The sequence below is a fragment of the Arachis hypogaea genome, chromosome 20 (assembly GCF_003086295.3).
Source record: "Arachis hypogaea cultivar Tifrunner chromosome 20, arahy.Tifrunner.gnm2.J5K5, whole genome shotgun sequence".
Lineage (NCBI taxonomy): Eukaryota > Viridiplantae > Streptophyta > Magnoliopsida > Fabales > Fabaceae > Arachis > Arachis hypogaea.
In genome coordinates, this window is record NC_092055.1 from 128,666,407 (window position 1) to 128,738,495 (window position 72,089).

The 72,089-nt window shown below is 38.3% G+C and overlaps 4 protein-coding genes and 1 non-coding gene across 6 annotated transcripts; 2 read left to right on the forward strand and 3 right to left on the reverse strand.

Annotated features, from left to right (window-relative positions):
* Positions 1 to 425: 425 nt before the first annotated feature.
* Positions 426 to 2,050, forward strand: LOC112784370 (dof zinc finger protein DOF5.4). Its single transcript, XM_025827547.3, has one exon. It carries the CDS (start codon positions 762 to 764, stop codon positions 1,749 to 1,751), a length of 990 nt encoding a protein of 329 aa, XP_025683332.1. The 5' UTR covers positions 426 to 761; the 3' UTR covers positions 1,752 to 2,050.
* Positions 2,051 to 16,689: 14,639 nt separating this feature from the next.
* LOC112784133 (uncharacterized) lies at positions 16,690 to 21,846 on the reverse strand. 2 transcript variants are annotated; one of them, XM_025827252.3, is made up of 5 exons: positions 21,758 to 21,846; positions 21,549 to 21,609; positions 19,329 to 19,819; positions 17,168 to 17,541; positions 16,690 to 17,010 (listed from the first exon to the last, which is right to left on the reverse strand). In XM_025827252.3, exons 1-5 carry the CDS (start codon positions 21,773 to 21,775, stop codon positions 16,896 to 16,898), a joined length of 1,059 nt encoding a protein of 352 aa, XP_025683037.2. In that variant the 5' UTR covers positions 21,776 to 21,846; the 3' UTR covers positions 16,690 to 16,895. The 2 variants fall into 2 exon arrangements, with proteins under 2 accessions (XP_025683037.2, XP_072085818.1); XM_072229717.1 differs by having other exon boundaries at positions 16,879 to 17,010; positions 17,193 to 17,541.
* Positions 21,847 to 24,997: 3,151 nt separating this feature from the next.
* On the forward strand, positions 24,998 to 26,116 carry LOC140183227 (uncharacterized). The gene is made up of 2 exons (XM_072231252.1): positions 24,998 to 25,135; positions 25,295 to 26,116. The coding sequence occupies exons 1-2, from the start codon at positions 24,998 to 25,000 to the stop codon at positions 26,114 to 26,116; spliced, it is 960 nt and encodes a 319-aa protein (XP_072087353.1).
* Positions 26,117 to 47,800: 21,684 nt separating this feature from the next.
* On the reverse strand, positions 47,801 to 49,525 carry LOC140183228 (uncharacterized). Its single transcript, XM_072231253.1, has 2 exons — positions 48,710 to 49,525; positions 47,801 to 48,463 (listed from the first exon to the last, which is right to left on the reverse strand). The coding sequence occupies exons 1-2, from the start codon at positions 49,523 to 49,525 to the stop codon at positions 47,801 to 47,803; spliced, it is 1,479 nt and encodes a 492-aa protein (XP_072087354.1).
* A 7,862-nt stretch (positions 49,526 to 57,387) lies between these two features.
* Positions 57,388 to 57,495, reverse strand: LOC112788149 (small nucleolar RNA R71). Its single transcript, XR_003195527.1, has one exon. It is a non-coding gene; the product is annotated as a small nucleolar RNA R71 (small nucleolar RNA).
* Positions 57,496 to 72,089: the final 14,594 nt, after the last annotated feature.

The following is a 72,089-nucleotide window of genomic DNA, read 5'->3' on the forward strand; positions in this document are numbered from 1 at the left end:
GATGGTGTAGCGGTGTCTGAGAATGAGTAGTGAGTTTCTAATCGTTTGTGAGAGACTTAGAATAAAAGATTAGAGTGTAATAGGAGTGCTTCAGAATTAGTGAAAGATTGAGTTAAATATCAATAAAATATAATGTTATTTTTTCAATATAAAAATAAATGAAAGAATCAACTTAATTAATACCTTAAAAATTTAAAATATAAATTAAATTGATTTAAAAGTAAAAAAAATAAATTAAATTAAAAATCGAATTTTAAAAACTATTTTGAGTATGAACTCAATAGCTAAGTTTTGTCATTTTCAACTCTACAAGTACCACAAGTACGACAAATGCCGTAGCCACGCACTGATGCACACATGGAACTCTTCACCGACGTTGAACTACTACAGAATAATTATCCTATCAACCAAACATCTTTTATCACATTCTTTTAGCCAATATCCAAACGTGCCCTAAGTTGTTGCTACTTACTTGGCTATACATCTCCTCATATACATTGTCGTACGTTAGTATGGCGGTGCCGGTAGGGTTATTACTGTCATTCCAGGTTGAAAATATAATATATGATCACCATAAAAAAAATTAAAGAAATGAAGATAGATTGATTGAGACATCTTAGGTGGAGCGCAGGGATATTTGTCAGTGAGACACAATTCCTTCTCTTCTAGACTTTTACTCCTTCCTTCACATTCCAAAATACAATAAAATACAATACAAATTCATCACCACACTCCCGAAATATAACCTTCTCTTTTTCAAAATGCAAGACTCACCTTCCACCGCCCCCGCTGGTGGCAGGTTTTTCGGCGGAGGAGTCGGAGACAGGAGGCTCAGGCCTCACAACCAGCACCAGGAACCGTTGAAGTGCCCTCGGTGTGATTCGCTCAACACTAAGTTCTGCTATTACAACAACTACAACCTCTCTCAGCCGCGCCACTTCTGCAAGAACTGTCGCCGCTACTGGACCAACGGCGGCGTCCTCCGTAACGTCCCCGTCGGCGGAGGTTGTCGGAAATCCAAATCCAAGCGCTCCAACGCGAAGTCCAAGAAAAGCAACAACAACAACTGCTCCTCCTCTTTGGAAGCCGCTCCGGAAACAACAACACCGCAACCGCAATTGCCGGAGGGAAATTTGAACTCGAACTCGAACTCGAACTCTGGCAGCGAAAGCTCCAGCCTCACCGCCATCGCCACTAGCTCCGCCGCCACGGAGGCGGTGTCTGCAGCGACGTCAAACGCTGCGTTGAGCAAGAATCCGGTCCCCGACGAGAACGTGAATAGCTCTAACTTCACTGGTGGCGGTGGTTATTACGGTGGCTTCTCTGACATAGGAACATTCACGAGCCTTATGAGTTCAGCAAACGAAACGATGTCGTTTGGTTTTGAAAACAATGTTAACGTTCTCGATGCGACGTTGTTTCGTTTCGGTAATGATGATGGCGAGTGGCTGCAGCAGAAAGTTATCGGAAATGGAAGCGACGATCAGCGTAATAATAATAATAATAATCAGGAGTTTGCATCGGAGCCGTTGATGCTGGATCAGACGGGTCCTGTTGAGTTGTCGTCGCTGCAGAATGGGAAAGTTGGCAACGGAGGATGTGGACCGTTGGATTGGCATGCAGCTGGTGGTGATGGTTCGGATCATGATCATGATTTGTTTGATCTTACTAGCGCCGTTGATCAGAGTTACTGGACCCACACTCACTGGTCTGATCAAGATAACAATCCAAATCTCTTTCATCTTCCTTGAAATCCCTGAAGGAATAAGGAATTCCTCTTTTACCTTTTTTTTGTGGGAGTTTTAACTTTTTAACGTAGGGAAAGAGCAAAGAATATTGGAAACTGAATTCAAAGTGTGGAAAACAAGTTAGGATGGTATAACTAGGTGATGTAATTTTTTGGTTTCTTTTTTTACTTTTAATAGGAGGTCAATTACTCAATTTGGTTTGGGCTTGACCTTAATTACTAAGGAGCTTGAGTAACTAACTTTATTATTTTGCTTGTTTTATGTTTTGATTGATATACATTGGTAAATTGTGTGTTCGGTTACCTTGATATTGTTGGAATGGGGTATAGTATATTATTGGAGTCTTCTTCTTTTGGTGAGTTTTGAAAATGAGATACTACTACTAGATTATTCATGCTGTTAGTTAGTATATGCCACGTCATGACATTTGTTGATATAATGAATGAAGATAATTATTTGTGGACATGGTTGCGCTTGTTAAGAATTAAGGCTAACAGTTGATCAATTAATGGGTGATGAAGTAGCTAGATTGGTAGTTTGGTACTGTTTGTTCAAATGAAAATGTGGTTTAAAGAGCTTGGAAATGTTACTTTCAACTACTTGTAGAAGCTGTGTATATAAGATAATTAATGTAAATAATTTTTTGTGTTTTGAAAATGTATGGAGTGATCTCAAAAATTTAGACTTGGCCACTTCATGAGTCCCGCTTATGGTTACGGGTTCAAATTCCATTCCCCAAAAGTGGTTAAGTTCAAATCATGACACGCGGAGCTGAGTCAGGACTCGGGAGGAGTTGAAGAGAGTCACCATGTGTAATGTAATGGTCCTGGTGGGTAAGGTGGATGATGATGATGATGACATAATGTCCCTTGAATGTGACATAGTGCCATGGATGATGATGGATCAGGACCATCATCGACAATGTTTGGGCCTCAGCCTCAGAGGCCAGAACCATACAATACTATACTGTCTGTGTAGACTTGTATGATCAAACTTGAAAGATTTGATTTAGCTATAATAGTAGTAAATCGAATAAAATATATTCGGTTTATTATATATATATGCTATAGAAGTATTGAAATAGTAAATCGAATTTAATTTAATTTACTACTTCTACAGTGTATATATAATTGATTCTATTTACTATTTATACAGGTTATTGACATTTGGATATTAACTTTAAAATTTATGTTTTGATACGTTACTTCTAATTTAAACTTGAATTTTTCAGAGTATGTTGTCAAAAGCATAAGTTTTACACTTAATTTCATAAATTAAATGATAATTTAATTGATATAATATTTTAATTATTTGTCAAATTAAATTATACATTATATAAATATAGTTGGTTATTTTATATTGTATAACTATTCGTTATTTCTGATTTTAAAAAAAATTCAAATTTTAACTCCTATGCTATTTTGGAAGGTTATATTCTATATTAATTTTTTTAACATCAAATAAAGTCTCGGTAATAATTTTTTAGATGCTAATGAATCAAAGAATGATTTTTAATAAATCTTTAGAAATCGTTTATTATTCCGTTTTAAATTCACAAGTTTGTAAAAATGTAGATTTTCTGAAATTTGAACTAAAACACAAAAATTGAATTTCTATGTTTATTAGTTTTGATTTTTTTGATATTTTATTTGAATTCAAATTGGAGATATTTTTTATTGACATTTATTTAAAATTAAATAAACAATTAAGTTAAAAGTAAGAAATGTTTCAATTTATTATATAGAATAAATGACCATTTGGACCCATGGAAGATGAAAATGCTGACATATGTACCCACACTAGATCGAAACTAAACTTATACCCACGCAAGATGCCACAAAAGTAGCCTGTCTTGGATCTGCACTTGAATCGTGGTTATCCGATCCTATGTAACTCTCCAACCCTCCAAAAGCCCTATTTACGTGGAAGTGAACGTTTGTTTTCACTAAGGGTTTGGAAAAAGAAGCACATTTCGCAGGAGATTCTTCTGTGCCCTAGCAGAGATTCATCGTGGCTCCATGCCCAAATCGGAGAAGACGACCGGAGCACCCCCAATCGATCACCACCAACACATAATACTCTCATCGTGCATAGATTAGCGAGGAGAGCCTCATACCAGGCATTTCCTCGGGGAGAGCAAAGACGTCACTCCCTTTCATTCGTGAAGAACAGAGGTACGTCTTTGTAATTGTTGAAAAATTTCATATGTCATTGTCACTAGTTAGACAGATTTTGAAATCTTATCAAATCTTGTGATTAATTTTATGTGTTTGAGAGTTGTTAGAATAGTTGGTTGAGGGTTTGTGTTAGTTACAGTTACAGAAAATATTTTCTTTGATTGTATTATTTAATTTTATTTCCAGGAATGATCATCATCCATATAACTATGTCCATTAATCATAGAGGACATTTTGAGAGAGGGCCACGTGGGAAGGTTAGTTACATTGGTGGAGAAGTAATAGAGATTGAGAGGGTTAACGTTGATACTCTGAATGGTTTTTTCATATCTGATTTGCTGAAGGACATTGGATATACGTCCATTGCTGACTTTTACTGGCTAGAACTTGGGAAGGAGCTTGATGATGGGTTGAGGTTACTAAGGGCTGATATGGACATAGTTAAAATGTCTGAGGCAATCGTGAGGAATGGTAACAAAATTAATGTCTATACTGAGCTTCCGGTGGATCAGCCTATGCTAGTTGAGGAGAAGAATGTGACTCCATGAAAGATGAGAATAAAGAGCTGTACTAAAAGGGTTCCAACTCCAAAGAAGAGTCTAAGAAGAAGATGGATAGTAGTGGAAGATGATTATGATACTGAAATAGTAGGGCATGTCCAAGTTGTGAAGGAGTCCCAAGAAAGGGGTGAGGCCCAGCCCAGAGAAGAGGCCCATGAAGACAATAATCAAGCTGAGGTTGAGGTCCAGAATGAGGATAGTGTCAGACTGCCCCAACACTTAGGAGATCCACCACATTCATCATCCCTTTATGCAAGACAGATTTCTCAGCCTCCCCTAATACCTGTCCTATCGGATGAGCCACCATCAACTCAGTCCCAATCTTCTCAGCCACCTATTGAGCATGACCAGCAACTAATACATACTGATGGTTTAAACCCAGTTCCCCCCTCTGAAGACAATGTCTCTAAGCCTATTGCACCTGAACAACAAACCCAATACATCCCACATCCGTATAAAAATCCACTTTTACAATCAATCCCTGACTCAGTCCCACCCTCTGACTCCAATAGGACTCCATAAAATAATCAAACCAATCCTTCAGATGAGGTTGAGGGATGGCCAAAGATTAACAAGAGAAGGTCAATAAAAAGGCCTCCCCCTACAAGACAATCCTTCATCCTGAACCCTGACCCGGACAAGCCTCCAACTTTCTATGTACCGGTTGACAAGGAGGATTTTTCTGACGGCAATGCTGGATATCATTGCTATGAGTAAGAGGACTTGCATAGCATAGCAAGTGATGAAGATACTGACGACACTTCAATTTTTCCTCAGAGTAATGCCGATGCCCCTGTTAGCCAGGTGCGGTTGGAGTTGGGTATGGAGTTCGAAACTCTCAACCAGTTTAGGAAAGAAGTCCAGAAGTTCAATATAAACATTGAAAGAAGCATATTCTTTGATCATTGTGATTCCACCAGATCCAAGACTATATGCTACGATGAGGACTGTCCTTGGCAAATATATTGTGCCAAGAGAACATTTCGAGCAAGTTATCAGGTAAAGACCTTTGTAAACGAACACACCTGCAGTAGAGACAATCATTGTAAGTCAGCAAACGGAAAATGGGTTATAGATGAGTGAAGAGAGAACTTTTCGTGGTCTAGAAATTCGCAGATAAATCCTCGTTGCAGGTATAGCTTCTAACCCGACAAAAGTCCTTTCTTGCAAACGTTTTGCTTGTCACAAGTAACAAACCCCTAAATAAATTGATAACCGAAGTATTTAAACCTCGGGTCGTCTTCTCAAGGAACTGCAGGGAGGTGTTCTTATTATTGGTTATGAGTTTTGTAAATTGGGGGTTTTGAAAGGGGAGGAACAAGTAATTTAAATGACAAATAAAATAAATAAATAAATGTAAATAAACTCTTGGCAAGGTATGAAAATCAGAAGTCCTGTCCTAGTTATCCTTATCAATGGTGATGAGAATTATATTTTGCTCTCCACTAAGTCAACCTCTAACTATGAAGGTAAGTCGAGTGGGTAAATCAATTTAACACCTAAAGTCCTAGTCAATTCCTAAAGAGAGATTAAAGTTATAGGGATTTAAATCAATTAGCAAAGATAACAATTATCAATCACGATGAGTTTGACAACTCAAGAGTTACCAATTAATCAAACAAAGCCAAAAAGGGGAAAATCTAAATTATTAATATAAATAAAGGAAAGCAATCATAATTCTGAAATACCTCAAATTATATTAAATAGAAAATCAAATCTAAACATGAATGGTTCATAAGCCAATTTGGCAACAAAAGTAATTAAAGGAAAGCATTAAAGTATCTGAAAGTAAAAGAGAAATATAAAGTAAAAGGAATATTGAACCTGATAAAGAGTCGGAATACTAAATTGAAATAATAAGAAATCCTAATCTTAAAACCTAAGAGAGAGAGGAGAGAACCTCTCTCTCTAAAAACTACATCTAAACTATGAAAAGTAATTAATTCAAGACCTTCTTATGAATGGATGCATTTCTCCACTTTATAACCTCTAATCTGTGCCTTCTGGACTTGGATCTGGGCCAAAAAGGAATTCAGAAATCGCTGGGAGCGTTTTTTGTAATTTCTGGTGCGTGGCGTCTGTCACGCGTCCGCGTGGGTTACGCGATCGCGTTATCTGGAGTTTTTCTTGTCACGCGTTCGCTTCGGTCACGCGTTCGCGTCGCTGCCTTTTCGCGCTGGCCATGCGACCGCGTCATCCATGCGTTCGCGTCGCTGCCAGTTTCTTCAAAAACTCCATTTTGTGCTTTCCTTTCATTTTTGTATGTTTCCTTTCCATCCTTTAAGTCATTCCTGCCTTAGAAGATCTGAAACTACTCAACACACAAATCACGGCATCGAATGGTAATAAAGGGTAATTGAAATAATTATTTTTAAGCATAGGAAACATGTTTTTCACATATGTTACATAATAAGGAAGGGAAAGTAAAACCATGCAATTTACATGAATAAGTGAGTGAGGGATTGAATAAATCACCTAAATTGAGCACAAAATATATCATAAAATATGGGTTTATCAACCTCCCCACACTTAAACAATAGCTTGTCCTCATGCTAAGTCCAAGATAAAGAGTAAGGTAAGGTTAAAGTGGTGGAATCTCATGCAATGCAATCTATCCTAAATGCAACTACCTAAATGAATCATGCAATTCTAATTGTTATTCACTTGTATATAAAACTTATATGTAGTTAAATTAATTCACATTCTCAAGGAATCATATATGCATAGCCAAACCCTAGATAATGTTAAAACACTTTTACAATTGAGATGGGTAAAAATATTTTTCAAACTTGCAAGACAATTAATAATTTAAGCAGAGATATACGGTGATGAGCTATTGAACCCTCACTGGATTTTATGTTTACTCTCTAGTCACTCAGTGTTTATTGGGTTAATCACTCTATTCTTCTTTTTATCCTTACTTTCTATAACTTTGTTCTTCATCTAACCAATCAACAATTATAGAATATAGGCATACAAAAATCATGAGGTCTTTTTCAAGGTTGTAATGAGGCCAAGGTAAAGGTAAGGGTATATGTATAAGGCTAAGTGAGCTAATAAGTGAATCCTTGATTAGTCTAAGATCTCACCTAACATACATATTTTGTAATTCAAAGTTTCTTAACCTATTTGCCCAACTTTTCTCACTTTGTATTGCAAGCTCGTGCATTGACTTTAATTTTATCCCATGTGCATTGATTCTCTTTATTTTGCAATTGGGGAATTTTTTTTGTATCCCCTTAATTAAATACCGAAAATAAATTTTTTTTAATGCACATGGTCATTCAATTGTTTTGATTTTACATAAGAATGCTTCCCAAATTTTTTATTTTGAAACATCTTTATTCTTTTTAACTTTCTACCTTTGTTTCTATCATCCATGTTCCCACAAAGTTCCCCACACTTAAACAATACACAATTTCTATCTTAAGCTAACCAAGGATTCAACTTGGGATTTTTATTTTATTTTTTTGCTTAAGGATAGTAATGTGGTTTATAAAACAAGAGGGGATTAAAAAGCTCAAGGGGGGCTAACAAGGGTGATGTAAAAGGTAGGCTAATTTTGGGATAAGTGAGGAAAATTCAAATGATGGCCTCAATCATCTCTTAGTATGTATTTATACTCTATAATTGGACATATAGATTAAAACAAAGTAAAGAACACTAGAATAAAAAAGAAGGGCAAAACACACAGGAATAAAAATTATGGTTTGAATGTAACCATACAATTAAGCTCAAAACTCACAGGCTGTGTGTTCTCTAGCTCAAAAATCGTATATCAGTTATATATGTCATGCAAGTAGAAATTAAGAGTTCCCATTATTCTCAATGTAAAAAAATTTTTTTGGGTGGCTTTAAATTTTTAGTGTTCCTCCTTGATGAAATGTTGTTAACTAACTAACATGTTATGCTCTATATACAAGGTGTGTGGATTGTTTTTGATTATGTTAAAGTCTCTAGTTTACTTTCTTTTTATTTTCAATTTAAACCAAACTATGTTAAAAGGGTAAACTATACTAATTAATCCACATATTCTATAACTAATAAGTTTAGAATTGCAAACTAAACTAAATGGCTAAAATATGAAATAAAGTGCAAAATACAGAAATAAAGTAAAAATACAGCAAAAGAACAGTGTGTAAGTACTGAAAAGTAAAAATAAAGATAAAAATATAGAAAAATAAACAAAATAAGATAGAAAGAGTCTGTAGTGGTTCACCAAAAAGAAATACGCCAGGGATGGCGACCTCCCCACACTTAAAATAAAGCATCGTCCTCGATGCTCACTCAAGCTGGGTGTGAAGGAGTGTCATCACTGGAAGGATGGGCTACTGGAGTCTCGGTGGTGGCCTGAGGATCTGCAGACTGGATAAGGGTAGGAGGATCTATCTGCTGCAGTGGAGGCTCTGACTGGATAGGAATCTATAGATCTGCGGCCTGTATCTGGTGTGGCACCTCCTGTTGTGGCGCAGCCTGCTCTGGTCCTGCCTGTGCAGCCTGGGTAGGTGTCTTCTCCTCGTGGTCGTCCTCCTCCACCTCAGATGTATCAGAAGGGGTGTCAGGCTCGGAGGGGATGTCGCCGCCGGATCAGATCATCAATTTCGGACTTCTCAGCGGAATCCTTTACGGTTCTTGATTCCCATGGAGGTTCAACATCTCCTAAATCTTCAACCACTTCCTCTTCTACAACTATCATGGCTTCCTCTACTCGTTCCAGTACAAATCCATGCTCCTCATTGTCCACCGAGGTCTCTAGTGTCTCCTTCATGCTACGCTCTTCTTTTGATTCTCCACATGCAGCCATGGGAGTACCTTGAGTTCTCAGATGTTGGGAAGCTATTAAATTTACTACCTTAGTTACGACAGTAGTGAGTTTCAGTACGCCCTTTTCTATCTTTGCTTGCCCTTGAAGAAGAACACGAAGTTTTTCATTCACTAGAGGTTGGGGTGGGTGTAAGGTTTCATTGGTTGGGGGAGAGGGTTCAAAATAAGAATGTGGTGGTTCTTGGGAGTAATTGGATTGGGATTGTGGTAAATAAGGATCATACGGTGGTGAATGGTGAAAAGAAACTTGTGAGTGTGGTGGTTCAAATTTGCGTTGAAAGGATGGTCTATAAGCACAGGGTGGGGTTTGTTGGTAGTTACAAGGTTGTCCACCATATCTATTAGCTTGGTATGCATTGTATAGTGGTCCTCGTCCATGATATCTTGGAGGGTGTTGTTGCCTAAAGGGTTGATCAGATCCTCTTGGCTCCATCCATCTTTGATTGCTCTGACCTTGATGCATGTTCCTGCTATAACTTCCGTTTCCTTCAACAATATTAGAACCAAACTCAAAGCGAGAGGGGTGAGAATTCATAGTGGCTAATAAAAATAAAAAGGGAAAAACAAAAACAAATAAACAAATAAAAGAAAAATATTTACAATAACCAATAATAAGGCACACATTTGCAAATCCCCGACAACGGTGCTATTTTGAAGAGAGAACTTTTGCGTGGTCTAGAAATTCGTAGATAAATCCTCGTTGCAGGTATAGCTTCTAACCCAACAAAAGTCCTTTCTTGCAAACGTTTTGGTTGTCACAAGTAACAAACCCCTAAATAAATTGATAACCGAAGTATTTAAACCTCGGGTCATCTTCTCAAGTAACTGTAGGGAGGTGTTCTTATTATTGGTTATGAGTTTTGTAAATTGGGGTTTTGAAAGGTGAGGAACAAGTAATTTAAATGACAAATAAAATAAATAAATAAATGTAAATAAACTCTTAGCAAGATATGAAAATCAGAAGTCCTGTCCTAGTTATCCTTATCAATGGTGATGAGAATTATATTTGCTCTCCACTAAGTCAACCTCTAACTATGAAGGTAAGTCGAGTGGGTAAATCAATTTAACACCTAAAGTCCTAGTCAATTCCTAAGGAGAGATTAGAGTTATAGGCATTTAAATCAATCAGCAAAGATAACAATTATCAATCACGATGAGTTTGACAACTCAAGAGTTACCAATTAATCAACCAAAGCCAAAAAGGGGGAAAATCTAAATTATTAATATAAATAAAACAAAGCAATCATAATTCTGAAATACCTCAAATTGTATTAAATAGAAAATCAAATCTAAACATGAATGGTTCATAAGCCAATTTGGCAACAAAAGTAATTAAAGGAAAGCATTAAAGTATCTGAAAGTAAAAGAGAAATATAAAGTAAAAGGAATATTGAACCTGATAAAGAGTCGGAATACTAAATTGAAATAATAAGAAATCCTAATCTTAAAACCTAAGAGAGAGGATAGAACCTCTCTCTCTAAAAAATACATCTAAACTATGAAAAGTAATTAATTCAAGACCTTCTTATGAATATATGCATTTTCCCACTTTATAACCTCTAATATGTGCCTTCTGGACTTGGATCTGGGCCAAAAAGGAATTCAGAAATCACTGGGAGCATTTTCTGTAATTTCTGGTGCGTGGCGTCTGTCACGCGTCCGCGTGGGTCACGCGATCGCGTCATCTATGTTCTGCGCATGGCGCGCATCCGCTTTAGTCACGCGTTCGCGTTGCTGCCAGTTTCTTCAAAAACTCCATTTTGTGCTTTCCTTCCATTTTTGTATGTTTCCTTTCCATCCTTTAAGTCATTCCTGCCTTAGAAGATCTGAAACTACTCAACACACAAATCACGGCATCGAATGGTAATAAAGGGTAATTGAAATAATTATTTTTAAGCATAGGGAACATGTTTTTCACATATATTACATAATAAGGAAGGAAAAGTAAAACCATGCAATTTACATGAATAAGTGAGTGAAGGATTGAATAAATCACCTAAATTGAGCACAAAATATATCATAAAATATGGGTTTATCAATGAGTTAGAGGAGAGGATAAGACCTTTGATAGGGTTGGATGGGACCTTCCTTAGAGGGTATTACAGGGGTCAGCTATTGACAGCTATAGGACAGGATGCAAATAATCATATCTATCCTATTGCCTATGTAATTATAGAATCAGAAAACAAGGATAGTTGGAAGTTGTTTTTAGAGATACTTCAAGAGGATGTGGGAGATTTTTAGGTAAACGGGTTTAACTTCATGTCAGATATGCAGAAGGTACTTGTTTTGATTACTTGTTAAGTCTGTTATGGCAAGTTAATACCTTCTCTGTCTAATTGAAATTGTTATGATGATGTATGTCTAATTGGAATATATGATTATAGGACTTAATCTGATATAGACAATTGATTCATGTGTAGGTGGAATCTGTTATTGGGACTTAATTTGGTTATGAATTATGTTTTAGACAATTTGATTCTCTGTCTAATTTGAATTCTGTTTTAGAATCTCATTGAAAGTGGATTATTGAAATATGGTTTAGGCACAAAATTACTAGATAATTATTGAATTCTGTTTTAGAATCTCACTGAAAGTGGATTATTGAAATTTGGTTTAGGTACAAAATTGCTTTGAATGTCATAAATTGAGCAATATTTTCCATTTGAATATCAAATGTTGATAGTTGTTTACTTTACTGTATACCTACACGGGTTAATACCTGCCGTGAAAGAAATGTACCCAAATGCCAACCACAGATTCTGTGCCATGCATATATGGCAAAACTTTCATAAGAAATGGAGTGACTTGCAGTTGAAAATGTGTATGTGGTCTTGTGCTAAGGCAACCACAACACAAGACTTCAATGCTGCCATGGATAGACTAAAATAGATCAATGCTAGGAATTGGGAATACTTAGAAAAGATTAGTCCAAAACAATGGAGTAGAGCTCACTTTAGTGAATACCCTAAGATGGACAACTACACAAACAACAACTGCGAGGTGTTTAATGCCAAGGTGAAGAAGATGAGGGGGAAACCGATAATTACCATGTTAGAGGAAGTGAGGTGCTACGTAATGTGGATTATGGCAAGGAATAAAAAAATTTTGGTTGGGTACAGCGGAGGGTTAGCACCAACCTAACAGAGTAGATTAGAAAAGGAGAAGCGAGAGAGCAACAAATGGAGGCCTCTGCCTACCGGAGATGACGCGGAGAATGTGTATTAGGTGCAATGTCTGCCGATGAAGGTGAGTGTGGATCTTGGCAAAGGTACATGTAGTTGTCAACTTTGGCAACTCACTGGGCTACCATGTAGACATGCCTGTGCTGCTTCGGCTTACCATAACAGAAGACCCGAAGAGTATGCACACAACTGGCTTATCATGGATGCATACAATGTAGCATGTCAGACTTCAATCGTCCAGTTCCAAGCTAGGAGTTCTGGGAGCACCTTGACACCCTCTCCATTCTGCCACCATGGTACAGAAAATCAATTGGAAGACCTACAACCAAGAGAGACAAGAGAAATGATGGCCTTAAAGAGAAGAGTGACCCTCATAGAATAAAGAGGAGGATTGGAACTGTTATCTGCAAATACTGCCTCTAGGTATGTAAGTCTAATTCTAGGTGAAATTATTTGAATTCTATAATTATTGATTCCTGTGATTCATGTTGAATTTACGATGACTACTTTTTTTCTTAGGCTGGTCACAATAAGAGAAGTTGTAAGAAGAGAAATGAAGCAATTGGTGAAGGTAATTCTGCATCACAAGTGCCTGTAAATGATGAGGATGAGGATATGCTGGCTGAAATGTATTGGGAGGAGACATTAGAAGCTGCAGAAGCTGAACAAGAGGCAACTGAAGAGGGAAATAGAACTGCAACACCCCACGCTGCACAAGTGCATTGCATTATTCAACTCGTTAATCTGCCTTGTATAGCTTGTCACTCATATGAATTGTTTGATCTTTAGAATGCAGCAGCCTCAACCCATGCCACCGCCACCAAATACACAACCACAACCTCCAACAAACAATGCAACAACTAAAAAACAAGTTAAAAGGAGAAGTATTAGGCGACCTCCTCCAACTAGACAAATACTGCAGCCAAGCACACCATCTGTCAATCTTCCAACTACAACTCCTTCCACACACAACTCTCAAACTACACCTCATCCACTACAAGGTGCTAGTGCAGAGACAAGCACACGGTTCATTCAGTTCATGACCATACCTAGTGTTGTAACTCCAATTGCTAGAGGTCGAGGCACAACTGTTAGAGGGAGAGGTCAAAGTAGAGGTCGAGGCAGGATAGGTGCATCAAGCGGAGGAAAAAATGGTATCTCAAGCGGGAGCAGTAACTCGACCCCAATTTTGTAAACTAGTTATGGTTGCTTTTTGTTGTTTTTGGTATACTTTAGAGAAATACATAACTCTTGTAATTTGTTATGCATTTTCATGGTCTGTCTAAGTGTAGACTTAGTTATGCTGGTTTTGAGGGTGTGATTTGAGTTGCCAATACTTGCCTTCTTTGGCTTACGTGACAATCATTAGAACCTGCAGCATCTATGTATATAAGTGTTTTTCAACTTATTGTTAATTTTATCACTCTTGTAACAGCACCTTGTTCTGAATTTGGAACAAACTCATATATTAAAAACCAAAACCATTAGGTTACTATGTTACGGATTCAGCTTATTATTGGATCCTTAAGAAGAAAAAAGAGATTCATGTCCATTTTCAATGGTATTGTCTACAGATAAACATTATCAAAATCATTTCAAATGGCAGCAACAAGTTCAAAGCATGCGTATCTACGTCAATGTATTAGAAATTGAAAAAACCAGAACAATGTAAGGAACACAACATATCATGCCAATATCAGGAACTTTCTTCACTATCATGAACAAAGATCCCCAATTTTACATATCTTATAATTTCATCACCAAATACAACTCACAGAATAAACAAAACGCTACCCCCAACACAACGGTTGAAAGAAACACTCTAATAACCCTAATTTTACCCCTAATTTCAACCCTAAATTTGTCTATCTTCCTAGCCATCATTGAGGATGCTTGCTGATTTTTTCCCATTGCAGTGACAGTCAATCCATCATCATGCCTTGCATAAGAATGCTTCGACTTTCTCTTGCTAAACATCTTGTTAGGCCCTCCCATCCTTCTTCGAGTTCATCCACCAAAACAAAGTATTTGCAGTCTCTTGTCTGAAAAAACAAAAAAAAACGCACCCAAATGTCAACTAAAATTCAAAAATAAATTTCTCACCTCAACAACAACAGCGTTTGGCCTTTACCGCCCATAGAGGACATCTGATGAACCATTTATTAGGATTCATAATCGTGCCAGACTCCATCAACGCAACCTCCCTCCCATAGAAACATCTGTCGTCGAGCTTCTTCTCCTTCATCTTCTTCGAACTTGCAGAACTGTTGCGACTTCAATCATTTGTAGCAGAGTTATTTCTGCGCAAAGACATTCTAGGGGTTACGAGATAATTCTTTCTGACCGTTGGTGCACTTGAATTTTAACAATATTTGATTTCAGGGGTATGGTTCGAATTGGGGAAGATAAGTTGCTAGGGTTTTGATTTGATGTGTAAGGCCCTTTCTACCTTCATATACAAACGTTCACTTCCACGTAGATAGGGCTTTTGGAGTGTTGGAGAGCCATGTAGGGTCGGATAACCATGAACCAAGTGTAGATCCAAGATAGGCTATTTTTGTCACACGGAGGGCATCTTGTGTGGGTACAAGTTTAGTTTTGATCTAGTGTGAGTACATCTGTCAGCATTTTCATCTTCTATGGGTACAAATAATCATTTATTCTATTATATACATGCTGCAGAAGTAGTAAATCGATTTACATGTATATATAGTAGATTCGATTTACTACTTCTATAGCATATATGTAGTAAATCGAATTTAGTTGATTCGATTTACTACTATATATTATAACTAAATCGAATCTAATTGATTCGATTTACATAGAAATATTCTAAGATAAGCGTGTAACAAAAATTAACTTAAGACATCTGCGTAATTTTAAACCCTATTCAATTTATTAATGTAAATTACCCTTAACTTAATATTGATGAAATGTTAGATTAGTTTGAAAAGAAATGCCTAAACCATTAGAAAAAAAAATATTTAATGAATTACATTTTACGTAGTTTTGTCTAACTAATCCAATTTTTTTAGAAGTATCGAATTGGTTTATATATCTTATTCGAATAATAATTAAGAGTCTTAATTTATCTCTAAATATTTTTTATTTAAATAAATAAAAATGAAATATATATTAGTTTTTAAAAATATAAAAAAAAATAAAAAATTTTAATTATTTTTCATTTTATTATTAAAATTATTCACACTTAAATCATTCATTATTAAGTCACCAAAAAAAATTCATCATTAAAAATGACAATTTATGCCGTACAACCTTAGGTAGTTCTCTCATCCAATGTGGTCGGCTTCCTATTTTCATGTGGTCATGTGAATGATGTCCATCAAAACTAAAGAAACAATTGTTGTCTCAACTTATTGTACCAACTACCAACCGAATTATCAAGTCTTGTCTAGTTCCAGATTATATCCTGAATTCCTGATATACATATGCATTTTTACAAATGCAAATTCATCATTTCTAACTTCCTAGTACTAACCGTTTATGCTTATGCTTATCTAATACTAACAACTCCAAACGTTACATTATTACATAGGTGTTTCTAAATTTTATTTTATTGTAGGATTTTTTCCGAAGCGCAGAAACCATCAAGCTATATATACACACTAAAAATAATTACTAAAATTAGTTATTAGTATAAAATATATATTAATATATAAAATACACATTAAAAATAAATTAATCTACACATATACTTATATAAAATTATATAATAATTAATTTTAATAACTCATTTTAATATATAAAAATATTTTCACTCTATGATAATCTAAGATGTTATATTAATTACAAATAATGCTTTATTAATGTTGAACCTGCAGTAGAATTTTGACTTTTAATAAATAAAAAGTAATATGAAATTGAACATTACTTACAATAATACACTCGCTATATAATTATTAAAAAAAAAGAAAATGAATAATTGTTATGATGTGAATTTATTTAATTTTTTTAATTGAATACATTTTGATTTTATTCATTTATATAGTTTCCTAATTTCTATAAATAACAAGAAAGCATACTATAAAATAGTTTCCTTTAAAAACTTTTTAACTATTCACTATTTCCTTCCTTTGTTTTTTCTCTGCCTTTCTTTTATTCTCACAATTAAAAATCGAACAAAAAAAAAGCTACTAATAAAGGATTTGGACTAGTTTAAAGACTAAATACAGAGTTTTAACTAGCAATATTTGATATTTTATATAAAATGTGTCTAAATATAAAGGATGAACCAAAAATGTATATAATCTTCTTAATGACTATATGTTAATTTGAATTGATATGATATGTATACCTATAACTATTATAGAATCATAAAAGATAAATAAATATCCATAGCTAATGGATAATATCATATAATCCTCTTTTGTTGTTTATAGTTCAAAAGCATTTGAAGCAAGGAAACACACATATCTTCCACCATTGGCGAAATCTTGATTTCCTTTTCTCACCTTCCGCCATTCTCACTGGGCTTCCACTCCATTCAGCAGGTAATCTGAAATTTTGTATTCACAAACCAAACTATTCATCAATAATATTTTAATGAACTAATTTTTTAATCTTATTTGGTAATAATATTTTATATCTTATTTTGTACCAACCATGCAAATTTTTCTTGAGTGATGCAAATTAAAATAAAATAACATATTTACATGGGAAATGCAAATGAGTGTGTACTGCTTATGCTGTCATTCGTTTGATGATGATGATGAGGTGCATTGATTGACGACATTGATGCTTCAGAACCAGAATTTGTTGTTGATGATGATAATATTGGAACTGAGAGAGGACTTGGAGCATGTGAAGAAACCTCTTGATGAGGAAAATCATCAATTTGTGAACCTATTATTATAGGAGGAGGCATGGTTGCAGTGTTTGTAAATTGTGATAAGTATGGACAAGAACACTGATTTGGATACTTCACTCTGTTGTTATTGTACTTATTCTTGTTCACAGTTGTTCCTAGCTGTGAATTCAATTGCCAGTTCTTGAAAGGTCTTGAGAATTCTGCATCATTTCTGAAAATCTGACGAATTTTTCAAAGAGAAAAACAACATGGTTAAAAAAATTTTAGAGGTAGCAATATTTTAAGGTTACTTTCTAAAGATTTATAATATAATGGAAGAAAAATGAATAGTCTAACGCAAAAATCAAACAATATTCCCTCCTTGTGATAATTGTTTCTTTAATTTTTTCAATTTTTTCGGTTTATAGTAAACTTAAAAAATAAAAAACAATTATCATGAAAAATAGTTAGTAATTAACAACATATAGGTTATGGATTTAGTTTTAGGGTACATGTTAAGAATATAAATTAAAATTTTTTTATTAAAAATATAAAAAATTTAAATTTTTAATTTATTTTGTATTTATTAAAAATCTGATTGTATACCAAATACACATGTTAGTTAAACTCATATATTATAATTTTGGGAAGAAGCTACAACTTAGTTTACCTATTTAAATTTAGTATTTGGCTTATGTTGAAAGTTGACACTATCAGGCTTTTTATTCTTTTTATTGGAAATGTATAGAGTTAATTTTACATTTTTTTTTCAGTGTTCTTTTTTAATTTTTGGGTTCATGATTCATTACTATCTCACATCTGAATTAGTATAACTATGCCAACTTTGAAGTGGTCAATCTTCGAGACCAAGGTTCACTAAATTAGAGTCAAAGTATACAACTGTCTAAAGAAGAGCCTATATGAAGATTCAGAGTGTCATAATGTTACTCAATTGAGTCAATTCACATGATAGAATAATAATAAATAATATATACTAACAAGAAAAAGAGAAAAAAAACAAAAGGTAAAAATAGAAAAAAGAAAAGGAAAAAGACTAACAAAAGGTAAAAATGACTAGCAATAATGACAACAAACTTACCAAGTAAAAAGAGATGGGATTATACAGTTTTTTTTTTTTTTCTGTTTTCAGGGATAAATACTCTTATGTTAAAATTTTATGATCTTTCTTTTTATCAATTCGTTAGATATGCTATATTTATAGCCACTGTGTTTTTTTTATAATTCTTTTTTACCAACAGCAAGAAACTTAATACGTTTTCACTCTACATACCCTTCAATTTTACTATATTTTGAAAATTTAATATAATAATTTTTTAACATTTTTATGTATTTAAAGTATTAGAAATATTATTTTTTCAAAAAAATTTAGTCAAATATTTTTTTACGATGCTTTTAAAATTTTAACAAGAAAATTGTCATCCGATCAAATGAAAAATAAATGAGTAAACTACTAAAATGGTAAAGGTTTCACATGACTCACAAAAATAATCTCAAAATATGTTAACGACAAATAAGTTGTAAAATATATAAAAAAAGAATTAAATATTAAATATATATTCTTAAAAAAAATTTTAGAGATCATATTTTAATGTAATTTTTTGCAAATATCATTAAAAATGAAAATTTCATCCTCACAAATTATTAATTTTATGTCAAGTGAATTTTAAAAAAAAATTATTGTAAATGACCAATTTTTTTTTAAAAAAAATAAAAAGAAAAATCTAGAGATCAAATTTTGTTCCAAATTTTTTCTATATCTTTTAAATATTTATTCAAATATTTTCACAAAAATTTGAATCAAATAGATAAGTCATTGTTAAATTCAAAATTTTTTTGTTATTTATAAAAAATTAATATTTATTGATAATTTTTGTCGTATTTTTAAATAATTCAAGAGCTGTTTTGTCGAAATATCCTTCAGGACCATTTCGTCAGGCACCTGAATCCAGTAGTTAAGTCAAAATAAATATATAAATAAAGAAAAATAAAGAACTGATGAATCTAACCTCTTCAAGTGTCTGTGATGTCCTCTTCTTTGTAGAAGTGTGTTTAAAGTCACATTCTGACCCATCAGAAATTGTTGACATTCTCTTCATAGTTCTTACCAGATTTGGATCACTTCTACTTTTGATGTGACAAATATTATCATTATTATGATGACTATGATCTAAGTCACAATAATCTTGTTCTGGGGTCACCACCCTATCAACCCCTATGTCCTTAACAAATTGTTGAAGATCTTCTTGAATGAAAACAACAAACTCAGGGATATCATAGTCCATCATGACATTATTATCATTATTGTTATTACCAAATTTTTCTCCATTGAACAAACCTTGTATTGGAACCTCTCTTATCACAAATCTATTGCCATACATTCTCTGCTGCAAAATTTTCCTCTGCTCCTGAATTCTTGGATCCTCATAAATGAATGAATGCGGCTGACTATTGCTGTGGATTTTCAAATTTCGCATGATGTCTAAATGGATTATGAATCCTGCAAGTTAAGTTTACAAATTAAGAACCACCAAATTCAATCTTATTATAAAAAATTCGACTAATCTTGTCGCATTATAAATTAGTGAATACAACAAATTTGTAACATGACTAGAAATTATAATATATAAATGTGATATTACACTTGAATATATACACCTATTTCATTCGACGGTTATGGTAATTATGCAATTTTAATAAACCATTAAAGAATATTGTTAAAATTAAATTCATATATTTTTATTATTTAAAATATTTTTTAATTATAAAAAATATATTATCAAATAAAAAAAATACTGTGTGCCACTTTTTCACATAAAAAGTAAAGTAGCATCTCCTAACTGGTATGATTTTAGTGTTTCTTTCAATGTATGTGGACAGTTAAATGCACAAATATTCGATGTTATATAAGATTTAAAATGGTCGCACTTAAAGAGTGTAATGTAAATGTAATATAAACAATGTAATCCAAAAAGATATCAACAATTTTCAAAGGCACTACAAATGACTTCCACTTATTTGATTTCTTATGTTTCTCACTCTTGGGATTAGAAAGTGATGAACCGTGCACAGTAACAAACTAACAATTGTGTTTGGAACTGACAAAAAATTATATTGATTTGATATTTATATATTAAATTATGTGTTTTTTTATACCATGAATTATATGGTAAGTTCTAGAATTCTATTTACTTTGTTTTGAAAATCATATCAAAATTGGTAGGACGAATTTAAGACCTTTGACATCAAATAAAATATATAAATTCCAAATTTTTATTATTCTAAACAATAACAAGAGGAGAGGGTGAGAAGTTACAAAAAAAAAACTTAAGGAAGCAAATTTGAATACTTTAGGAAAAGATAGATTGAATACTTCACCCGATCTCTGACAATTACTTCGAAATATCTGAAAGGATAACGAGATCTCCAAGAAAAAAAAAACGCCCAATTCAGTCTCTAATTTTTTTTTGGGCTGATAAGCCTATGTGCAAAAAAAAAATAACATTGACTTATTTTTGGCATAGGAATCTCGTTGTTCTTTCGAAATAATTGTCAAGGATCGGATTAGATTTTTTTTGTCAAGAACCTCGTTGTCTTTCGAAGTAATTGTAAGTTTTAGGTTTTTCTCGAAAAGATAAAAAGGAAGGATACTAAACAGGTTTTAGAAGTGAATGGTGAGAAAAACCATAAGTTACAGAACTGAGACGGTAGTGGATCATGCTTATTTCTTCCACCAAAAAAATCATGTCATTGATGAAAGAGAAAAGGAGATTTTCTCTCTCTCTCTCTTTTTTTTTTTGTATTATTAATTCAAATTTTACTTATTCGACTCCATCTATATAGATCCGGAAAAAAACATTAAATTTCCAAATTTTATTTTATTATTTTCATTTTCAAACAAAAACGAAGATCCTACATATTGCACAATTCACAAGCCCACCATAAACTTTCTTTGATTATGGCTTCCCAACATTAACAATAAAAAAAGAAAAAAAAAAGAAAAAAGAAAGTGAAATTCAGCCAATAATAAGATTGTGGCCAATTGATATTTCCCAGTAAAATCATCCATAAACAAGCCCAAATAAAGAACAATGTTTTATGCAAGTTATGGGCACCAAATTAAAATAATGAACAACATACAAAGAAGCACAAGAAGTTCATAACAAACACAAAATAAAAAGAGACACTAAAAAATAAAAAAAAAAAATAGGATATTCAAATGCTACTACCTGTGTTATATATATGATGATGCTTCACAGCTTCAGCACTTTCAACTCCAATTACTACTATCTAGGAAGAAGGGAATGAAGATAGAGGGAGTTAATAGAAATTGAGAGAGAAAAAAATAATAAAAGAAAATAAAAGTGAGAAACAATAAATGGACGGTTCAATCTAATATCTAATAATCTAATCTAATTAATATATTTAAAACATATACCAAACAGCCAGTTTGCATCCAATGATGATGATGATGTTTTTTTGTATCTTCTCTTTCACGTATGTTTCATGCTCTTCAATATTCTCTTTATGGTTATACTTTGCATTACTACGAAAACTCACACTCTTTATGTTTGTTCACCAAGATTTTTTTGCATGAGGACATAATGGTAAAATAATGACATATTCTAGTCTTGTAATTGTATTATATTGTTTATTATTGTTACTACTAGTCTATTAATCCACATTTACATTCTTATCATAATGTTAAAGTTCATTTTTTGTAATAGTTAATAATAAGTTGCCTTAAGTGCATCATATAGTTTAATTTGACTGGTTGACTACTTTATTTATTCTTGTTTTTTATTTATTATTATTAATTGTATGTGTATATAGATGTACCAAATTATGTTTATATTTGAAAATTTATTTTAACATCTAGTTTAAGAGAGATTAAAGGGCACCTAGGTATTAAAGACAATTCTCTGTTTTTATAATTAAGGATTATTATAAATTTAGTTGATTAGTGTGATCATTATAAAATTATATGTAATTTCTCTCTCATATATAATATTTCTTACATTTAAAAAAAAAACTTTATTTTTTTGAAATATATCTATCAGACTATCACTCTCACATTTTAATACAATATTTATTAAATATTTTTATTTTCACGCTCCATACAATATTACCATGTCAAGTAAAATAAATATTACACGATAAATAGATATTAAATAAATTTATTTCGGTAAATAACTTCCTAAATATTGCGAACCGAAAGTAATATTTTAATGTCTGTTTAAAACATTAAATTGACCTTTCCAAAGTAACTTGGGGATGGGTATACTGCTAATTAATGGAGGTCTCATTCAGTCATTCTAATTAGAGAATAGAGACAATTTTAGAAGGAGCGAATATATATAGGCCGTTGACCTAATAAAAATTTTACAAATATCTATATATTATTAATGAAATTTAATTTTGATTTATTATAGAATAATTTCACCTGTAAATTTAATTACGTAATATTATATCAATAAAAATAATTATTTTTTATACGTATATCATAGTTATTAAAATTGAATCGATAATTGATCCTGTTATACCACTTAATTTTTGGGTCATTAGTTCAATTGATGAGTCACTGATTTATTTAGTTAATTCAACTATAATTAAATAAAAATATAAAAATTATAAAAATAAAATTAAAATTTTAAAATACATCTCTTCACAAATATATTAATAACAATCAACTATTAATTTTTAGACATAACTAATGATATAAAAAAATATTTTAATAATTATTTAAAATTTTTGGTGATTCAATAAATATAATATTATTATTAAAGAATAAAAATAATATTTTATATTATCTATATTTAAATAAATTATATATAAATTTCATTGTATATATATAACACTATTAGCTTTTAAAAGTGTGTTTGCCAAAAGAGAGGAAATTAGTATGGCTTGTGAAATTTATACTAGGTATATTATTGGGCAAAAAACGTTAATAAGCCATGGTGACCAATTATTTACACAAATCTACCAAAGGCAAATCTGGTTCATGTATTAACCAAAGGACATCTCTATGTAATTCGAACCAACTTAGTTCGAATTACAGTTCTACATAATTCGAACCTACTCAGTTCGAATTATTCAGGAACGAAATTCACACTAAATCGAACTAGCTGAGTTCAAACTACAAGGATACATAATTTGAACTAGGTGAGTTTGAATTACGTAGGTGCAAACTTCCCCAAGTAATTCAAACCAAGCAGACTCGAATTACCTTCATGCACGCAATGCAATGTAATTCGAACTGAGTCAGATCGAATTAGGAAAATTGTATTTCGAACTAGGCTGGTTCGAATTAGTGAAAACCAGACCTGTATATATATGGTGTAAACGTGAGTTGCTCTCATTAGAGGGGGGTAAGATGGCTAGTGAGGAGAGTTTTGTAGTGTTGGTTCACCACAGAGGATCGATTAAGAGGAAAACTCATTCCGGTGTGAAGTTCACTGATAAGGATCCTCTCTGTATTATCATGAGCCCTACGACGAGCTATGATGACCTTGTTAGCTCTGTACTGCTGAAACTTGGTCTGGAAGGTTTGAAACAGGTTAAGAAGTTCTTCTATCGCATTCCAATCACGGTGCTCCAGGAAACCGTGAAGTATGATTATTTCACGATTGGGAGTGATGAGGACTTGCAGGTCATGTTTCATTGTCGCCGGCAGTTTCCAAAAGTGAGGACACCAGAACTGTTGGCAAAGTTGGTTGATGTGGTATCTAGCTCGGGGGATTCGAACTGGAATACCACCACTGTAGCCACGGTAGCCGATTCTAGCTCTAGACCTGCCGTTGCTTCTTCCTCCGTCCCTGCGTACCAGCCATCCGTCTAGCCAGTCGCCTCCCCTTTGTTCGCTGTTGATCTCAACGGCAGTGTGGGCGACGAGGTCGGAATAGGGGAATTTCCACCGACCTATTTACAGTGTGATGCACCGCCTGGGTTGGAGATGGAGTGTTGGATGATCCAGAGGACAATGATGTCGAGCCGGATATCATTACTGATGACAGTGGCGATGATATTGGAGTGAGCGAGCTTGCTCAGACGGGAGGTGATTCTAGCTCTGGCACACAGCAGTACCCTCCACATTTTTTCTCTTTGGACTTGGATGCCATGAGGCAGGAGGGGGTTCCTGGGCAGTCTGCTGGATTTGGCGCTAGAGATGCGGAAGGGTCTGTAGGTTTGACAGAGTTCCAGGTTGGTCAGCAATTTCAGGATAAAGATGAGGCCCTGTTAAGTGTGAAGACTTACAGCATCCGCCGAGGGGGTACAGTACAAGGTAGTGGAGTCTGACTATCGGTGGTATGTGGGCAAGTGTTCTGAGTTTGAGAATGGGTGCACATGGTTGATTCGGCTGAGTCTCTGACAGCGCAAGGGCCTTTGGGAGGTCAAACGGTACAATGGTCCGCATACGTGTCTCGCCACCTCCATCTCCAGCGACCACAGGAGTTTGGATTATCATGTGATATCGGCATTCATTATGCCAATGGTTAGGGCTGATGCATCCGTCAGCATCAATGTGCTCCTAAATGCCACGGCCGCACACTTTGGGTTTAGGCCGATGTACAGGAGGGTCTGGTTGGCGAAGCAGAAGGTTGTTGCCCTCATCTCTGGTGACTGGGATGAGTCGTACAACGAGCTCCCTAGGTGGGTGTTAGGAGTCCAGTTGACGATGCCTGGTACTATTGCAATCCTTAGGACGAGCCCTGTTCGAGTTGGTGGACAGCTGGACGAGTCTCAAGCTTATTTTCACAGACTATTCTGGACGTTTCCACCGTGTATCGAGGCATTCCATCATTGCAAGCCGCTGGTTAGTATTGACGGCACCCATCTGTATGGCAAGTATGGGAGAACGTTGCTTGTCGCGATTGCACAGGACGGGAACTCCAACATACTCCCTGTTGCATTCGCATTAGTCGAGGGTGAGAATGCTGAGTCCTGGTCCTTCTTTCTCTCCCATCTGCGTCAGCATGTGACACCGCAGCTGGGTCTGCTGGTTATATCGGACAAGCATAACGGCATCAAGGCCGCGCTTGAGGCTCCCGACGGAGGCTGGTTACCTCCATCTGCATACCGGACATTCTGCATTCGACATGTAGCGGCAAATTTCGCCCTAACCTTCAAGGGCAAAGACGCCAGGAGGCTACTTGTCAACGCAGCTTACGCTAAGACCGAGATAGAGTTCGATTACTGGTTTGATATTCTGCGGTCTGAAGAACCGACGATGTGTGACTGGACGAACCGGATTGAGTATTCCTTGTGGACACAAGATTGTGATGAGGGGCGGAGATTCGGGCACATGACGATGAATATCTCTGAGTGTGTGAATTCAATCCTCAAGGGAGTCAGAAACCTCCCTGTGTGCTCGCTAGTGAAGGCAACGTACGGAAGGTTGGCCGAACTATTTATTCGCAAGGGGAGAGAGGCTGAGGCCCAGCTGGGAACCGGACAACAATTCAGTCAGCACTTGGTGAAGTGTATCGAGGCCAATTTGAAGACGGCGAGGTGCTTCACGGTGACTTTGTATGACAGGGATGACTCGGAGTTCACCGTCGCAGAGACGACTCCGACTGGTTCGTTTTCACTGGGTAGCTACAGAGTCTCGCTTGCATCTCAGACATGTGACTGTGGATACTTCCAGGCACTTCATTTCCCATGTCCGCATGCCCTGGCATGCTGTGCCTACTCACGGCTCACATGGCATCCTTACGTCCACCAGGTGCATCGTCTTAGTTCGGTGTTCAGTGTGTATCGGATCGGATTCACACCTCCCATTCTGGAGGATTTTTAGCCACCATATGACGGGTCTACTGTGATCCCGGACCCTAACAAGAGGCGTACGAGAGAGGGTTGTCCGAGGTCCACTCGGATATGGAGCAATATGGACGAGGTAGATCCGAACCGGCCAAAGAGATGTGACCTATGTCGGCAACCCGGACACATACATCGGAGTTGCCCACAGGTCGGAGGAGCAGAGAACACAGGGGGACATGAGTAGGTGAATTGTTAGCTTTGGTACTTTGTTTATTTCACTTTGGCGTTTAGATTCCAGTGTCATAGGTTTCCTTACTTGTAGTTGATAAGTGATAGAATTCGTTAATGTTAATGTGATGTCTATGCATGGGATCTTAATTAATGAATATGTTCTGTTTCTGGAGTTTTGAACGAAATGTCTGTTGAATGCACACAACAATAAATAAATATACAAATTAAGTTAATACATGATGCAGAAACTACGCTAGTAACTGAAATAAACACTAAACAGCCATTTTCAAAGTCCAATATCATGATTTGGAACAACATACTGAAACATAAATAACCAAACTACATGTTGGATCATCAAAGTACATCAACGACAATAATAAACTTGGCTAAGATACAACAATGAACATGAACAAACAACATACAGGATACATGAATCATCTAAGCAGATGCGAGCCGGTGAAGCAACGACGGGGTACCCGTGTCCTGTGGCCTCTCCGGATAAGCGGCTCCTCGTCCTCAATCTCATCCTCCTCCTCATCCGGGGCAGGCTGTGCAGGTGGCCTAGGCTGGACGGGTGCCCCAGACGGCCCGGCAACTGAATGTGACACAGCAGTGTAGGAGGAAGGAGGAGTACCACCCAATGCAAAATGGTCGACAGCAGGCATCGTAGGAGGCTCGTTCAGATCGACATCTAAAGGTGCCTGTGTGCCGGAGCTCTGACCATGCCTACATGCCGCATCATCCTCCTGCATGATGGCAGTAATCTCGTCTAGAAAGTGTGACCCGCCGAAGTCCGCATCAAGCCCATCACTTGCCATAAAGTCTGAAAACATCGTCCCCGGGCTAACCCATGGCGTACTCTCCTGAAGTGTCTGGTCATCAGCTGGGACACCAACGAAGTAATCTCCAAGCGGCCCCAAACCAAGTCCACCATCACCCTGGTCAACCCCGTCACCCATACCTGACCCATACCACTCGCCTCCATGCCCGCCAACATGGGGACTAACACCACCTCCTACAACATGCCCTGCAGCAACCCCCCCACGGGCCCGCCCTGATCGTCGTCATCGTCGTCACCATGATCACCGTGCTCGTCTGCCGCAGCACGCCCTCTCCGTCTCCCTCCGTGTCCTCGTCGTCTTCCTCCACGTCGATCGTCCCCGTCAGCCTCGTCTATAGCCTGGTCCAGCCACCTCCACTCACGCTGGCTCCGTCGTGTCCCCACACAAGCTCTCCTCTCGACCCGACGCCTACCCGGCACGTCATCAACATGATCCATGTCAGGAACTCGCCCAGCACCCCTCTGTGATGCCTCCATAGGAATAGGAATGGCTCTAGGATCCCCCAAATACATCTCTGGTGACAAGAACCTCTTTCCTTGCTGACTCCACCACTCCAGGAAGTCATGTGAGGGTCCAGGGTCTGCAACAACATCGAACCGGAGAACGTGATCCGCACGGCTCTCCCAATGAAGATGCCAGGACTGCAAAGCAGACAGGAACCAACGATCACCGCCTCTCCCGTCCTTCGACATCAGAAAGTCGATGTTCAGGGCGGGTTGCGGACGTGGCTGGACTCCCCCGAACTGCGGTAGAACCCTATCTATTTGATGCCACTCTATAACGGCAAAGTATATCAGTGACGTCACACACCGCCACATTGCCATATGCCGAGGCTCCAACGCCTCCGGATGCATAACCTGCAGTACATCGGGGGTGCTATACGGCATCCAGATAAACTGCACAAAGATTCCAACATTGTCAGGCCAACTCATGCTCCAAATTCATAAAGTTTAGTTAATTAAATAAACTTAGCCAGGAGTATACTCACATCCCTGGCCTGTAACATGTTTATCCTCAGTCTCCACATCTGAACTCTAGGTCCCTTCTCGCTACCGGAAAGGTTGTAACCTAACCACCTGCATCTCACATGGGTGTTATGGCTAATTAAAAGTGTGACAGATTTGTAATACATGACAAGCGTACATGAAATTCACTATTTTAACTTGAAATAGAAAGGTCTGAGTAGGGTACCTCGAGGCCAACGGCTAGCTGCACGTATCATACCCGGCAGACCTAAGCCTAGGAAAGTGCCAAAAAATCCAGGACTGAAGTAGCTGAAGTGCGCCCACTAACTTCACCACATGTCTGTTCGCCACTCGGCACATGCACCGGTACAACTATGCCAGTGCTGCAGACCCCTAGCTGTAGGTACCCATCTCCTCAAGCATAGCTACGTAGGGAAGCCATCTGATGTGAATGCGGTTGCCGAACTTGTCGGCAAATAGCTGAGTGCCCAACAACATCATGATATAGGCACGAGCAAAGCGCCGCACAGTCTCCTCATCAGCTCCCTCGGGGCACTCTCCAAAAGTCTCCTCGAACCAAGTGTAGTTTACTGCGAACTTCTGAACCTGGCTCGGAGGAGGAATCACTCCAAGCAACTCCTGGAACCACACCCAAGCTGGACGGCCACCCTGGATGTATATCTGGAAATCTGTAAGGCAACCGCTGACATAACGCCCGTCCACTGGCAACCCCAGCTGGTACGCCACGTCCTGAAGTGTGATCGTGCACTCTCCGAACGGCATATGGAAGGTGTGCGTCTCAGGACGCCACCGCTCGACGAAGGCACTGACAAGGGGCTCATCTAACCAGAACCATCTATCGTTCAGCCTCGCAAGATGGTATAATCCGGCCATCTGCAAGTATGGAACATACCGCTCATCGAGTCGCATGCCCTACTGCCACCGCATGCTTCTGATGCATCGCTGTGGCTGCGCATTACATGGACGACATTATTAGAACCACTTACAAAACCAGTGACAAAAATAACTAACACCGGAAACCACTTATTAAAATCATTAACAGAATCTACATGCAAAACCAATATAACAAACCAGTAGCAAAACCACATGCTTAAACCGCTAACATAAACCACATACAAATCCACTTATCAGAAACACATGCAAAACCACTATCATAAACCGCTTACAAAACAACATAGTAAACCACTTCCAATACCACCAAAATAAACCGCCAAAATAAATTATCAACAAAACCGCATACAAAAGTACTAACAAAAACCACTACTAAAAATTCCAAACATAAACCGCTAACAAAACCACATAGTTAAACCGCTAACATAAACCGCATACAAATCCACTTACGAAAATCACATGCAAAACCACTATCCTAAACCACACACAAAATCACATAATAAACCACTACCAATACCACCAAAATAAACCGCCAACATAAACCATCAACAAAACCGCATACAAAAACACTAACAAAAACCACTAATAAAAACCACTAACATAAACCACCAACTAAACTGCATGCAAAACCTCTAATATAAACCACTTGCAATACCACTAGGATAAACCGCTAACATAAACCGCCACTAAAACCGCATCCAAAACCACTAACTCAGATAAACCCCTAGCACAAAGTTTTCTATCTACTAACCTCATCGTTGATGACCCCGGCTATATGAGCAACTCCGTCCAACCGATATAGCCTTTCTGGATCATCCCCCATCAGCTGAGTATTCTGTTCGAGTCTTTATCGGATCAAATCTGGGTTATTTTCTCTGGGATTTGGTGGGGTATGAGAATGGAAAAGTGATTCGAATGAGGCTGATTCGAACTCCTTATATAGCCGAAACCTATGTAATTCGAACCAACCTTACTCGAATTATTATTTGAGTCAAATTTTGAGTAATTCGAACCAACTAGGTTCGAATTACTTGGGGAAGCGTTCAAAGGGTGTAATTCGAACAAGCCTAGTGCGAATTATGCTCATTGGTAGTTCGAACCATCTAGGTTCGAATTATGTTCATCGCGTGTTCCTTCATAATTCGAGTTTGGTTGGTTTGATTTATGTGTTAACGTAGTTTGAATCCAGCTAGTTCGTATTACATAGTAATGTGCTTTGGCTGATTCGTGAAATGATTTTCAGTTTGGCTGATTCATGTAATTTCTCTCCTGCCTTGGCTTATTTCCGTTTTTTGCCCTATATTATTATTAGCGCAATTTATATTAAAGGCAATGGTGGCTCAGTAGTCAGTAGTAACATGCTACAGGGATCCAGCACACCGTGGACGCACGCTGGTGATGCTTTCAGACCACATTGGTTCGATGCGAACCACTCAATTTTCGACAGATTTGACCATTGTCGACTAGATTTGATCTAGGGGTGGCAAACGGGCCTAAACCCGCTGGGTCGGCCCGCGTAACCCGCCAAAAAGGCAGGCTGGGCTGAGAAATTAGGACTGCCAAATAGCAAAAGTCCGCCTAACCCGCACCGCTTAAATCGCGGGCTTTGGCGGGGCGGACGGGCTTTCCCGCCGGGCTTAGTATTTTTTTATCAAGGGGTATTTTTAAAATTTTTTTTGCCAAAACCCAACTTCCCCCAACCCAACTTACAAGAGAATGAAGATGAAAATTGAGTGTTTTGGATTATGTTTATTTTGTTTTAGAGACTATTTATAATTATGTTTTGGATTATGTTTATTTTGCTTTGGGAACAATATTTATAATTACAAAGACTTTAATGTTTGTGAATATAAAAATTATAATTTGTTTATACTTTTAGAAATTATAATAGTTAAAAGTAAAAAATAGAAGAGATTTTTTTATGCTTTTATATATATTATTTAATAGTTAAAAGTAAAAACAAAAAAGAAGATATTTGGCGGGCTTAGCCTACCGGCCCGCCAGCCCGCCGTTAGGCGAGGCGGGCTGGGATTTTGGGACCGCCTCACTAGGCGGGGCGGGGCGAGCCAGCCCGCCAAAGGGCGGGCTTCTGGCAGGGCGGGGCGGGCTTCCCCGCTTGCCACCCCTAATTTGATCGGTTTTATTACAAGTATGGTCTGATTCATAAATTAAAGGGTTAAATACGATTTTGGTCCCTAACGTAGAGGTCGAAAATTTATTTCGTTTTCAATATTTTTTTCACTACAAAATAGTCCAGAGATTTCAGTTTGTTTTAAAATTGTTCTTTTCATTAATTTATTTTTATTTTTATTTCAAAAATACTCCTAACTAAAAAAAGAAAAAAAAGAAAACGTTGAATAAGGGGAAAAGGGGAAAGGATTGATTCAGGGAAAAAGAGGGGGAAAGGGGGAAGTGCCACTGCCACTGCTCCAATCTCCCGTCGCTGCTTGTCGTCGTTCGGTCGCTGGATCTCGTCGCTGCTCCTTTGGGCTCGGCAGAGGTGCTCAATGGTAGTGGGTTTTGGTTCGAGGTAAGAACAGGGGAAGGCTTCGGTGGTGAGCCGAGGGAGGAGAAGAGGTCGTGCTGTTACAGTGGCGCTAGGGTAGCGCAAAGAGAGAAGAAGAAAAGGGTTGCAGCGCTGTGTTGGCTGTGATGGCGGTTTCGGGTGGCTTGCCGACTTTTGCTTCAGCTTCCTTTCTTCTTCAGCTTCTGCTTCTATTATGTTGTTGATTTCTCATTGTCGTTGCTTCTGGTTGCTTCTGATTGATTATATTGTTTTATTGTTGTTGTTGTTGTTCTATTCCTGCTCCTGCTCCTGCTTTTGCTTGATTACATTGTTGATTCATTGTTGTTGTTGTTGTTGTTGTTGTTGTTGTTCTGCTCCTGCTTCTATTTCTGCTCATGTTTCTGCTTTATTACATTGTTGATTCATTGTTGTTGTTGCTTTTGCTTGTGTTTGTGCTTCTGCTTATGTTTCTACTTGTGTTTGATTTTGGAGAAGAAGTGGAAGGGGTATTTTAGTCCGACGGACGGTTTTAAAATTAAGTTAAACCTTCGGGACTATTTTGTAGCAAAAAAAAGGTTGGGGACTGATAAACCACTATTTTATGGTTTATCTTGTGCTAAATTGAATGGTTTTTATCAATTCTTTGCACACTTATTCATATAATTTGCGTGATTTTACAAATCCTTCCTAATTCTGTGATATAGCTGAAAACATGTTTCTTGGGCCTTTAAACTGTCAATTTTAATTACCCTTTATTACCATTCGATGCCGTGATCTGTGTGTCAAGTGTTTTAAGGATTTATAGGGCAGAAATGACTTAGAGGATGGAAAGGAAACTTGCAAAAATGAAGGAGCACAAGAAAATGAAGTTTTGAGAAGGTGGCAGCGATGCATACGTGTGACTAGCGTAGAAGACAAGCGACGCGTACGCGTGACTGACGCGTACACGTGACAAGGAATTTTGCCAAGCGACGCGTACGCGTGACATGCGCCACGTGCAGAAATTACAGAAAGCGCTGGGAGCGATTTCTGGGCTCCTTTTTGGCCCAATTATAAGCCCGAGAACACAGAATAGAGGTTGCAGAGTGGGGGAAATCATTCATTCATTCACACAAAACTTTCATTCACATAATTTTAGGTTTGAGATGTAGTTTTCTAGAGAGAGAGGCTCTAGGTTTTACGATTTTAGGTTTAGCTTTTCTTAATCTCAGATTTCTACTTTGCTTTAATTTAGTTTTCTCTTCTACTTTTATTTGTCTTAGCATTCTAGTTTATTTATTTACCTTATTGATTACTTTGTGTTGCTACTTTAGTTTATGAATTCTCATGTTAGATTTGATTTTTCATTTAATGCAATTTGAGGTATTTCATATTTATTGCTTCTCCTATTATTTGTTAGTCATTGATGTTTGCAATTAGTAGTTTAGATTTAATATTCCTTGCTAGTTTTCTATGTTTTTATGTTATGCCTTCCAAGTGTTTGATAGAATGCTTGATTGGATTTTAGTGTAGATTTCTCTCCTCTTGGCTTTGGTTGAGTAATTGGAGACTCTTGAGTTATCAAACTCCTTTGTTGATTGATAATTGAAAGTTGCTAGTTGATTTGGATTCCTCTAAGGCTAGTCTTTCCTTAGGAGTTGACTAGGACTTGAGGAATCAAATTGATTCATCCACTTGACTTTCCTTCATAGTTAGAGGTTAACTAAGTGGGAGCAATGGACAATTGATGTCACAATTGATAAAGATAACTAGGATAGGACTTCTAGTTTTCATACCTTGCCAAGAGCCTTTCTTAACTATTAGTTTAATTCTTGCAATTCACTTTTCTTGTTCCTTATTCAAAACCCCAAAAGATACTTTTCCATAACCAATAATAACTACACCTCCCTGCAATTCCTTGAGAGATAACCCGAGATTTAAATACTTCGGTTTAATTTTACTGGGTTTGTTTTAGTGACAACCAAATTTTTATATGAAAGGATTATTGTTGGTTTGGAAACTATACTCCCAACGAAAATTTATTATGAATTCTTTACTTGTAAAAATTCGTTCATCAAAATGGCGCAGTTGCCGGGGAGTTACAAACGTGTGCCTTATTATTGGTTATTGTGAATAAGTTTGCTTTTTCGTTTCTCTGGTAGTTGTTTCTAGTTTTAGGAGTTTAGTTTCATTATTCCTTATTAGTTTTTGTGTTTTTATTTTCTCTTGATACTATGAATTCTCATCCCTTTGGCTACGAGTTTGGTTCAAATTATGTTGTAGGGTATGGAAGCTATAATAGGAACATGCATCAAGGTTGGGACAATCAAAGATAGGAGGAGCCACAAGGATTTGATCAACCCTTTCGGCAACATCCTCCTCCAATGTGCCATGAGCAACAACCATTCTACGATGCATCCCAAGACCATGGTTATGGTGGACCTTTTCGTGACAACCAACCCCCACCAACGTACTATGAGCAAGAGCCATTCCGAGGTGCGCATCAAGACAATGGATATGGTGGACTTCCTTGTAGTTACCAACAAGCCCACCATATCAATCTAATGGATGTGGAAGTCCTTATTGTACTTGTCAACAACCACCACCATATGCTTATGAACCACCTCCTCAACATAGCTTTGAACTACTATACTCACAAGCCCCCTACTACCAAACACCCTCATATGATCGTAACCCATACCCACCATATCAACCACCCTATGAGCCATATGAATCATACATAGAACCACCCAAATTCCAACCTAATTACTCCCAAGAACCACCACCTCCATATACACCATATCCATATCCATCAACCCAAGAGCCATATGATCCTAATCATGCAATCCGAGCAGAACAAGAAATAAAAGATCGTCTCAAGGAAACAATGGATCGATTTCATGCAACCCTTCATCAATTGGACCGAGTGGTAAACCGGATACCATACGAAGCTCTCATGGCTAAAGAATCTCAACTTGAGAACCAAGGATTGAAGTGTTTTGTGCAACAAGTGGAAAAGATGGAGAGTGATGAACCACCACATCCTTATAATGATGAACCACCCCCTTATCATGAACCTTTTCTCCCAAGTGATGAGCCCTCATATCCACCTCAATCTTCAATGCATGACACTCTTGGTGTTCTTCTTCAAGGGCAAAGAGAGATGAAAAGGGAAGTACTAGAATTCATGGCTGCCTTGACCGAGATAGTAAATCGATTAGCTTCCCAACATTTGGACACTCAGAGTACTCCCATGGCTACATGTGGAGAATCAATAGAAGAGCCTAGCATGAAGGAGACACTAGAAACTCCGGTGGACAATGAGGAGCGTGACTTTGTATTGAAACAAGTGGAGGAAGCCGTAATGGTTGAAGAGGAAGAAGTGGTTGAAGACTTAGGAGACGCTGAACCTCCATGGGAATCTAGAGTTACAGAGTATTCCTCCAAGAAGATTGAAATTGATGTCAAGGATGCCAGTGCACAACCTCCATGGTATATTCCTTATGAAGACTTGGATGGGATAGATCAAGAAGCAAGTTCCCTTGGTGATGCGGATCATGAATCAAGCCTCCTAGTGATGAATCTACAGCCGTAAATGAAGTCCTTGAATATGAAGACTCCTCCCTGATTGAGTCTGAGAATGATGTGGAAGCAGAAGTCCTTTGGAAAGGGTGAACGAGAGTTGAGTACGCTTTGTCAAGAACGTTGGAGACTCCTCTACCTAGGTGGCCATCTACTCCTTTATTTGAGTGGGTAAGACTTATCTCTATTTGCTTTACTGTCCCACTTGAATATGGTATTCTTGAAACGGATGGCCAACTTAGGAAGCTTTATGGCATTAAGCGTAAGAGAAGGATGTCTAGTGGTTGGAGTTGCAAATCAAGGCTCATCAAGTTTAATACTTCAAGAACTAGATGCAAGGATGGAGCTAGTGAATATTTGGTTGGATCTAAGAGCAGAGTTTGGTATTACATTAAGAATTTGGACTGCTTGCCACCCGGTTGGGACAATGGTGATCCACTTCAAGACGGGTGTAGAAACGAGATTTGGGATCCGGGCATACAAGAGGATCAACTTTGGGAGCTCAAAGCTTGTGAAGAACTCCATGAAAGCTTGGAGAATTTTACTTGGAATTGATAGATCTTATAGGAAGTCCAAGCGTTGGTGGCAGTTTCAAGATGAGTTCAAGCACAAGGCACCATGACAAGGAGCTCACCAAATGTCCAACTTAAGGACTTTAACTAAAAGTGCTAGGTGGGAGACAACCCACCATGGTATGATCGTCCCTTTTTATTCTTAGTTTTATTTTATTTTATTTTTATTAGTGTTCATTCATAATTTCTGCATAATCATCTGCATTCTGCATTCTACATTCTGCATTCTATAAATAAAAAAAAAGAAAGGGACAACCCACACTCGTGCGCGTAGGCCACGCATGGGCGTCGACACCAATTTGGTTCTCCCATCTAACGAACAGAAAGTTGTGATAGAATCGTGCGGCTGGTGTACAAAAAGCATAATTTGAAATTGCTGCTAAACTGGTTTATTGATGAGCCCTCATATCCACCGCAATCTTCAATTTCATACGCGTCATTTGAAATTCTGGCACACCACGCGTGGGCGTTCATGACGCGCACGCGTTGCATGTAAAATCTTTCCCCCTTCAATCTGAACAGAGAGTTGCGCCAAAACGACGCTGGAATTGTGCGTTTAGCACAATTTTGGCCGACGCGTACGCGTGCTTCATGCGTACGCTTCATCTTCATTAAGTCCCCTTCATGCGTTTGCGTCTATGACGCGTACGCATCGATGCATTTTTCTCTCATCCACGCTCAAGCGTGATCCACGCATACGCGTGGATTTAATTTCATTAACCCCAGACGCGAGAACCCTACCCCTTCACGTGCCCTCTCTTCTTCTCTTCCCTCCAACGTCTCCTTTCTCTTCCCCTCTTCCCTCCATCCACACCACCATCAACGTCCCATTACCACCCAGTTCTGGCGACCCCGAGCCGCCGCCGACCACCCCTCCCTCTCCCTCCTTTCTTTTTTTTCTCCTTCTTCTCTTCTCCTCCTTCCCGCCTTCACCAAGCATCGTCGCGGACACCACTGCGCTGCTGTGCTACCGCCACCTCTGGGCCGGCATTACTTTGCTTCACTACCCTTTTCCTTCCTTTCCAATTTTGCTACTGCACCTCCCAGGTTTCCCTGCTTCCATCTCTACATTTCAATTCTTCTTCTATTCAATTAAGTTAGTTAGCTTAGTTTAAATTTTGTTAGAATTAGGATAGTTAGAGATGCATGTTCTTAGTTAATTTTAGGTGGTTAGGTAGTTAGGATGTGGTTAGTGGATTTAGGTCTGATAATTGCTCTGTTCTTGCTGTCTGGAAATGGTTGATCCTTTTTTGTCTGTGCTGGTAATGACTTGCCCTGTGCTAAATTAACTTGATGCTGTTAATTTGGTTTAAATTGTTATTGATGCTATGTTAATGTTTCATTGATTTACTTTTGTGCTAAACTGGTTTATTGATGCTGCTGAATATTATATGAAATTGCTGCGTTCTTATCTGAGTTGAATTGGTTCCTTGATATTGGATTCTTGTTGTATAATTTTGATGGATTTTAGATCTGAGTTGTTATTGCTGTTGAATTCTTGTTGCGATTTGATCTTCATTGTTGATTCAGTGGAGCTTAATTCTTTGAATCCATATTCCTTATTAATGATTGATTGTTGAATTTAATGAAGGAAGGCTGATTGCATATCTTCTCTTTGAGCAATTTTTGCTGAATTAATGCCATGGTTTCAGCCATTATTTTGTTCATTGATCACAGAAAGCATGCTGCATATGCTTGATTGGTTATGGAATATTTTCTTATTGCTGTCTTATTGGCTCATTTGCTTATTCCCTGTGAATTTATATATGGTTTTGTTGCTTTTAATTGTTAATGAATTCATAGGAAATTCGAATTGATTGATTGAGTTTCGGAATTAGCCAGCTGTTTTGTTTTGCTTAATGATGCCTGAGTCATATGAATTTTCTTGTTCTTCATGCTAATTGACAAATATTGAACTTCATATGAGCTTGACTTGAATTGCTGATCTACTACTGTTTATTTATTTCGGGAACACCCATTTTACTGCCGGAATGCTACCCAAATTTTTTTGAAAACTGTTTTCCTCAACTTTCACTCATGAATTGACTTTGGTACTTTTAAATTGTGATTTATTTGGTTTAAACCAAAGCCAATTCATGAGATGATGGGTTAGCATTTCCATTCCTTTTGGTTCCCTTTCTATTTAAAATGTATTATTGATGATTTTAATTCTTTTTATCCTTCTTTCATTACACGTTTTATCATCAATGACTTGCATTGTATGCTTGAATGTGAGCTTGCTTGTTCTTAAACCTTTTGAACTTCTTTTAGTTAGGAACTACACTACCATGCCACTAATTCTAACCTACTTCTTTAACTTTTAACTAAATTGACTTTCTCACTTTTCTTTTTCATTTTTCACTCTTTTTTTCAAACTAACTCTTTTAATTCCTTTCAAGGCATGAAACTTGTTGTTTCTTAACAAACAAGCATTCTAGATTTCATTGTATAAATTCTTGGATTGTGATTTCTGATTGATTTCTTTGAATCCTACCTTTCGTTCATTCCAAGGATTTATCTCTTTATGACTCACTTCATGCTTTAGCTTTCACTCATCTGTTGCATATCTTCTGCTTGTTATGCTTGCATATTGTTTGCCTTTTTGTTTCTCTGCTTTAGTTGATAATCTGTATCCTGAGAATTCTATTTTTCAGGATGTCTGATAAGAAAGGAAAAGGCAAGGCTACGGCCAGCTCCGTTAAGAAGAAGAGAGGACAGTCATCTATTACTCTATCGGATGTTCTATCGGATGAATCTTGGCATGAAAAGAACTTTACTGATCAAGAAAAAGCTGATCAACTTGTGCCTGCTAATGACCCAGTCAAAATTTGCAAATCTTTACTGTGAACTCAAGTTTTCGATCTTTGTGGAAAAACGGCACCTCTACTTGGAAAGGACACTCAAAATACCAACCGAATTAAAGAAGTACACTGAAGATCAGATCAAACAGAGAGGTTGGGTATTTCTGGAGAGAGATCTGGCAGAGGTAAATGCATCATGGGTCCGTGAGTTCTATTGTAACTATTATAAGACGACCCTTGATGCAGCGCAACTTAGGGGGAAGCAGATCTTAGTCACAGAGGAGGCAATAGAGAATACCTCTACTTCCAGCCTAAAACAGATGATACAGATGGGTATCAGAAGGCCGATCAGTCTATTAGATTCATGAGTTTTGATTGGGATGCTGTCCGGCGTACCATAGCCATTGATCTTGATGTTTCGTGGGCTATGGAAAAGTCAAAGTTAACTCCATGGGGTTTAAAGATTATTGATCTCAATGATGAGGCTAGACTGTGGCAACAGATACTGAGTAATTATATTATGTCTAGTACTCATGAGTCAGAAGTGCCAGCTGCCATGATCATTCTTATTATATGCGTCATGGAAGGAAATGACCTCTACCTTCCACGGTTCATCAGAAAGTACATGTCTAGAGTTCATGTTAGAGGCACCCTGCCATTTCCCTATTTGATCACCCAGATGGCTCGTCGAGCTAAGGTGTCTTGGGAGCTAGAGGATGAGAGACCACCGATTGCTGACTGCAAGAAGGTTATTCCGCACGGCAAGCAGTTCGGACCTCTAGGCCACAGACTACCTACTTCTACTTCTACTACTTCTACTAATGCGGCCACATCCTCAGTAGCACCTTTAGCACCTGCAGCACCACATGCTTCCGCAGCACCATCATCCGCTTCTCAGCTAGTCTATCATCTTGTGCACCGCCTCTTTGAGCGCCTTGATCAGATGGAGCACCGCAATCAGCGGCGTTATGAGCAGTCTGATAGCGACGCTATTCACATCTGAAGCTGATTGTGACGTTGGGGCGTACTGACATCCCCTCTGAGCCTGACACACCCTCGGAGCACTCTGAGGAGGAGGAGGATGAGCAGGAGAAGGATGCGCAGGAGGAGACCCAGCAGTAGGCACAACACGAGGAGACTCAACCTGAGCAGCCTGTAGAGCCCCAGGCACCTACACAGCCACCGCCGACAGAGCCAGCGACACACCCTTCAGTAGGCGATTATCCTTCACGCTCAGCTTGACTGAGCGCATCGAGGACGATGCCGTGATTTAAGTGTGGGGAGGTCACCGTCTCCGGCGAATTATATTTTGGTGAACCATTTCAGACTTCTGTTCTATTTTGCTTTATCTTGTATTTTGTTTTATTTTATTTTATTTTATTCTTCTTTTAATACTTGCACATTTCTATTTTATTGTACTTCTGTTTATTTTTACTTGGTTGTATTTTGCACTTTAGGCTTGTATATATCTTAGATATTTAGCTTGAATTGCACTTTTAGTCTATTAGTTGTGATATGTAAAAACATGGATTATTGAGCTTAGTTTACCGTTTTGCATATGAGAAATTAGTTTGATTGAAAATAGGGAGTAAACTAAAAATTTTTAGTTTTTTATAATCACAACATTTCATTATATATAAAATAAATGTTGGTCAATTGATGAATTTTTAAGGAATGTCTCTTTTTCTTAAAAAAGGCATTTAAGACATTGATTTGAGTTAAAACCTTTTGGTAACTTGCATGATATATATATATATATATATATAACTCTGGTTTTTATTGAACTTTTTTCTCTTACCTTTTAGTGGTTGAGAGATCTAATAATAATCGAATTTTTTTTAAAAAGAATGTAAAATACAATTCATCATTTTCAGATTTTTCACCCCATTCTACGGACGAATTATAAGTTTGTCGTTGTAATTTTTTAGAAATTTACTTCTTTTTTCTCACAAATCTATACATTTATTTCAATTTTTAAAGAATTTATTTTTTTAATCTATAAATCCATCCCAAAATTTTTCATGAATTTATTTGATCTATTACTTAAAAATAAAATATTATTCAATGTCTAAAGAATAGAAATGTTGGCAAATAATTTTTTTAAATATTTTATGAGTTTAACTATTTTCTGCTCTAAATTCACATGTTAAGATTATAAATTAAAAAAATATTTATTAAAAATAAAAAAATAAGTTTTTAAATATTTATTTTATATTTATTACGAAAAATTTAAAAATTTTTATTAATAGTAATTTTGTTATGTGTGTTAAGGATACAAAATAGTTAATTCCTATATTAATCATATATTCAAATAGTTAATGCACTTATATTATTTGTATGCACATATTAATAAGAATAAGAATTTAATTTTAATGCATTGATATATTATTAATGTATTAAAATTAATTTTCTATTAAAAAATTTATTAAAATAGTACCCGAAAGCTTATAAAAATTATAAAGTAAATATACGCATAGTTATCATAATCGAATTAGATCAATTAAAATCAGTGGTTTGGCTGGTTTAATTTAGGATTAAGTATGATTTTGGTCTTTAACGTAGAGACCAAAAATTTATTTTGTCCCTGATGAACAAATTTTTGCTAGTAAAGAATTCACAATAAATTTCCGTTGCAAGTATAGTTTCTAAACCAACAATAATCCTTTCATACAAAAATTTGGTTGTCACCAAAACAAACCCAGTAAAATTAAACCGAAGTATTTAAACCTCGAGTCGTCTCTCAAGGAATTGCAGGGAGGTGTAGTTATTATTGGTTATGGAAAAGAATCTTTTGGGGTTTGAATAACGAACAAGAAAGTGAATTGCAAGAATTAAACTAATAGTTAAGAAAGGCTCTTGGCAATATATGAGAACTATAAATCCTATCCTAGTTATCCTTATCAATTGTGACATCAATTGTCCATTGCTCCCGCTTAGTTAACCTCTAATTATGAAGGAAAGTCAAGTGGATGAATCAATTTGATTCCTCAAGTCCTAGTCAACTCCTAAGGAAAGACTAGTTTTAGAGGGATCCAAATCAACTAGCAACTTTCAATTATTAATCAACAAAGGAGTTTGATAACTCAAGAGTCTCCAATTACTCAACCAAAGCCAAGAGGAGAGAAATCTACACTAAAATCCAATCAAGCATTCTATCGAACACTTGGAAGGCATAACATAAAAACATAGAAAACTAGCAAGGAATATTAAATCTAAACTACCAATTGCAAACATCAATGACTAACAAATAATAGGAGAAGCAATAAATATGAAATACCTCAAATTGCATTAAATGAAAAATAAAATCTAACATGAGAATTCATAAACTAAAGTAGCAACACAAAGTAATCAATAAGGTAAATAAATAAACTAGAATGCTAAGACAAATAAAAGTAAAAGAGAAAACTAAATTAAAGCAAAGTAGAAATCTGAGATTAAGAAAAGCTAAACCTAAAATCCTAAAACCTAGAGAGGGGAGTCTCTCTCTAGAAAACTACATCTCAAACCTAAAATTATGTGAATGAAAGTTTTGTGTGAATGAATGAATGATTTCCCCCACTCTGCAGCCTCTATTTTGTGTTCTCGGGCTTGGAATTGGGCAAAAAAGGAGCCCAAAAATCGCTCCCAGCGTTTTCTGTAATTTTTGCACGTGGCGTATGTCATGCGTACGCGTAGATCACGTGTACGCATCGCTTGTCTTCTGCGCTAGTCACGCGTACGCGTCGCTCATGCGTACGTGTCGCTGCCAACTTCTCAAAACTTCATTTTCTTGTGCTCCTTCCATTTTTGCAAATTTTCTTTCCATCCTCTAAACCATTCCTGCCCTATAAAGCCTGAAAATACTTGACACATAGATCACGGCATTGAATGGTAATAAAGGGTAATTAAAATTGATAGTTTAAAGGCCCAGAAAATATGTTTTCAACTATATCATAGAATTAGAAAGGATTTGTAAAACCATACAAATTATATGAATAAGTGTGCAAAGAATTGATAAAAACCATTCAATTTAGTACAAGATAAACCATAAAATAGTGGTTTATCAATCTCCCCACACTTAAACATTAGCATGTCCTCATGCTAAACTCAAGAGAACCAAAAGAGTGAAGGCAGAATGGTGGAACTTATGCAATGCAACCTATTTAGATGTGAGCTATCTACATGTATTATGCTATTCTAATTACTATATATATATGGTCAAATTGAGTCAAATTTCCAAGAAATCATATATGCACAATCAAGGGCTAAATCATATCAAAACACATTCACAATTGAGTTGAGTTAATCAAAAGAGTTCACAAACTTGCAAGACAAGCAATGATCAAATATGGACATATGAAATTAGCTATTGAACCCTCACAGGATTTGTATATGCACTCTAATCACTCAAGTGTTTGGGGTTAAACCACTCTACTCTTCTCTAGTCATGCTTTCTAAAACTTTGTTCTTCATCTAACCAATAAACAAATATTAAGTGTACAAATGCAAATATCATGAGGGCTTTTCAAGGTTGTAATGGGGCTAAGGTAAGGATGAGGGTATATATATATGGCCAAGTGAGCTGTAAATTGAATCTTTGACTAACCTAAGTTCTCACCTAACACACACACACTCTATATAATTTAAAATCATGCCTAGCTACCCATAATCTCACTTTTGTGTATTTCACATACTCATATACTAAATTTTCCTTAATTTCACCACATATGCATTGATCTTTTATTAAACTTGACATCGGGGTAATTTTTTTCCCAATTTATTTATTAGTTATATTGTAATAATAATTTTTTTTAAACATGAAATCAAACATAACATATCAATGCACATGGTTTTTCTGGTCTCATATGAGTAGGCACCCAAATTCCCAATATTCAAATAGAGTAGAAACATAACACATTCCCATTAACCCAGGTTTCCACAATTTTCCACACTTAATCGATACACAATCTCTATCTTGAGCTAACCAAAGATTCAATTGGGGTAATTAATTGTTTTTTTTTCGCTTAAGTCTAGTGATGTGGTAATATAAAGAACAAATGGGGATTAAAAGGCTCAAAGTGGCAAACAAAGGTAATTAGAATGGTAGGCTATTTGGGATAAGTGAGCTAATATCAAATGATGGCCTCAATCATATATAAGCATGAACATACACTAAATAATAGACATATAGAATGGAACAAAACAAAGATTACAATCATAATGAAGAAAACACATAAGAATAAAATATTATGATTAAATAATGTAACCATATAATTAAGCTAAAAAACTCACGGGTTGTGTGTTCTTAGCTCAAAAACCATATTCCAATTTTATATATATATATATATGTTCGGTAAGTCGGGTACCGGACTAATCGGGTGAGTATCCTGATCAACAAAAGGGGAGGTTGTCTGGTCGTACGTCTCCGGGTTGGAGTAGGCGAGGTTCCGAGCTCTTCAGGTGTGAAAGGGAGGTGTCACCTGCAAAGACACTCCGACGCACAAGTCAATGAAGTGTGCAGGCGAAAAAGGGGGTAGAGTCATGTAACGTACCTTGGGGGAAGGGTAAAAACCTTCCCCTTATATACTGTGTTAGAGGTGGGCCCTGCAAGGACAGACCCACTTTCTCTGAGGCGTTCTCCTCACAGCTGTAAATGAGCTGTCGGGGACACGCGTCCGGGTCGGCTGTGGAGTGCCTTACCCCTGACCGTTAGGGTCGGGTGGCGCTTGGGTCGGGCCAACCCGTAGAGGGTTTGGGCCAGGCCCCAACAGTGCCCCCCCCACGCGCCAGTAATAGTCGTGAGAGCTATCAGTGGCATGTTATTTCTTGTTCCATGCGTCGTCGTTAGGTCGGCCGCCCGTGGGAGGGACGTGCCCCCTGCGCGCGTGTCTCTTGGTTGTTGGGGCAATCGTTCGTCGCTTCGTTCTTCGCGCTGAGCATTAAATGCTCATAATGGGTTGCAAAACCCTGTACACAAAGACTATTTTGCCCCCAAGTCTTTCGCGCTTCCTGGGTGGCAGTTTTAAACAGTTTGTTTCAATTTTTCCTTTTTCCACTCTCGCTCCTACCATCTCATTCTTCTTCACCCAGAAAATCCCAGAGCATCCCAGAGCTTCATCCTAGCATCTCCGTGCATTTTTCCTTCTTCCCTCTCCGTTTTCGCAATCGCTTCAGGTAACCTTTGGTCCTCTCTCTTTTCTGCTTCGTTGTTGTACGCTTGTTGTTTGTATTTGCTTTGCGTTCTTGCTGTCTTGTTTGATTTTTGTTGCTAGATGACTTTTTAGTGCTAAGTAGATGTGTTAGGGGAGGGGTACCATTCCAGGGTAGGTTTTTAGGTGGCTTGCGTGATAGGTATAGCTTTAGCCATGCTTGATCTTAACTGTTGAATATGATGGACATAGTTTCTGGGTCATAGACTAATGGAGTGGTACCCCCACTGTAGGTATGCCTCGTGTCGTCTCCCGGGCTTCTGTTTCCGCCGCAAACTATGACCCCTATGCTTGGGTGACCTCAGATGTGAAGGACTCGCCGAATCAGATGGATCTGGAGGAGTTGACGGAGTTTCGGCAAGCCGGGTATCTGTGCGGAGAGATAGACGAGGAGGCCAATTACGAGACCTTCGTTCCTGTCCCCAATGAGCGGTTGTATGAGATTAATTTCCGCTCTCCCCGGGTTACCGACTGGATTTGGTTTTACAAAGCCATGTTCACCCAGGTTGGCGTTCGCATACCGTTTTCCGATTTTCAGATGTCGCTTCTTAATCGGATATTCGTGTCGCCGTCACAGCTCCATCCGAATAGCTGGGCTTCTATCCGCTGTTTCGAGATGGTTTGTGAATATCTCGAGCTGCCGGTGTCGGTGGATGTCTTCCTCTTCTTCTTCAACCTTACCAACTCCTCTAGACAAGGGAAGGCAAGGAAAGGGTTCCTGTCCTTCCGGTCTGCCCAAGGTCGGAGGGTATTTGGCCTGTTCGAGGACTCCTATCATGGGTTCAAGGACAAATTCTTCAAAGTTCATCCCGTTAAAGGTCGCCATCCCTTTTGGTTGTCGTTAGAGGGGGAACGCCTCATCCCGACGTATTGGAGCTTCGAGGCGGGGTCTAATTCTTTCATTAAGGTGACCTATAAGGGAATGTCCCTTGTAAATAAGAGGATTGCCGATGTGTTATTTGCTCTTTTTGGAAAGAACCCCGTGAACCCCCACCTCCTTATGGGTGAACGGGAGTCCGCCAGGAGTTATATTTGTGAGCTGTTTTGTCTTGTACTTTTGCATTGTTTATTATTTAATTTGCTCTTCCCGACTTCACGACTAACGTATTTATTTCTCTGTTGTAGTGGAGATGTCTGCTTTGGTAACCGGGCTCGAAAATTTAGTCAAGACCTTCTTGAGCATATAAGTTATCATGCTTGCATATCCACCATTTGAGTCTCCAACAATTATTCTAATAATAACATATCCGATTTGACCTATGGACGATTTCAGTTCATTTTTCGATCTATAACAAATAGCTTCAAGAGATGATAGAATTAAGAATACCCACTAAAAAAACTAATACAATCCATAATGAGGGACAGCTATTCGAAATCTTAGTGAAAGACTGGATTTATTATCTCATGTTTGCTTTTCGTGAAAAAATACCAATTGAAGTGGAGGTTTTCTTCAAACAACAAGGGGCTGGGTCAAGAACGATTTTTTTAGAAGGGATATAATGGAATTTTTGGATTGACTATTACTATAGCCTAATATATTTATATAATAGATATATAGAATATTATTCTAAATTTTCAGTTTTATTGGATGGACTGATGTAGACAACAAACATTTAATTACATTAAATATACATTTAAATGAAATATGCATTAAATATTCTAAACTAAATATTAAATATAATAATATATAAATAAGATTATTTATTAAGATAAATATAGTAAGATAAATATAAAATATAAAAAGGATAGCGATAAGGAGAAGGCTGATGAGAAGGATGCCGGGAAGCCGGAAGGCCCTACCGGGGAGAAGGAGAATCAAGCCGTACCTTCCCCCCGGGACGTCGAGATGTCCGACAAGAATTCTGCCGAGAGGCAGGCTTCTCCCGTTCCCGATGAGACGGCCGGTATTGGGCAGTCGTCCTCTACTCATCGGGAGTATGACGATTTTAAGCTTGTCCCTACTCCCAAGAGACAAAGGGCATCCTCCAGCCCGGAAGGAGCTCTCACCGTGATGGAGAGGAACTTCAATGCTGGGGCCTTTATTGATAATCAGCTGATTCCCGGTACGGAGGATCACTTCCTTAGTACCGAGCTCGCGGGGCAGGCAAGGTGGATGTACCGCACCCTTCTCCGCAGAGCGGTGATAGCCCGGAAGGCTGAGTTCGAGTTGTCGGGCATGCAGGCGTTGTGAAGGAAGCTCGATACTGCTGTCCAGGCCAACAACGAATTCAAGGTCCAGGTTGAAAAGCTTCAGGAACAACTGACCGCGGCGGAGAGGGGGCGCAAGGATGCCGAGGAGAAAGCTGCGTCCTTTGAGGAAAAAATGAATGCCTCCGACGCCACCGTCTCCCGTCTAACCGAGCGAGAGATGACTCTAGAGAGCCAGTTTAACGCCGCGCAAGGTCGAGTGGTCGCTGTGGAGAAGGAGCGTGATGCGGCCGTGTCGTCGGTTGAGGCTGCGCGAGCCGAGGCGGAAGAGTTGAAAAGGAAATATAAGGCGGTAAGGGAACAGGGAAAGAACGCGATCTTTATGACCGAAGAGGCTCTCAAGGCCCAGGTGAAGATCGTGGTCCCAGAATTCGATATGTCGGCTATTGGAGTCTTCAAAACAATCCAGGACGGCAAGATTGTCGACATGCCCCGGAAGTGAACTCTTGTAACTTGCGCTTTTTATGTTTCCCTGTAGAATACTTGTTGAAATCGTTAACTTTTATACTTTAGTGGTCGCCTGGTCAGCTTTATGATTATCGCCTTTATCTTGTTTGGTAGCATTTTATTTCGTTACCGTTTTTTCGGCGTGGACTTATCGCTTGTGTCCGTTTTGCCGTTTGTGTTGGTAACTTGGTTGAAACCGTCTTGGTCTTATTATCGCGGCCGTTTGTTATGGCTATGATTCGGTTGGCTCCTGGGGTGATCAGTCCCGGGTTGCCGTTGAAGAACGCGATGGTGTGGGATACATATTAGGGAATAATAGATAGGAGAATTTAGACAAGTAAAAAGTAGTCGTTAGCTAGACAGTTCTATGAACACGGTAGGCGTTTAATGAAAGTAAATCATTGGAAATTAACATTTGATAAAATTAAACACCTATCTAACTCGCCGGGCCGCTTGGCTAGTGTGCCCAAGCTACGAGTATAATCTTCTTAGGTTACCTGCATTCCATGTTCTCGGGATTTCTTTGCCGTCGAGTCTTTCCAGCTTGTAGGGGCCTTTGCCAAACACTTCTTTGACTCTGTAGGAGCCTTCCCAGTTTGCGCCAGCTTTCCTTCTCCTGGGGACGGTGGTCCGATGTCGTTTCGTCGCAGGACGAGGTCTCTTTCCTCAAATTCCCTTCTGAGGACCTTGGTGTTATATTGCAGGGCTATCCTCTGTTTCAGCGCTACTTCTGACAAGTGGGCCATCTCTCTGACCTCGTCTACCAGGTCTTTGTCCACTGCTTCTTCTACTCCTGCAAGGAGTAGCCGCGGACTTGGCTCTCCGATCTCCACGGGTATCACTGCTTCAACCCCGTATGTTAAGCGGAAGGGGGTTTTCCCGGTGGAGCTTTGCTCGGTTGTTCGATAGGACCAAAGAACCGAGGCAAGCTCGTCAGCCCACGCGCCTTTTTTGCTATCTAAATGCTTTTTAAGACCCAGTAAGATGATCTTATTTGCAGATTCCACTTGTCCGTTTGTTTGGGGGTGTTCAACTGAGGAGAACTTCTGTTTTATCTCCAAGCCGGTGAGAAACTCTGTGAACTTCTTGTCAGTGAATTGCGTCCCGTTATCTGAGATGACGATCTCCGGGAAGCCGAAACGGGTTATCACCTACCTCCACATGAACTTCCTACAATTGGATGAGGATATGCTGGCGAGCGGTTCAGCCTCTATCCATTTGGTGTAGTAGTCGATGGCAACTATGAGGTATTTGACCTGCCCCGGGCCAACTGGGAAGGGTCCCAAGAGGTCGACTCCCCACTGTACGAAAGGTCGAGTGGACGTTAGTAAACTCAGCTCGGAGGCTGGCGCTCTATGGAAGTTGGCGTTTTGTTGACACTTCGCGCATTTCCTTACGAACTCCTTGGAGTCATTCATCATTGTCGGCCAGTTGTATCCATCTCGGATGAGCTTCCTTGCTAGGGCCTTGCCCAGGATATGGTGGCCACAGTACCCCTCATGGACTTCTCTGAGAACGTAGTCCGTCTGGTCGGGGTGCAGACACTTCAGCAAAGGTTGGCTGAGTCCCTTTTTGAATAGCTGATCCTGTATGATCGTATATTTGGCGGCCTCCCTTCTTACCGCTTTGGCTTCCTTTTCGTCCTGGGGGAGTTTGCCGTTTTGCAAGAAGTCAGCGATGGAGTCCATCCAAGAAGGGGCTAATTTAGTTAGGTGGAGGGCAACTGCTGGCTCTTTCGTGATGCCTTGGATGAGGGAGCGGTTGCCGGTTCCGGGTTTTGTGCTCGCCAGCTTGGATAGGAGGTCTGCCCGTGTGTTCCTCTCCCTTGGAACGTGTTGGACCATGACCTCTTCAAATTGTTTGCTCAGCTCTTTGACCCTCTCTAAGTATTTCTGTAGTAATGAGTCTCTGGCTTGGTAGCTTCCATTCACTTGCGAAGTGACGACTTGCGAGTCACTGCATACTTCCAGCCTCTTGGCCCCGACTTCCTGAGCTAGAACCAAACCCCCTAGGAGGGCTTCGTATTCTGCTTGGTTGTTCGACACGGGAAACTCAAACTTAACCGATTGTTCATAGATGACTCCGGCCAGACTTTCTAAAATGATCCCGGCGCCCCGGGATGTCTGGTTGGAGGCTCTGTCTACATGGAGCTTCCACCGTGTGTCCGTGTCCTCGGTTGGATTCCCAGTTACTTCCACCAAGAAGTCTGCCATTGCTTGCGCCTTAATCGCGTGTCGGGGCTCGTAGCCTAGGTCGTATTGGGATAGTTCGATGGCTCAGGCCATCATTCTTCCCGCTAGATCAGGCTTTTGGAGCACCTGACGAATCCCCTGGTCCGTTCTCACGACCACCTGGTGACTCTGGAAGTATTGTCGCAATCGGCGAGAGGAGACCAGAAGTGCCAGCGCCAGCTTCTCCAGCTTGCTGTATCTGAGTTCTGCCCTTTGCAGTGCTCTACTCACAAAGTAGATCGGTTGCTGGGCCTTCCCTTCTTCCCGTACCAACACCGCTGCGAGCGCCCCCTCTGTGATGGCTAGGTATAGATAGAGTGGCTCTCCGAATTTCGGCTTCCCGAGCACTGGGGGTGCTGCTAGAATCTCTTTGAAGTGGTTGAAGGCTTCTTCGCACGCAGGGGTCCACTCGAATTCTATTTCCTTCTTCATCAAAGAGAAAAAGGGTTGGGCCTTTGCTGCCGACGCACCGAGGAATCGGGACAACGCTGTGAGCCTTCCCGTCAGCCGCTAAACGTCTTTGATGCAGCCCGGACTCCTCATCTGGAGTATTGCTTGGCACTTTTCAGGGTTGGCCTCCACTCCCCTCTGGGTTATCATGAATCCCAAGAACTTTCCGGCCTCCATGGAAAAGGCGCACTTAAGCGGGTTGAGCCTCATGCCGTGTTGTCGGAGGGATGCGAACACGTTCTCCAGGTCGCTTATGAGATCGTCAGGGCGGGTGGTTTTTGCGAGGATATCATCCACATAAACTTCCACCGTTTTTCCGGTGAGGTTGCTGAATATTTTGTTCATCAGTCTCTGGTACGTTGCCCCGTGTTCTTTAGGCCAACGCATCGCTCTGTAGCAGTAGGTCCCCTGGTGTTATGAACGTCGTTTTATCCTCGTCTGGCCGTGTATCGGTATCTGATTGTAGCCGGAGTAGGCATCCATGAAACTCAGATACCGTATCCTGTAGCGCGTCGACGAGTGCGTCGATGTTGGAAGGGGGTACAGTCCTTAGGGCATGCTTTATTGAGATCGAGTAGTCCAGACACATTCTCCATTTCCCATTGTGCTTTTTTACCAGGACCATGTTTGATAGCCAGGTCGAATAGTCCAGCTCCCGGATGAACCCACTTCAAGGAGGCCGGCCGTCTGTTTGGCCACTTCCTCTGCTCTTTCCTGAGACATTTTTCTCCTTCTTTGGCCACTGGTTTGGCTTTCGGTCTGACGGCTGGTGGTGGACATGAGACTGAGGCTGTTCTTAGGCACGATCGCTAGGTCGGTGAACGTCGTTATCTCTCTGGGGTATCGTATCTGATTGTAGCCGGAGTAGCATCATGAACTCAGAACCGGTATCCTGTAGCGCGTCGACGATGCGTCGATGGGAAGGGTACATCCTTAGCATCTTATGAGATCGAGTAGTCCAGACACATTCTCCATTTCCCATTGTGCTTTTTACCAGGACCATGTTTGATAGCCAGGTCGAATAGTCCAGCTCCCGGATGAACCCCACTTCAAGGAGGCCGCCGTCTGTTTGGCCACTCCTCTGCTCTTCCTAACATTTTCTCCTCTTGGCCACTGTTTGCTTCGTCTGACGCTAGTGGTGCGACATGAGACTGGAGTTATGCCCGGCATGTCGCGGGTGTCCAGGCAAACAAATCGCCATAGCTCTGATCATTTCCATCAAAGGTTCTTTTAACTCATGGGGAGGTTCTTATTCACGAACGTGAATTTTTCCTCTGAGTTCCCGAACCTAAACTTCTCCAGGTCCCCTTCGGGTTCGGGTCTTGGTTTGTCATCGACTCTGGCGTCCAGGTCGGCGAGAAATATTCTCGATGCCTCTTTAGACTTTTTCCTTAACGAGAGACTGGCGTTGTCGTAAGCAACTACCATTTCCAGGTCTCCTCTCACAGATCCTACTAACCCTTCTTCAGTTATGAACTTCATTACTAACATCCTCGTGCTGATGACTCCTCCTAGGTCGTTGATTGTCTTTCTCCCCAGGATGATGTTGTAGGCGGTGGAGTCCCGTAGGATCACAAATTCGGCCATTACCGTTCTCCTCCCCTATCCTTGTCCCAGTGAGATCGGCAGGGTGATTATGCCATCTGGCTTGATGAAATGGTCACCAAGCCCTACGACATCGTGCTGGTGCGTCTGTAGGTCGGCGTCCCTTAGGCCCAAAGCATTGAACACATTGCGGAACATGATGTTCGAGTCCGCCCCCGTATCTACAAGGATTCGTTTGACGAGACCGGTTCCTACTCTGGCCGTTATGACCATGGGAGGACTCTCTCCGATCTCGTCGAACCACTAATCTTCCAGGGCCGAACGAAATGGGTGGGAGCTTCCTAGTGCTTCGCGTAAAGGATGAGGAGACCACCAGAACTTTGGCGTCTTTCTTGTGTGCCGACTTTGACCTAGGTGCTGCATTCCTAGCGGTTACCACGTTCACTATGGTGAGGCCCTGGTCGTCGTCCTCCGGTTCTTGGCGTCGCTTCGGTGCCCGAGTCCTATCCTCACCGTCGTGGGCGCGATTCCGTCGCCTCGGCTACCTTATGAGGTGGGAAAATGCGGCTAGCTTTCCATCCCTGATGGCCTGCTCCAGTGCGTCCTTTAGATCGAAGCAGTCTTGGGTTTTATGCCCATAGCCCTTGTGATAGTCACAGTAGAGGCTTCGGTTTTCCCCTGTTCGTTCCTTCAGTGGTCGGGGCTTCGACAAGATCCCCTTTTCGGCAATTTGTTGATAAACTTCCATGATCGGCGCGGTGAGGGTTGGTGAACTTTCCGACACGAGGAAATGGTCTGGGAGCCTTGCTCGGGCCGCCGTCTCTGGCGTGTTCCTTTTGTCCTTCTCCGCTTCTGTGGTGCCGGTCTTGGTTGTGAGAGGGCTGCCGTTTGTTGGCAGCCACGACTCGGCTCACTTCTTCGTCGTTGATGTACTCCTTGGCCACACATTGGATTTCCTGCATACTCTACACTGGTTTCGTGGTAAGGTGCTTTCTGAAGTCCTCGTTCAGGAGTCCGTTCGTCAGGCACAAACTCGCGACTGAGTCCGTCAGCCCGTCGATTTCCAGGCACTCATCGTTGAATCTGTCTAGGTATTTCCTAGTCAACTCGTCGGGTCGCTGGGTCACCCCGAGCAGGTTGATTGGGTGCTTCACCTTTGCAATCCTAGTCGTGAATTGGCCTAAGAAGGCATGGCTGATGTCTGCGAAGCCGGTCACCGATCCCTGCGGGAGGTTATTGAACCACCGTATTGCAGGCCCCGCCAGGGTGACCGGGAAGGCGCGGCACCTTACCTCGTCTCCCACTCCCTCAAGGTTCATTCTGGCCGCAAAGGCCGTGACGTGTTCCAGCGGGTCTTGCGTTCCGTCGTACCTCATGTTCGTTGGCTTGTCAAGGTGTTTTGGCAGCCGGACCTCGAGTATGGAACGATGAAATGGGGTCGCTCCCATTATCACGGGTCCCCGTGTTCTCCTCGTTCTTCCTTCGTCGTCCTCCCGACGAGCGTCTTCGGTTCCCCGACCTGTAGTGTACTGCCCTTCTTGTCTGGCGTAGATGACAAGGTCATGGCGTCTTCAAGTGCCTCCTCTTTCACCAGTGCTCTCAAATTCGGCCTGGGGGCTGGGCGTGCGTCTGGAGTGGCTCCTAGAGTGAGAGCGGGAGTGGCTTTGTTCTGGGGTGTGCTGGTCGTGTTCCCTGTCTGCTAGCCAGCGTTCCAGGTCTTGTATCCTGTGGCACAGTTCTTGCATTATTCTGGCATGGTTGTCGCCAGTTCCCCCGAAGGGGCATTGATGAGCGGATAATTTATACGCTTTTTGGCATTGTTTTTAGTATGTTTTTAGTAGAATCTAGTTACTTTTAGGGATGTTTTCATTAGTTTTTATGTTAAATTCACATTTCTGGACTTTACTATGAGTTTGTGTGTTTTTCTATGATTTCAGGGATTTTCTGGCTGAAATTGAGGGACTTGAGCAAAAATCAGATTCAGAGGTTGAAGAAGGACTGCTGATGCTGTTGGATTCTGACCTCTCTGCACTCAAAGTCGATTTTTTGGAGCTACAGAACTCGAAATGGTGCGCTTCCAATTGCGTTGGAAAGTCGACATCCAGGGCTTTCCAGCAATGTATAATAGTCCATACTTTGACCAAGTTTAGATGACACAAACTGGCGTTCAACGCCAGCTCTCTGCCCAATTCTGGTGTCCAGCGCTAGAAACAAGTTGCAAAGTGGAGTTCAACGCCCAAACTGACACAAAAGTTGGCGTTCAACTCCAAGAAGGACCTCTACACGTGCAACACTCAAGCTCAGCCCAAGCACACACCAAGTGGGCCCCGGAAGTGGATTTATGCATCAATTACTTACTTCTGTAAACCCTAGTAGCTAGTTTATTATAAATAGGACTTTTTACTATTGTATTAGATATCTTTGGACGCCTGGTTCTTAGATCAGAGGGGCTGGCCATTCGGCCATGCCTGGACCTTTCACTTATGTATTTTTAACGGTAGAGTTTCTACACTCCATAGATTAAGGTGTGGAGCTCTGCTGTTCCTCAAAGATTAATGCAAAGTACTACTGATTTCTATTCAATTCATCTTATTTTGCTTCTAAGATATTTATTCGCACTTCAACCTGAATGTGATGAACGTGACAATCATCATCATTCCCTATGAACGCGTGCCTGACAACCACTTCCGTTCTACATTAGATTGAATGAGTATCTCTTAGATCTCTTAATCAGAATCTTCGTGGTATAAGCTAGATTGATGGCGGCATTCATGAGAGTCCGGAAAGTCTAAACCTTGTCCGTGGTATTCCGAGTAGGACTCCGGGATTGAATGACTGTGACGAACTCCAAACTCGCGAGTGCTGGGCGTAGTGACAGACGCAAAAGGATAGTAAATCCTATTCCAGTATGATCGAGAACCTCCAAGATGATTAGCCATGCAGTGACAGCGCATCGGACCATTTTTCACAGAGAGGAATAGGATAAAACCAACGACAAGGGTGATGCCTCCAAACGATTAGCCGTGCTGTGACAGAGCATTTGGACCATTTTTCCGAGAGAGATCGAAAGTAGCCATTGGCACCGGTGACATCCTTACATAAAGCCAGCCATAGAGAGGAGTAAGACTGATTGGATGAAGACAGCAGGAAAGCAGAGGTTCAGAGGAACGATTGTATCTCCATACGCTTATCTGAAATTCTCACCAATGATTTACATAAGTATTTCTATCCTTCTTTTATTAATTAATTTCGAAAACCCCATTACTATTTTATATCTGCCTGACTGAGATTTACAAGGTGACCATAGCTTGCTTCATACCAACAATCTCCGTGGGATTCGACCCTTGCTCACGTAAGGTATTACTTGGACGACCCAGTGCACTTGCTGGTTAGTTGTGCGAAGTTGTGAACCATGGTATTGGCATCATGTTTTTGGCGCCATTACCAGGGAAAGAAAGAGCGATGAATTTTACATAATCAAAGTGTAATCACAATTTCTGCGCACCAAGTTTTTGGCGCCGTTGCCGGGGATTGTTCGAGTTTGGACAACTAACGGTTTATCTTGTTGCTCAGATTAGGTAATTTTCTTTTTGTTTTCTTTTCAAAAAAAAAAATTTTCAAAAATCTTTCAAAATTTTCTCCTTTGTTTTCGAAAAAAAAATGTTTTCAAAAATATATTTTTTTTCAGAATTTTTAAGAATGAATTCTAGTGTTTCATGAAGCCTGTTGAAGCCTGGTTGGCTGTAAAGCCACGACTGTAGGGCATGTTAGACATGTCATGTCTGAGTACATACTAAAGCTTGGCTGGCTATTAAGCCATGCCTGACCCTTTGATTGGAGCTTTAGACTAAAGAGCATAAGATTCCTGGAATTCATATTAAAAATTTTGGAATCCTTATTTTTCTTTTTCAAAATGATTTTCGAAAAAATTAAACGAAAATACAAAAAAATCATAAAATCATAAAAATCAAAAATATTTTTGTGTTTCTTGTTTGAGTCTTGAGTCATGTTATAAGTTTGGTGTCAATTGCATACTCATCTTGCATTTTTCGAAAACTCTCATGCATTCATAGTGTTCTTCATGATCTTCAAGTTGTTCTTGGTAAGTCTTCTTGTTTGATCTTTGCATTTGCATGTTTTGTGTCTTTTCTTATTTTTCATATGCATTCTTGAATTCTTAGTGTCTAAGCATTAAAGAATTCTAAGTTTGGTGTCTTGCATGTTTTTCTTGCATTAAAAATTTTTCAAAAATAATTCTTGATGTTCATCTTGACATTCAAAGTGTTCTTGGTATTCATCTTGACATTCATAGTGTTCTTGCATGCATTCCCTGTTTTGATTCAAAAATAAAAGAGAAAAACATGAAAATGATGTTTTAATTTTTTTCTCTCTCATCATAAAAATTTAAAAATAAAAAAATATCTTTCCCTTTTTCTCTCATCAAATTCGAAAATTAGATTTGACTTTTTCAAAAATTTTTAAAAAAATCAAGTTGTTTCTTATGAGTCAAATCAAATTTTCAATTTGAAAATCTTATCTTTTTCAAAATCTTTTTCAAAAAAAAAATCAAATCTTTTTTCGTATCTATTTTCGAAAATTCCAAAAAAAATACTTTTCAAAAATCTTTTTCTTAATTTTACTACATAATTTTCGAAAATAGCATCACCAATTAATGTTTTGATTCAAAAATTTCAAGTTTGTTACTTACTTGTTAAGAAAGATTCAAACTTTAAGTTCTAGAATCATATCTTGTGATTTCTTGTGAATCAAGTCATTAATTGAGATTTTAAAAATCAAATCTTTTTCAAAAACTAATTTCTATCATATCTTTTCAAAAACATCTTCTTATCTTATCTTTTTTCAAAAATTTGATTTCAAAAATATCTTTTCTAACCTCTTAGCTTCTTATCTTTTCAAAATTGATTTTCAAAATTTGTTTCAACTAACTAACTAACTTTTTGTTTGTTTCTTATCTTTTTCAAAACCACCTAACTAACTCTCTCTCTCTAATTTTCGAAAATATCTCCCTCTTTTTCAAAAATTCTTTTTAATTAACTAATTATTTTAATCTTTGATTTTAAAAAATTTTCGAAAATCACTAACTCTTTTTCAAAAATTATTTTCAAAAATCATCTTTCTCTCTCATCTCCTTCTATTTTATTTATTCATCTACTAACATCTCTCCATCACTCCCCAAAAATCCGAACCCTCTCTCTCTGAGTTCAGATTTTCTCTTCTTCTACTAATAATAAGGAACCTCTTTACTGTGACATAGAGGATTCCTCTTCTTTTCTTGTTCTGTTCTCTTTTTTATGAGCAGGAACAAAGAAAAAGGCATTCTTGTTAAAGCTGATCCAGAACCTGAAAGGACTCTGAAGAGAAAACTAAGAGAAGCTAAATTACAACAATCTAGAGACAACCTTATTGAAAATTTTGAACAAGTAAAGGAGATGGCAGCCGAACCCAACAACAATAATGCAAGGAGAATGCTTGGTGAATTTACTGCACCTAATTCTAATTTACATGGAAGAAGCATCTCCATTCCTACCATTGGAGCAAACAATTTTGAGCTGAAACCTCAGCTAGTTTCTCTGATGCAGCAGAACTGCAAGTTTCATGGACTTCCATCTGAAGATCCTTTTCAGTTCTTAACTGAATTCTTGCAGATCTGTGATACTGTTAAGACTAATGGAGTAGATCCTGAAGTCTACAGGCTCATGCTTTTCCCTTTTGCTATAAGAGACAGAGCTAGAATATGGTTGGACTCTCAACCAAAAGACAGCCTGAACTCTTGGGATAAGCTGATCACGGCTTTCATAGCCAAGTTCTTTCCTCCTCAAAAGCTGAGCAAGCTTAGAGCTGATGTTCAAACCTTCAGACAGAAAGAAGGTGAATCCCTCTATGAAGCTTGGGAAAGATACAAACAGCTGACCAAAAAGTGTCCTTCTGACATGCTTTCAGAATGGACCATCCTGGATATATTCTATGATGGTTTATCTGAGCTATCAAAGATGTCATTGGATACTTCTGCAGGTGGATCCATTCACCTAAAGAAAACGCCTGCAGAAGCTCAAGAACTCATTGACATGGCTGCTAATAACCAGTTCATGTACACTTCTGAGAGGAATCCTGTGAGTAATGGGACGCCTATGAAGAATGGAGTTCTTGAAATTGATACTCTGAATGTCATATTGGCTCAGAACAAAATATTGACTCAGCAAGTCAATATGATTTCTCAAAGTCTGAATGGAATGCAAGCTGCATCCAACAGTACTCAAGAGGCTTCTCTTGAAGAAGAAGCTTATGATGCTGAGAACCCTGCAATAGCAAAGGTAAATTACATGGGTGAACCTTATGGAAACACCTATAATCCATCATGGAGAAATCACCCAAATCTCTCATGGAAGGATCAAAAGCCTCAACAAGGCTTTAATAATGGTGGAAGAAACAGGTTTAACAATAATAAACCTTTTCCATCATCCACTCAGCAACAGACAGAGAACTCTGAACAAAATACTTCTAATTTAGCAAACTTAGTTTCTGATCTATCCAAGGCCACTGTAAGTTTCATGAATGAAACAAGGTCTTCCATTAGAAATTTGGAAGCACAAGTGGGCCAGCTGAGTAAAAGGATCACTGAAATTCCTCCTAGTACTCTCCCAAGCAATACAGAAGAGAATCCAAAAGGAGAGTGCAAGGCCATTGACATAAGCACCATGGCCGAACCTGTAAGGGAAGGAGAGGACGTGAATCCCAAGGGGGAAGACCTCCTGGGACGTTCAGTGATCAATAAGGAGTTTTCCTCTGAGGAACCAAAGGAATCTGAGACTCATCTAGAGACCATAGAGATTCCATTGAACTTCCTTATGCCATTCATGAGCTCTGATGAGTATTCCTCTTCTGAAGAGAATGAGGATGTTACTGAAGAGCAAACTGCCAAGTTTTTTTGGTGCAATCATGAAGTTGAATGCCAAATTATTTGGTATTGAAACTTGGGAAGATGAACCTCCCTTGTTCACCAATGAACTAAGTGATCTGGATCAACTGACATTGCCTCAGAAGAGACAGGATCCTGGAAAGTTCATAATACCTTGTACCATAGGCACCATAATCTTTAAGGCTCTGTGTGGCCTTGGTTCAGGAATAAACCTCATGCCCCTCTCTGTAATAGAGAAACTGGGAATCTATGGGGTACAAGCTGCTAAAATCTCATTAGAGATGGCAGATAATTCAAGAAAATAGGCTTATGGACAAGTAGAGGACGTGTTAGTAAAGGTTGAAGGCCTTTACGTCCCTGCTGATTTCATAGTTCTGGATACTGGAAAGGAAGAGGATGAATCCATCATCCTAGGAAGACCTTTCCTAGCCATAGCAAGAGCTGTGATTGATGTGGACAGAGGAGAATTGATCCTTCAATTAAATGAGGACAACCTTGTGTTTACAACTCAAGGATCTCTCTCTGCATCCATGGAGAGGAAGCAGAAAAAGCTTCTCTCAAAGCAGAGTCAACCAAAGCCCCCACAGTCAAACTCTAAGTTTGGTGTTGGGAGGCCACAACCAAACTCTAAGTTTGGTGTCAAACCCCCATATCCAAACTCTAAGTTTGGTGTTGGGAGGTCTCAACAAAGCTCTGCACATCTGTGAGGCTCCATGAGAGCCCACTGTCAAGCTATTGACATTAAAGAAGCGCTTGTTGGGAGGCAACCCAATGTTTATTTATCTAATTTTATTTTTGTTTTTTCATGATCATGTGGAGTCATAAAATAAACGAAAAATTTAGAAACAGAATCAAAAACAGTAGAAGAAAAATCACACCCTGGAGGAAGCACCTGCCTGACGTTCAACGCCAGAACAGAGCATGGTTCTGGCGCTGAACGCCCAAAATGGGCATCATCTGGGCGCTGAACGCCAGAATTGCACCCTGGAGAAGAGCTGGCGCTGAACGCCCAGAACAAGCATGGTTCTGGCGTTCAACGCCAGAAATGGGCAACAAATGGGCGTTGAACGCCCAAAATGGGCACCAACCTGGCGCTGAACGCCCAGAGTTGTGTGCAAGGGCATTTTACATGCCTAATTTGGTGCAAGGTTGTAATTCCTTGAACACCTCAGGATCTGTGGACCCCACATGATCATCTCAGGATCTGTGGACCCCACAGGATCATCTCAGGATCTGTGGACCCTACAGGATCATCTCAGGATCTGTGGACCCCACAGGATCCCCACCTACCTCCACTCACTCTCTTCTCTCTTCTCAATCATCCTCTATTCCCAATAAACACTCTTCCACAAAACCCTTCACCTTCACCCCCCCTCCCTTCCCTATATAAAGCCTTCCATTCTTCTTCATTTTCACACAACACAACCCTCTCTTTCCCTTCTTGGCCGAAACACACCCCCCCTCTTCTCCATATTTTCTTCTTCTTCTTCATCTATTCTTTCTTTTCTTGCTCGAGGGCGAGCAATATTCTAAGTTTGGTGTGGTAAAAGTATAAGCTTTTTGTTTTTTCATTACCATTGATGGCACCTAAGACCGGAGAATCCTCTAGAAAAGGGAAAGGGAAGACAAAAGCTTCCACCTTCGAGTCATGGGAGATGAAAATATTCATCTCCAAAGCTCATCAAGACCACTTCTATGATGTTGTGGCCAAGAAGAAAGTGATCCCTGAGGTCCCTTTCAAGCTCATCACCATGAGATCTCAGAGATGCCTCAAATGCATCTTCCTCCACAAAACTATTGGGAGCAAATCAACACTTCCCTAGGAGAATTAAGTTCCAACACAATTAAGGGTGGAACATCAAGAGCACTCCATCATCCTTCATGAAATAAGAGAGGATCAAAAAGCAATGAGGGAGGAGCAACAAAGACAAGGAAGAGACATAGAAGAGCTCAAGGACATCATTGTTTCCTCAAGAAGGAAACGCCACCATCACTAAGGTGGATTCATTCCTTGTTCTTATTTCTTCTGTTTTTCGTTTTCTATGCTAAGTGCTTATCTATGTTTGTGTCTTCATTACATGATCATTAGTAGTTAGTAACTATGTCTTAAAGTTATGAATGTCCTATGAATCCATCACCTCTCTTAAATACAAACTGTTTTAATTCAAAAGAACAAGAAGTACATGAGTTTCAAATTCATCCTTGAACTTAGTTTAATTATATTGATGTGATGACAATGCTTCTTGTTTTCTGAATGAATGCTTGAACAGTGCATATGTCTTTTGAAGTTGTTGTTTAAGAATGTTAAATATGTTGTCTCTTGAAAGAATGATGACTAGGAAACATGTTATTTGATAATCTGAAAGATCATAAATATGATTCTTGAAGCAAGAAAAAGCAGCAAAGAACAAAGCTTGCAGAAAAAAAATAATAATAATAATAGGCGAAAAAAATAGAAAAAGCAAGCAGAAAAAGCCAAAAGCTCTTAAAACCAAGAGGCAAGAGCAAAAAGCCAATAACCCTTAAAACCAAAAGGCAAGGGCAAATAAAAAGGATCCCAAGGCTTTGAGCATCAGTGGATAGGAGGGCCTAAAGGAATAAAATCCTGGTCTGAGCGGCTAAACCAAGCTGTCCCTAACCATGTGCTTGTGGCGTAAAGGTGTAAAGTGAAAACTTGAGACTGGGCGGTTAAAGTCAAGGTCCAAAGCAAAAGAAGAGTGTGCTTAAGAACCCTGGACACCTCTAATTGGGGACTTTAGCAAAGCTGAGTCACAATCTGAAAAGGTTCACCCAATTATGTGTCTGTGGCATTTATGTATCCGGTGGTAATACTGAAAAACAAAGTGCTTAGGGCCACGGTCAAGACTCATAAAGAAGCTGTGTTCAAGAATCATCATACTGAACTAGGAGAATCAATAACACTATCTGAACTCTGAGTTCCTATAGATGCCAATCATTCTGAACCTCAATGGATAAAGTGAGATGCCAAAACTATTCAAGAGGCAAAAAGCTATAAGTCCCGCTCATTTAATTGAAGCTATGTTTCATTGATAGTTTGGAATTTATAGTATATTCTCTTCTTTTTATCCTATTTGATTTTCAGTTGCTTGGGGACAAGCAACAATTCAAGTTTGGTGTTGTGATGAGCGGATAATTTATACGTTTTTTGGCATTGTTTTTAGTATGTTTTTAGTAGAATCTAGTTACTTTTAGGGATGTTTTCATTAGTTTTTATGTTAAATTCACATTTCTGGACTTTACTATGAGTTTTTGTGTTTTTCTGTGATTTCAGGGATTTTCTGGCTGAAATTGAGGGACTTGAGCAAAAATCAGATTCAGAGGTTGAAGAAGGACTGCTGATGCTGTTGGATTCTGACCTCCCTGCGCTCAAAGTAGATTTTCTGGAGCTACAGAACTCGAAATGGCACGCTTCCAATTGCGTTAGAAAGTATACATCCAGGGCTTTCCAGAAATATATAATAGTCCATACTTTGCCCAAGTTTAGACGACGCAAACTGGCGTTCAACGCTAGCTCTCTGCCCAATTCTGGCGTCCAGCGCCAGAAACAAGTTGCAAAGTGGAGTTCAACGCCCAAACTGGCACAAAAGCTGGCGTTCAACTCCAAGAAGGACCTCTACACGTGCAACACTCAAGCTCAGCCCAAGCACACACCAAGTGGGCCCCGGAAGTGGATTTATGCATCAATTACTTACTTCTGTAAACCCTAGTAGCTAGTTTATTATAAATAGGACTTTTTACTATTGTATTAGATATCTTTGGACGCCTGGTTCTTAGATCAGAGGGGCTGGCCATTCGGCCATGCCTGGACCTTTTACTTATGTATTTTTAACGGTAGAGTTTCTACACTCCATAGATTAAGGTGTGGAGCTCTGCTGTTCCTCAAAGATTAATGCAAAGTACTACTGTTTTCTATTCAATTCATCTTATTTTGCTTCTAATATATTCATTCGCACTTCAACCTGAATGTGATGAACGTGACAATCATCATCATTCCCTATGAACGCGTGCCTGACAACCACTTCCGTTCTACATTAGATTGAATGAGTATCTCTTAGATCTCTTAATCAGAATCTTCGTGGTATAAGCTAGATTGATGGCGGCATTCATGAGAGTCCGGAAAGTATAAACCTTGTCTGTGGTATTCCGAGTAGGACTCCGGGATTGAATGACTGTGACGAACTCCAAACTCGCGAGTGCTGGGCATAGTGAAAGACGCAAAAGGATAGTAAATCCTATTCCAGTATGATCGAGAACCTCCAAGATGATTAGCCATGCAGTAACAGCGCATCGAACCATTTTTCACAGAGAGGAATAGGATGCAACCAACGACAAGGGTGATGCCTCCAGACGATTAGCCGTGCTGTGACAGAGAATTTGGACCATTTTCCCGAGAGAGATTGAAAGTAGCCATTGGCACCGGTGACATCCTTACATAAAGCCAGCCATAGAGAGGAGTAAGACTGATTGGATGAAGACAGCAGGAAAGCAGAGGTTCAGAGGAACGATTGCATCTCCATACGCTTATCTGAAATTCTCACCAATGATTTACATAAGTATTTCTATCCTTCTTTTATTAATTAATTTCGAAAACCCCATTACTATTTTATATCTGCCTGACTGAGATTTACAAGGTGACCATAGCTTGCTTCATACCAACAATCTCCGTGGGATTCGACCCTTACTCACGTAAGGTATTACTTGGACGACCCAGTGCACTTGCTGGTTAGTTGTGCGAAGTTGTGAACCATGGTATTGGCATCATGTTTTTGGCGCCATTACCAGGGAAAGAAAGAGCGATGAATTTTACATAATCAAAGTGTAATCACAATTTCTGCACACCAGGCATCCTTCGCGAGATTGTGTTGGGTGTCTTGGAGGGGATCTTGTGCGCTGCTGGGAAGTAGTCGCGGCAGCGTCCCCTCCGGGCTCGGCCTCGCAGCCTGTTCCACTTTGGACCAGTACGAAGTCCATGGATCGTTCCCACAGACGGCGCCAATGTTCGGTAAGTCGGGTACCGGACTGATCGGGTGAGTATCTTGATCAACAAAAAGGGAGGTCGTCTGGTTGTACGTCTCCGGGTTGGAGTAGGCGAGGTCCCGAGCTCTTCAGGTGTGAAAGGAGGGTGTCACCTGCAAAGACACTCCGACGCGCAAGTCAATGAAGTGTGCAGGTGAAAAAGGGGGTAGAGTCATGTAACGTATCTTGGGGGAAGGGTAAAAACCTTCCCCTTATATACTGTGTCAGAGGTGGGCCCTGCAAGGACAGGCTCACTTTTTCTGAGACGTTCTCCTCACAGCTGTAGGTGAGCTGTCGGGGACACGCGTCCGGGTCGGCTGTGGAGCGCCTTACCTCTGACCGTTAGGGTCGGGTGACGCTTGGGTCGGGCCAACCCGTAGAGGGTTTGGGCCAGGCCGCAACAATATATATATATAGTCACACCTATATTTTACTAAACTGGTGCCTCTCCTTCGATATTATCATCAAGAAGTCACCAATATAGTATCACAAAATAAAAAAAAAAAAACTATCTAGTTAAACAAAATACTTAAAACCAAGCTATTTTATTATAATATTCACTATTTGCTATATTCCTCTAATTATTAAAGTGACAGAACTCTTTCATTTTAGCATATTAAATTTTCACCATTTCGAAATGTTGAATGAAGTTCTTAAACCTGTTCTTTTCAAAATTCAATTTCTAATAAACATTATCAACACGTACCATACGATCACTTTACCAAGTATAGTTCACATGTTTTGAAAACAAATTGATCTAAAGTTATTGCATTATATCCCTCCATCAAATGCTTCCATCAACGCATTTATGTTCGAACTTGATGGCAAAATCTCACATACAAGCACAATCAATTTATTTTCTTCATTTAACAAATATCCATCCAATGCCATATACCTTGTTTTGAACATATATTCCACACAAATCCATCATGATAAATCATATCCACACTTCTCGACTGACGGCCTCTCCACCTCCAAATTATTTATTAAAGTAATACCTTTTTTGTTAATTGACTCCCACTCTTTTAAATTATTTAGAATGATATCCCATGCCTCCTCCGAAATAGTAATTTTATTTTAAAAGATTTTTTTTATTCCTAATTCTCTATACCATCAAATAATTACAAACCATATGTTTATCCACGTTTTCTTATAGGAGATACTCCCATAAAGATGCATCAAACATCTTTTTTTAAATATGTTTTTTAATAATTAAAATTTAACACATATAATCACTTAAATTGTGTTATTTTTATCAAAATTAGGTCAGATAAATTAATTTGACTGAAAAATAGTGAATTAAATTTTGAATCGGTCTAAATTAATATTTTTTTATAAAAAATGACTACAATGCCCTTATTATATAAAATGACTAAAATACCTTATTATATATATTAATTTTGAAAATTCTAAATTCTAGTCTTTTTCTTCTTTGTCGTTATAGGGTTAGAATTTAAAATTTTCAAAATTAATATATATATATATATATATATAATAGAGATATTTTAGTTGTGCTTTATAATAGGGATATTATAGTAATTTTTTATAAAAAATATTAATTTATACCAATTTAAAATTTAATTTATTAATTTTTTTGATAAACTGATTTGTCCGGTCTAACTTTTAATAAAAAATAATACAATTTAATTGATTATATGTGTTAAATTTTAATTTTTAAAAAACATCTTTAAAAAAAGACGTTTTTGACGTCTTTATCTAAGTGACTCCTTTTCTTATAACCTCTTACAATCGGACTCAAAAAAAGCTCTTATCTCTTTCGGACTAACCCAACTCACTCTACTACTCTCCAAAACTTTCACCCATAAACATGATGCATAATTACAATGAATAAAGAGGTGATATTCATCCTCTTCCTCTAAGTCACACAATATACAAGTTACCTTATTGGTTGCTAGCACATTGATTCATGATATTAAGCTTGCCAAGCACAGCAAATTATCTCATCATCTCTCCATATATTGTTAAAAGTATGCCGTAAATTTGGTAGGCCACACGATTTTGCAATCACCTCATTTGTAAAAGATTTCATTGAGAAACTCTCATCATCGGAAAAGCACTAAATAAACTTGTCCTGAGTACCTACATTTAAAAATACATTTTGTGATACTATATATGTAAGTTCTCATAGTTTTTGCACTCTCACTCAAAGAGGTTTCTCCTTCATCTGAGGTTCCAAACCCATCTAATGCCATCCAAAAATCACAATTTGCAATAAGTTCCTTCTTTTGAGTAGAAACAAGATAAAGTCTTGGAAAATTTTCTTTGAGAGTCATTTTCGCTAACCATTTATCTTTTCAAAAAACCTCGTTGATTCACCATTGCCAACACATAGTCTCAACCCCACACTTCTTGTCTCATTGCAGAGTTGGTTATCCTTCACACCACTTATTATATCCTTTCAAGAGCCATTTGATTTGAGATTAGAGTGTTCATTAAACGGATCTTCAATGGGGACCCTATTGCAGGATGATATAATCCTCATCTCTCTCGCTCTTATAAACAAAACAGAAAAATTGGGTCCTCTTGTCGCAATTCTCTCTCCATTGAAAATGGTTCAGTTGGAGATCCATTTACACATATATTGTAGTAGTATTGAACAAATCATTAATCCATTTTCTTCGTTCATCACCGAAGTCTATTGTTTTTAGCACGCGGTCCATAAAAGACTATTTTACTGGATCATATGCCTTTTTGAAATCAAGTTTAATGATGATGCCACTCTTTTTAGTCTAGCATTTTAATTGTTTCTAGGATTGCTAAATCCCCCTAAATCCAAGGTTCATCCCCTGTTATAGTCCATATTAATCATTTGAAATTTGAATTGATTAGTAATTTGGTACAAAAATTTAGGCGCCGACAAAATTTTTTTAAAAAGATGTTATTGACAAAATAGTTTTTGAATAATTTGAATATCCAACGAATATGCTATTTTTTTTAAGTGACAAAAGAACTTTCATATTTAGCAAACGATTTATCTCTATTTGATTTGAATTTTTGTGACAACATTTGAATAAATATTTAAAAAGTGTACAAAAAAATTTGAAGCAAAGTTTGATATCTAAATTTGTCGTTTTATTTTTCAAAAAAAAATTTGTTATTCACAATTTTTTATAAAAAAATAACTTAACATAAAATTACTAAATTTTAAAGATGAAAAGATTTTATTTTTCTAATAATGCTTATAAAAAATTGTATCAAAATATGATCTCCAAAATCTTTTTTACAATAAATATTTATCTATTTCTTTTTGTCACATTTTTTGAATCTTTTTAGGGACTTATTTATTATTAATATTTTTTAGAATTTTTTTTGTCAATAATGTGAATTTTTGAAACTATTTTAGTAGCTTACTCTTTAAATTTTCAAACCTATTGTTATAATAAAGTTTCTTATTTTAAATAAGTAATTCATTTCAATAATTTTACAATCATATTAACTATACACTAAAAATATGTTATCAATATATAATACACGTTAAAATATAAAATACACATTAAAATTAATTAAATTACATATATATTTATATAATAGCTAATTTTAATAGATGATTTTTTTATGCAAATAATATTTTTTATAATCTTATTACCTTCCGCTCCCGGGTTTAATAATAGAATTTAACTAACATGTGTTTTAAGGGTACATGATAAATTTATTATTAGTGAAATATTTTAAATTTTATTTAATAAATATAAAATAAATACATTAAAATTTAAGTTTTTATATTTTTAATAAAAAAATTTAATTTACAATCTTAATATATGTTGTTAGAATACAAAATAAATAAACCTTTGATAATAAGAATTTAAGTTAATATTGGACTCTTAATAATTAAACATGACGGCAATTAATGTAAAACGCTCGTATTTAATTTAAATGAGTTAATAGTCAAAATCGTCCCTGAAAGATTACTCGATCTCCATTTTGGTCTCTGAAAGATAAAATTAATCAAAAGAGTCCCCGAAAGATAACTGTGTTGGTGGAGTTCGTCCTTCCGTCATCTCAGTTGATGAGCTGGCTAACGTTCGCTGATGTGAAACGTTAACTGATAGCGTGGCACACCTCAAACGTTATAATGACAAGATAAGTTTGTTAAATTAAGTCAAATCAGTCCCAAAACCCTAATTCCAATTTCAAGCATAAATAAGTCTTCTTCTCCAGTTGGATGACCTTATACGTTCCTCAGCTAGCATATCCAACTTCAATGTACAACAATGAAGATACCGATCTTTCATCCTTAGCCTTAGCAGAAGCACAAACTGAAATAACAAATAGTAGTGTAAGCTCATTCAATTCCAGTGCAAACTTAGATTTCATCATAGAAAACAAACTAATACACCTATCAAGGTGGCCCATTTTCGAAAACCCAGAAATCAAGGAGTTTCACGACACAAAATTCTTGTTGGGTATTTCACCGAACAGCTTCTCTGCATAATGGATAGAACCCATATTGAGGTAACTTGATATACCAGTTGATCACCAATAAATCCATCTTTAAAATACATAGATTTGATTACACAAGTATGGAAACAACTCTGGGAGACTCAGCCCCACCACATGATAGTACTTCCCCACAGCCGCCACCGCCATCAACATGGAGGAGAAGAGGTATTTATGCTTGAGATTGGGATTAGGGTTCATTGGTTCTAACATCCAGGGAATTAAGGAGTAATAATAACAACATGAATGCAAAGGTTGACTTCACTAACAAAATACTAGTACTAAAGAATAAGTAGGATCTTTGCAGGTAAAAATTGCATAGAAAAATTCTAGAAGGGAAAAATAAATATAGAACAAAGAAAACAATAAAACTTTTGACAGAATCACCACCACTGAAGAAAATAAAACCCGAAGATTAGCAGCTCATGTCACAGTAACCACCACCACCACCATTATTAGAACCTACGCCGCCACCATCGCCACTGCCTCCGCCTCCGTTCACCTGACACGTACCCATCTTGCAAAAAGGTTGCCAAAAATGCTTAAAATTAAGGATTTTTAACGTCGCAAGATCTCGCAGCGCCACCGCCGATGCACCACCTCAGACACTTGCATTTCACGCTGAAAAAGAAAGGTTTTGGAGCGAAACAGAGAGTTGGCTGTTATGAGAGGTGGTGATGGAGAGGAACATTTGAATGTCCATTCTGAACATCAAACGACATTGTTTCAACACTTGGAGGGGAAAAAGGAAACTACGTCGTTTTGGGTGTGCCCTGTTATCAGTTGATGTTCCACTTCACCTACTGTTAGCCACGTCATCAACTGAGATGACGGAAGGATGAACTCCACTAACACGGTTATCTTTCGAGGATTATTTTGATTAATTTTATCTTTGGGGATCAAAATGGAGATCGAGTAATCTTTCAAGGACGATTTTGACTATTAACTCTAATTTAAATCATAGGATCCTGTAGTTGAAAAATACAATTCCTTTAAAGGATAATTTAATATTGGAGGTTCCTCTATTTTGTCTTTGCCTTAAAGATGTAGGGATTTTTTTTAAATAAATAAAATAAATATTTTATTTATGAATATAAATTATTTAGAGCATTTTTTCAATTTATGCAGCATGTCTTATTTCGTTTACAATATAAACGAATAAGTAGTGTATATCTCGTTTACAATGTAAACAAAATAAGACATGTTAGCAAGTACACGTATCACATTTGTATACGTGATCTGACGTGTGGCTTATCTCGTTTACTCTATGCACATACTTATTTCGTTTACACTGTAAACGAAATAAGGCTTAGATGCACCTATATAAGTAACTCGTTCACAACGCCCGTAGTGTCACTATCCATACCCATCAACCTTCATTTCTCTCTTTGTCGCACGTTTTGTTGATATTCTTGAGATACTTGGACGTTATGGTGTGCGCAGATGTACGGAACGATGACATCAACCGCCACTACAGCATAGACGCTGCTTAGCGGCGGTTTTTCTCCAATTAGCGGCGGTTTTAAACCGCCGCAAAATCAAAGGCCGGCGGTTTAGTGGACCGCCCTGGTTATGGGCGCTGGGATTAGGTTTTGTGGCAGTTTCCAGCAACCACTGGTATAACCGCCGCTGAATCAGTATTTTGCGACAACTAATTTAGCGGCAGTTTTAAACCGCCGTGATATACAAGTATAGAATTTAGTCAATTTTTTATCGGCGGTTATGAACCGCCGCAATGTTTTGACGTTTTTTATTTATGACTATTTGCGGCGGTTATAAAATCGCCGCTATTTTCAATACAAATTAAAAAAAAATTTCCTTTTAAAAAATGCTGAATTTTTTTTTGTTTAATTTTAGAGATAAATTTTTTGGCCTTTTTTGGATTTTTAATGCTATAAATCTTCATATTTTTCATCTATTAAATATAAACTTGTGGTAAAAATAACAAAATTAACTGAAAAATAAAATAATATCTTTATAAAAATATCAATATAGTAAATCTCTTGCTAAAAATTGCATAATCAAATTTAAAAAATGTTTGCTTCAAATAAAAATAAGTCTAATCCTAGGATTCTATTTTTCACTCTGTCCTTCCACGGAATTCAACCATGCGATATTATTGAGTCAATAATCTGCATAAGGATAAATAACAATATTTTAGTCTAATTAAACAATCGAACACACACTTAAACGAGTGATATATATGACTTTTGATACTTAGTTATAAAATACTACCAAGTTAGTATTATTTTTTTCTGTACCAACCTTGCTATTATCAATATTCGATGTGGGAAGTTTCTCCTTGATGTATACATTGGTTTTCCTGCTTCTTAAAAGCAAAACCTGGATGGCTGAATTTACAAACGTAACGTGACTGATCTTAAATCATAATCAATGAAAATTAGTTAAAGAAGTATTTTTGGTAGGAAACACAAACATAATTGTAAACTTGCTGCTAGATTATGATAAACATGACACTTACATGTTCGGTGAGAGATAAATTTGTCTCAAAGAGTGACCTGATTGTCCCTATATCCTCCCAATAGTCATTGAAGAGAAAAGCCTGCAAACATATATAGAACTTACATAAACTCTTTACATCCTTTAAATGCCACCTGATTCAGCAACCTCTTTTAGTTGCACTGGTTGATGTGATATTCATCATGATTTAAAAACAGTATTCAACAACTAAAGACTACTTTTAAGATTGATATCAACAACAAAAGAACAAAATAAAAGCAGCAATAAGAAATAATAAAGTTATACACATCCAAAATACTAGAGAATTACTAAAAGGATAATAATACATAAATTAGAAATTACCAAAGGGTAGTTCCACTAGTGTTGTTCCCTTGGAGTGCCTCATTTGTTGTTATGAGGTCAAGTTCGAGTAGATCAAGAAGTCGGCCAAGGTCAACTCCACTTGTCCAATTTTCTGGGGGTTGACCAACTTTTAGTTTCAGACGACCCCGATTAGCTGTCCCACCCCAGATAATGCCAACAGGCCATGGCTTCTCCCCATTCTGACCAATGAAGATAATGAGGCTTCCACTATCACCTTAGAGATCAAATGTCTGTTGGTTCTCACCAATAACTAGAAAATCTGTGAGAAAACAAATCCCTTTCTCATCATTGTACTCTAGAGCGTAGGTCATAATAGTCCCTGTAGTCAACCCAGAACTTCTTCCAACTTTATTCACTTGCCTCCCTATGAGACTGCTTATTGGCAATTGCAAGTCTATCACATTCACATTGCCAATATCTCCCACACCTTTTACGATTGTAGTTACATTGTTCATATTGAAATCTTCAGCAAATGGTATAAAGGCCCCGTCGGCTCGCACAAAAGTTTCTGTATGATAGCAAAATTGTTACATGCATGTGTGGCCAGGATGCATCTAGAACAAATGCAAAATCCTAATGCAGAATCATGACCAGCAGATAAGACATTAGATTACTATGAGTTTGATAATCAAATCTGTTTTTTACTATCTTATTGTAAGAACTTCTAGGCAACAACATGAAACGTATTATCCTGACATTAAGGCTATGAAATTAGATACCAAATATTAAGATTAACAAGTAGCACTTAACTGAGAACTTTTGCTTCTTGACCGCAAGTAATAAATTCAGAATAATCAGCAATTTAAAATTTCATTACCTGGGTTTGTTCCTGCAAAAATGCCATACCAAAGATTATTAGTAATAAATGATGTTGTTCTCTCAACAGTACCAAGATATACACCAAGTCCAAGGCTTGGCAGTAACGGATGAAACATTTTTGGTTTGGATAGTCCAAATCAATAGTGACATGTCGATTCATAAGAAAACCAACTTCTTAATTTCCAGTTCGACTTTTTACAATAGCCCCCAAGGTTTCATAGGTCTATTGGATTGCAACCTTGAGTACAATAATTAAAAAATTGAAAACTAGAGAAGGGGAAAACATACCAAAAATTCAGATAGATGCCAGCATTGGACCAAGGTTCAAGATAAAAAGGATCAAATCAATATATGGAAGAGTAAAACCAGTATGTAAGAATTCTTAATGTAAAACAACAATACAACTGGGTTTATATACTATCAACTCCTTTAACTAGTAAAAGAAAGAAGCATCTA

What these genes read in the sequence shown, in the direction of transcription:
- LOC112784370 (XM_025827547.3), top strand. Translation starts at nt 762, where the DNA reads ATGCAAGACTCACCTTCCACCGCCCCCGCTGGTGGCAGGTTTTTCGGC.
- LOC112784133 (XM_025827252.3), bottom strand. An exon ending in TCATCATATATATAACACAG is followed by an intron (nt 19,820 to 21,548) that starts GTAGTAGCATTT and finishes CTTAACTTGCAG; the next exon opens with GATTCATAATCCATTTAGAC. An exon ending in CATCACAGACACTTGAAGAG is followed by an intron (nt 17,542 to 19,328) that starts GTTAGATTCATC and finishes AAAATTCGTCAG; the next exon opens with ATTTTCAGAAATGATGCAGA.
- LOC140183227 (XM_072231252.1), top strand. Translation starts at nt 24,998, where the DNA reads ATGCCTGGTACTATTGCAATCCTTAGGACGAGCCCTGTTCGAGTTGGT. An exon ending in TCCATCATTGCAAGCCGCTG is followed by an intron (nt 25,136 to 25,294) that starts GTTAGTATTGAC and finishes CATCTGCGTCAG; the next exon opens with CATGTGACACCGCAGCTGGG.
- LOC140183228 (XM_072231253.1), bottom strand. Translation starts at nt 49,525, where the DNA reads ATGGCAGACTTCTTGGTGGAAGTAACTGGGAATCCAACCGAGGACACG. An exon ending in TGAATGACTCCAAGGAGTTC is followed by an intron (nt 48,464 to 48,709) that starts GTAAGGAAATGC and finishes ATGTGGAGGTAG; the next exon opens with GTGATAACCCGTTTCGGCTT.